Source organism: Ammospiza caudacuta, chromosome 12 (genome assembly GCF_027887145.1).
Source record: "Ammospiza caudacuta isolate bAmmCau1 chromosome 12, bAmmCau1.pri, whole genome shotgun sequence".
Taxonomy (NCBI): domain Eukaryota; kingdom Metazoa; phylum Chordata; class Aves; order Passeriformes; family Passerellidae; genus Ammospiza; species Ammospiza caudacuta.
In genome coordinates, this window is record NC_080604.1 from 10666235 (window position 1) to 10719108 (window position 52874).

The 52874-nt window shown below is 53.3% G+C and overlaps 2 protein-coding genes across 4 annotated transcripts; one reads left to right on the top strand and one right to left on the bottom strand.

Moving 5' to 3' along the window:
* Nucleotides 1-1240: 1240 nt before the first annotated feature.
* DNASE1L3 (deoxyribonuclease 1 like 3) lies at nt 1241-6956 on the bottom strand. The gene is made up of 8 exons (XM_058813071.1): nt 6747-6956; nt 5203-5291; nt 4474-4566; nt 4123-4235; nt 3371-3483; nt 2895-3052; nt 1943-2039; nt 1241-1739 (listed from the first exon to the last, which is right to left on the bottom strand). Exons 1-8 carry the CDS (start codon nt 6882-6884, stop codon nt 1611-1613), a joined length of 930 nt encoding a protein of 309 aa, XP_058669054.1. The 5' UTR covers nt 6885-6956; the 3' UTR covers nt 1241-1610.
* Nucleotides 6957-13709: 6753 nt separating this feature from the next.
* On the top strand, nt 13710-28566 carry ABHD6 (abhydrolase domain containing 6, acylglycerol lipase). Of its 3 annotated transcripts, none has more exons than XM_058812888.1 (10): nt 13710-13745; nt 17064-17132; nt 18796-18943; nt 22167-22323; nt 22709-22822; nt 23067-23199; nt 24415-24572; nt 25403-25457; nt 25884-25984; nt 26786-28566. In XM_058812888.1, exons 3-10 carry the CDS (start codon nt 18825-18827, stop codon nt 26960-26962), a joined length of 1014 nt encoding a protein of 337 aa, XP_058668871.1. In that variant the 5' UTR covers nt 13710-13745; nt 17064-17132; nt 18796-18824; the 3' UTR covers nt 26963-28566. The 3 variants fall into 3 exon arrangements, with proteins under 3 accessions (XP_058668871.1, XP_058668872.1, XP_058668870.1); XM_058812889.1 differs by having other exon boundaries at nt 13731-13745; nt 18814-18943; XM_058812887.1 differs by lacking the exon at nt 13710-13745 and adding an exon at nt 16743-16936.
* The last annotated feature ends 24308 nt before the right edge of the window (nt 28567-52874 follow it).

Here is a 52874-nt window from a genome sequence, read left to right on the forward strand (position 1 = left end):
AGAGAATTCCCTCAATCCCAGCCATGCCCAGCACACTGCTCTGGACCAGCAGCCACTGCCTGCACTGCCCAGGCTCTCTCTGCCACATCTCCTACCCTCAAGTGGTGGATAAAGGGCTATGCCAAATATTGCAAGTAAGGACAAGTGTTTCCTGTAAAACTTAGTTGTAATTATGTATTTTTCATGACTGAATGTGTCTATTATTGCTGTTCTGGAGGGTGATTTCTTTCTCTGTGCACTACTCCTTTCTGAAAGCCAGGAGACAGAAAGTGCTTACATAGAAGCAAGATGTGGGGCCAGAGACTCAGACTCATTTCAGCCTTCACATGAACCATCACTGATGTCAGCCAGACAGTGGCATCTCTATAAAAATCCCAATGTAAATATTTGCCCTAAATCAGGCTTTTTCCTTTGTGTTGACTGCAGTGTGAGGGAGCATATGAAATGCTGTATCATTTCAAGTTTAATTGCTACTAAAAGTTTGAGGATTTGTTGTCTGCCTTGCACACAACCTCCTGGGATAATTTTCTCTTAATTTAGTTTCTTTCCTCAAATTCTTCTCCCTGAGCAGTCGGTTTCACAAAGGCCAAACTGTTTTCCTCCCACAAAGCCTCTCATTCACCTGCCCTCCCTGCCCCTTCAGCAGGCAACCTGGGGTGCACAGATGAAAGGAAATGAATATTTATCTCTACTAACAGTTGGATTATTCCCACTCCCCAGATGCCATCTGTGTGACAGGGTTTGGTTTGCACTAAGCACTGCCTGTGGGCTGAGCTGGGAACACAGATTGCTGCACCATTACATTAAATAATCATCATTGAAGTCTGGTTCATCAGAGGACTTTGGGCTGCCATGGAGATTTTTTGTTTGAGGAGGGATGCAGTTCACTTACATGTCAGGATGCTGAAATCAGATTTTGATGTGAATTTTATGACACTCTGTTGGCAGCAGTGTCACCTGGCATCCCTGGGCATCTCACCTGCCCTGCAGGTGGGCAGGGGTGAGAACCATCAGCTTGGGGCAGTGCAGAAAAGGGGCTCTCACTGCCTGTCCCTCTGTCTCTTCTGTCTTTCCCAAATCCCTGGATGCTGTGACCAGTTTAAACACCTCACTGAGAAATACTCTAAATTCAGCAATATTCTACATTGCAAACCACCAGGTACAACCTCATGTCCACTGGCTGCAGCTCTGAAGCATAAACACACACACAGAGACACACACATGATGCAAAAAGGTCCTTTTTAATCCTTCTGCCCCTGCAGAGGAATGGCAGCGCTCCAGAGCCCATGGGGACATGTGGAGCTCCCTGCCCTTCAGGTGAGGCAGGTAAAGCACACAGAAATATTTCAGCCCTGCAGTAGCTCCTTACATTTGTGACCAGTACAGTAAGTACAGTGTGCTGCACCTAGCTGATTTATTTCTATATACAATGAAGAAAAAACAGCATGAAGGCTTAATTTGCCTTCTCATTCAAAATATTTGAACTTTACAAAATATTTGGCTTTTTTTACCTGCTAAATATTGCACTTGCTGTGAGCATTTCTATACAGACTTCTACAGGATCTGTTGGCATCTGTGTATCTCTGTGCAGGCAGGAGGACTCAGCGTGCTCAGGATCTCGATGAGCGGCTCTTCTTTGGTCTCCTCTTCCTTGAGAACTTGGATCTCAGCCAGTTGAGGAAGCCTCCTTTTGCCTTTAAGTCAAATTCTACTGGGAAATGGTCACTCACCCCCAGTGCCTGCAAGACAACAGCACAGGGGGTCGGGAGCTCTGTGCCAGCCCTGGCTGGGGGTGGGGAGGTGGCACCGTGGGCATTGCACCAGCTGGGAGGGATGGGCACAGAGCCCTGGTGTCTCAGGCAGGTCTGTGTTCAGCACTGCCCGGGCACTGCTGGCTCTGTGCTCCCATGTCAGCCCTGTGTTAGGGCTGTGCTCTGCCTACCTGCTCCTCAGTCATCTGAAACTCCTCCTGGAAATCAAAGATGTTGGCAGAGTGTGGCACCACAGCCTGGATGAGCTTCTGTCCAGTGACCACAATCCTGAAAGGGACAAGGAATGGGTGCTGTGATGGGGTGCCTGACCCCAGGCAGCCACACTGCACTGAGCTGGTGGCCAGAGAGGGGCTCTGAGGGAGTCACAGCTGTGTGTGGTTTGTCCTTGCCCATGGACTGCCCACCCAGAGATGGCAGCTCCTGTAGGTGCCACAGAGGCAGCGGGGCACATAAATATCTTGGTGTGCACATGAATATCTTGGTGTGCACATGAATATCTTGGTGCGCACTGGCCTTGGAAGCCAGCATTAAATGACTTCTGTCTAAACCCACCCAATAATGCTGCAAATTTCACAGCCCTGCTCTGGATGCAGAAAAAACAGGACAATGATTGAGGTATCAGTGAAGGCTTGCTCAGACCCAGGAATTCATCCTTCAAGAGGACTCTGGGCTCTAATAGCAGATGTGTTCTTGTCCCTGCTGAGGGAACTGCAGCGGCAGCAGGACTGCCACATGTCCAGGGCAAGGTGAGGCGTCCCCTCTGTGTGTTTGTCAATCCAAATTACAAACACAGGAGTAAAAGCCATGGTGCAAAGCTGGCATGGAGAAGGCAGCAGCACCTCCTGCCAGGGGTCTGCAGGGCTCCCTGCAGATGGGAAGTGCTGCTTCTGTCCCCCCCTGAGCCACAGCAGTGGCTGTTCTGTGTAAATCCTGCCCAGTCTGGTCTGCACAGGGCTTTGTGCTCCTGACTGGAAGCATTTGGATCACATTTCCCCTGGACACTGTTTTATCTCTGGTGGCCTCATGAACATTTGTTTCCTCTGCTGGTCGCTGACACCTTCTTGATACAATATTCTCTCATAGAGTCATAGCCAGTGGGTGGTTTGGCAGTGAGCCCTTTACCTGTCGTACGGGCATCTGGTGCTGTTCCTCACGGTTGTGTCATTTTTGTCACCAATTAGCCACAGGAACTCGGAGTAGGTCCTCAGACGGATGTTCTTCCACTGCTTCTGGGGAACATAGCTGCACCCAGCATTGAAGTCCCCCATGAAGATGAAGTTCTGGAAGGCAGGAGGGTTTCCAAATGTAATCATGAGGACAGCTTTTCAAAAGAAGACCCATGAGGATTTTTATGGTCCATGGATGCAGTGGGGTTTCTCCTTTCTGCTGGGCACATCAGGGCATGCTGATAATAGTTTTATTAGGTGATCAAGTTTACTGTATAAAATGTGGAGAACTCAATGAAAATACACCAAAGAGATATTTAAAACCTGGGGTGCATTGTCAATGGGTTTGAGGTTTTCAGCTCTGCATAGTGAATAACATGGCCAGTGACTCAGTAGCAAAGGCCAATTAGTGACACAGATGTGGCAACAAACCTCTGTTTTCCAGCGCTGTTTGACATCCAAATACACATCATAGAGCTCATCAATCTCCCTCACTGCTGTGTCTGGTGTGGTGTGCAGAGGGATAATGGCAAACTCACTGACAGCTTCAAAACAAGGCAGAGGAACAAGAAAAATGTAATGGTTAGACAGAGAATGAGTCACAAAGAAACAGAGACTGACTTGTCAGCAAGGGGATTTTTCTGAGGGAGAAACAGCTTGTTTATTGATTTTGCTGAGGGAGAAACTCCCTGTTTATTGCCCTTTCTGCCTGTAGGCCAGGGTGATCTCTGTGGCTGCAGAGTGACCCCCTCCAGGCACTGAGCTGGGCCTGAGGAGCTGTGCCAGTGCAGGCAAATCCTGACCCAGCACACACACAGGAGCTGCTCCCAGGCTGTGCCAGCTGCAGGGAATGCACCCACCAATCCACTGCCCTTGGATTGCACCCACCAACCCACTGCCCGTGGAATGCACCCACCAACCCACTGCCCTTGGATTGCACCCACCAACCCACTGCCCGTGGAATGCACCCACCAACCCACTGCCCATGGCAGCAGCAGAGGTTTTCCCAGCAGGGCATGAGCAGGGCTGTGGGGTTTCCCAGAGACAGCAGGCCTGAAGGGAAAATGCTGCTCTTGGGAGGAAGAGTGGGGTCTGGATGCAGCTCTGGAGCCTCTGGCGTGGTCCAGCCAGGGCTGCTGTGCTGGCTCACAGTGCAACAGTGACTTCTTTCTGAAACACCTCACCAGTTTTGGGAGACTGCCACCAGATGATGAAGGGCTCTCTGGAGAAGACATCCTCATCCCCAGGCTGGGTGTCAGGGTACTGGTAGGTTTGTCTCACTGATACCTGGTCTTGCCTGCAGCAGAATGAACAGGATGGGGGCTGTCACACCCGTGGCTCTCTGAGGTGTGTCTAACACTGACTCCATGGTCTGGGGTGGATGCAGACACACAGGTGGCTGTGCTGGGATGATCCCCACACCCAGCACAGCCCAGCCCACCTGCACAGCCTGCACCTCTCTGCCTCCCTCACAGCAAAGCCACCACCATGTCCAGCCCATCTCCAGGGCTTGTTGGCCAAGGGGGCTCACCCACCTGTAGATGAAGGCATACTGCTCCTTGTAGCTGTTCCTTCCCAGCCTCTTGCTGGCCACACACCTGTACTCCTCCTTTGGCTCCTTCCGCTGACTGGAAGGAAAGGGATGTTCCTGAGTTTATTTCTGCACTCACAAGGGGCTGAGAGAGATAATTTTGCCTCTGTCCCAGGGTTTGGGCATTGCCTGCCTGGCCTCAGAGGCAGGTGGATGCAGACACTAAACCCTTCTCAGGAGCTGGAGCCCTGCTCTGTCGCTTGCTCTTCACTGCACCCTCTCCCTGCTCATTGCAGCCTCTGTCTCTCTTTCAGCTGGCTGTCGTGTCCATCCAGCTGAGCGCTGCTATTTCCTCTGGATGCCTGGATTGTCCAGGCAAGCAATCCCTAACCTGAAGCAGTTCCGAGTCCTGCAGGAAGGTGGCTGTCCTGCTGCAGCCTGATGCCAGCCCCATGAGGGCATTACCCCCTCATCTCCTTTCTCCTTTGGGAACTTCTCTGTAGCAAATGGAACTTAACTTGGTTATACTGATTTAAAAACGTGTTCTACCGTGGTCTGGAACTGCCTTTGCTCCTGTCCCTCCATGAGACTGCCAGAGTCTGGTTTCTCCCTGACACTGGGACAGAGCCCACATCCTTGGATTTTGCCCCAGCAAAGTGGCACCGAGCAGAACACAGGATCTTTTGCCAAGCAGCTTTCCCAACATTTGTCCATTTGCCCACGGCCACCCTACCTGGTGAGCTTCTCCACCAGGAGGGGACAAACCCGGTTCTTGCTGTCCTTGATTTCCATCAGCAGCATGATGTCACAGCGGGAAACGACCTGCCGGGGGAAGGAGCAGGAGGAGGTTTGCACACGCCTGGTTTGGGAGCATCAGGAGGGGTCAGGAAGAAGAAGTGGTTACAGCGGTTCCATGGGGAAGTCCTTCGAGAAAGAAGCGGCAGACTGGGGTGGTGGGAGGGGAGCAGGGCTGGAACGGAGCCTTTCTGCTTTCAGAGCTGCCGCAGAGCCCAGCAGGAACTGGGAGAGGGAACCCGGCAGCACGAGAGTTTCAGATTTAGTGGGAAACTTCGGCACCTGACCCTGAGGAGGAAGTGTGGAGGGGAAGGGGCAGCAAACGCCTCTCCCTGCGCCTGATCCCAGCATCAGCACCAGGGCTGGGCGCTGCCTCTGCCCGCCCCGCTCCTTCCCCACCGTGAGCACCCACCTGTCCCCGGTGATCCCTCTGGAACAGCCCCTGGAGCCCAGAGGAACCCCCGGCCTGAAATGGGCTCCCAGCACCAGGGGCTGCCCTGGAGCTCAGCTCCCGCAGCTGCTGCTGGGATTCCCCGTGGGAAAGTCCAGCTCACCCAAAGCCCAGCATCCTCAGGGGCTTCCCTCTGCCCCTGGTTTCATTGTACTTCAGACCTTGTGGGGGATTTTTGTCAGGGAAAAAAGCCCCTCTCTGTGCCCCCTGAAACTTACCCACAACTATCTAAGTGACCCCAAAATTTAGTATATATATTTATATATATAAACATATATTTAGTATATATTGCCCACAGTGATGACAGCACCGGAAGAACGGTCTGGGAATGCAAAACCAAGCAAACCACTCTTCTCTGCCAGTTTGCAATGAAAGGAATACAACCCAACAATGTGGCGCCATTCCTCCTTGGTGCCATTCTGCACACAAAACCCCTCACTAATGCCAGGCCCCTTGTCCTCCCTCACTGGGGCATCTTGGAGGGCATTTGCAAAGCTCCAAGTCTTAAAGGTGGTTCTTTTTAAAACCAGGGTTTATCTTCAGCTTTTGTAGAGGCAGCTGGATGGTGAGGGTTTGCTTACAGAAACTGGTTTTTCAAATTTCTACCAGACTCTGATTTGACAGATACTATTTGCTGTCCTAATAGGTTTAATTAGACAAGAATATTTGAGAATAATTAACACATAAAGAAAGTAAATAATGTATCACAAAACAAAGCTTTGTGGATTCAAAGTGAAAATTATTTTTACTGTGCATTGAGGTTTTCCTCCTTTTGTAACTCAATTTCCAAAGGAAACAGCAAATATTTTTTCTGTTATATTCCCATGAAGGCTAAAATAACAACATACATTCTGTTCAACAACACACATTCTGTTCAGCTGATTTTTACTTTAAGAATATGATATTCTTTAAATAATTAGCTCTTTTTTTGCTTGATATTTAACTGTGAAAGACAAGCAAAGTGCAAGATTTTGCATCAAAGAAAAACTAGAAAAGCTCAGTGTCTGTCTCATCCAGGCAAACAAACGTACCTTTACCACAGCATCGATGACTTCAGGCTTGGCTATTTTAGCTTCTCCAAAAGACATCACATTGAAGGAGCAGATTTTGAGGCTCAGAGATGGGTTGAAATGGAGGAGTGAAAGCAAGAAGAAGAGCAGCATCTTCATGGACCTGGGCAAAGTGAGCTGCTGCGAGCGTGCCTGTGGATGTGTGTGTGTTTATGCCTCCGTCCCTTGTGGCTGCCTGGGGTCAAACCCAGCTGTGTCAGTCAGGAACAGGAATCACCATTTCCTCCTTGCCCTCGCTCCCATCTCCGAACCACAAAGCAGCATGGAGACTTTGAACTCCTCTCTGAAGGGAAAACAGGCTCTGCTGAGCCAGCCTCTGAATCCTGGCAGAGCAGCAGCTCCAGCAGAAGCCGCTGTCCCTCCTCACAGGGAGACACCAGCTGTGGGGTGCTGGCCATGACTGGGACCACTCTGGTCTGTGCAGGGCTGGGACCAGGCTCCCTGGGCCATTCCAGGCCAGCGGTCAGGACCAGGAGATGGATGGGCTGGATGGTGAAAGCGTCTGGGATGCAGCAGGGGGGAAGACAGGGATTTCTGGAGGGCACCAGAAGCCCATTGGAAGGGACTGCCAGGCAGCCATGGTAAGATACCTGATGCCCCAGCACTGCCCCTCAAACTGCTGGCCAAGAGTCCCAGCACAGGAGCCTTGGTTTGTGCTTGTGCTGTGTGGTGGAAGGGGACACAGGAGTTTGGCTAAAACAACATCTGACTGAGGATGCTGCAGGAGGGATAGCTTGGTCCCCTGAGGTGGCTTTTGCAGGGAAATCACCCCCCTGCCCTCTTAATCCTCCACACATGCCAGCCCTCAGCCAGAGACACATTTGTTGGCCCTCAATCAAGTTGTAAAGGCAGGAGGTGTAACAAGAGTTCAGGCCAAATGACATCTTGAAGTGTCTTGAATTTTTTCCCCTGTGCTGACAGGGTGCTTTCATATCCTCTTTCCTTTCTCTAGGAACTCCCAACCTGCTGCACCCTGCTGCCCAAGCAGCTCTAGATCTAGAGGCACCAGGACATGCTAAACCAACTGAGCAGGCTGAGGGGCAGGCAGCACAAAGCACAGCACTGGAAGGGCTCCCAGGGACATGGCACAGCTGGAAGCAGTGGGATCCAGGCTTGCAGGGAGGCCAGTTCTCCAGGGAATGTGCTGCAGGTATTGGAATGGGCACCACCAATCCCTTCTGGCATTACTGGAATTTGGAGCGCTGGCTGCCAGCAAGGGAAGTGTCACCACTTCATGGCAGTGTGTGCCAACCAAGCTGGGCAGTGGGCAGGCCATCCTCCAAAATAACAGGGATTAGGTGCTGCTTCCTCTCTTCCTCTGCTCTGGGTCTCCAGTGAGCTGTCCCCAGGCAGGACAGGTTCTGGAATAAACTAATAGAGAGAGAGGGGAGGGAAAGTGGCAGCCTTGGAGGGGTGTAAATGTCCAGGTTAACCTTGCTGAAAGCTCAGCCTGAACCAAGTGCTTGCGACAGCAGCTGCAGCCTCAGGGTCAGAGTCATCCAAACCCAGAGCTCTCCCCAAAATCACGCTTGTTTTGGCTACCCTGGCACCAAAGAGCAAGCGGTTTTGTGGTGCCCATGAAGGCTTTGACCCTGAACCATGGCTGTCAGTGCTGTGTTTATCTTCAGGGCTCCTGGCATACCTCTCTCCTCCACCCCAGGCATTATCAGGGGGACAAACAGCAGCCAGTCACCTGTGGGGGGTGACACAGGGAGCTCATGTTCCTTTCTGCAGCACTTTACCCCCTGTTTACTGCACCTTCTGATCAGCCTTATCAGATCACAAAACATGCCTGATGTGGGTGCATGAGCACTGACAGCTCAGGGCTGCCCTGCCCTTGCACAAGAAGCTGCTGCTGAAACCAGCACACTCTGGGCTTCCTGTCCCCACTTGGGATGATGGCAGGTGAGGGACCCTCTCCAGATGAGCAGCACCTGTGGAACATTCACCAATAAAGCCCCTCCTCAGGCTCTCCCTGCTCCCAGGGGGCTGGGGGAGCTCAGCAGGCTGAGGGCAAGGCAGGGGCCAGTTTGGGCAGGAGCTGCCAGGGCCCTTTGGTGGAGCCTGTCCTGGGTTCAAGGGGCTGTGCCTGGTGTGTCTCCCCCTGGAGCAGCAGCTCAGCCCCTCCATCACCCTCCCACTGCCCAGGAGGTGCTGTGGGATGGATGGGTGAGATGTGGCCCTGTATCACGTGTTTGCTTTGGGTCCCCATGGGACAGGAGGTGTGAGGTCCTGCAGCCATGAGGGAGTTCCTCCTCTCCCTCCAGGCACAGCTGTTTCCTTTTGGCTGCCTCTAGGGAACCCACAGAACTGTTTTTGTTGGCAGAGATGGGCTGAGAGGATCTCTGAGGTTTCCTGTGCCTCCCTGGGAGGGAGACACTGCGGGGCCAGCCCACATCCCCTTGTGCTCTGCAGAGGAAGCCTGCTGGGGCTGGGAGGGCAGCAGGGACTCACGGGGTGCTCCTTGAGGCCTTGGCTGCAGCTTCATTTATGCTCTGTAGGGAAGATGTGGTGGTGTCTGTGTGCTGCTCAGGGCTGGGCACTGCTGGGGACAGCAGTGCTGCTGTGCCCTTTCAACCAAGGGTGCAGAGAGTGGCCAGGTCTGCCTGAGCCTCCCAGCCTGTTGGGGTGTCCCTGCTGCCTCCTCTGACACCCCATTATCCTGCTCCCCAAAGAGCAGATTGGGAACAGGGCCAGCATGGGCAGAGGGTGTTGGGTGTGAGGGGCAGTGTGGGGACCAACACCCCCAGGCTGCTGCTCCCCAGGAGCCACCACAGCTCTGTTTTCTGGGCAAGGGGCCTCCCTTTCCATGTAGCAGGCTTTAACGTGGTGCACATTCCCTAATTTTTACCATTTTTACACAAATTGCTGCTCTGACAACATCTGACAACATCTGCTATGACAGGGGGAAGTCCAGGAAGGGCCAGCCCCAAAGATGCCATCACCATAAAAGTGGGCAAATGAAATGGCCTTTGGGCTCCTGGTGACCTCATCACAAGCATCAGGCAGAGTGTTTTATCACAGTTTCTGGACTTTCAGGTTAATAAGTAGCAAAACACTTGAGCCATTCTGGATTGCTAAAGTTCATGGCTGTGCTGCAGGCCATACAAGGGCATTTGGGAAGTGCTTTCAGTGCCAATACAATGGCAATATTGTCCTGCTGTGACCCTCGGGCATTTCAGTGCAATGCAGGGGAAAAGTATTTGGTGTGTAAGATATGTGGAATGTTTTGAATCAAATCTTTGGTACTCAATTTTTATTTCTAATTCTGGAAGGTAAGTGTTCTACCTTATTAATTACTGTCAAGGCACAATTCCTTTGCTGGTCCAGGACTCTGATAGGGTTTTCTTTTTCAATTTAATCAGTCAGTATTGTTCAGTTAGTGGTTTGAAGCATGATAGCCTGCCCACTACAAGGCAGTCCAAGGAAAAATGCCTCATGGTGGTTCCAGTTTCTTGAAGGAGACTGCTTAACTAAGCTGTAGGAGAGCAGGAGGAAATCTGAAATACAGGCTTTCATGCATGACAAGATGAGGCTTTGAAGTTAATCCTCTATAAAGATATTGCAGCCACCAAATAAAGTTTTGTGCCAATAAGTGCACCCATATTGTTAGCAGTTAAAGATGTAATTAAAATGCACATAATGCATGCATTAACTTTTAATAGGGTTAATAAAGCATTTTTAAAGCTGTTATTAGGCAAGCAGGTCTTGCTTTATGATGTTTTATACAGCAGGAATGTTGTTGTTGTGTTTGCCCCAGGTTGTGCAATGAAAGCCCTGAAGAGTGGCAGGGTGGCTGCTCCTCTCAGGTGTGCACAGAGGGGTTTTTACCCCTGTGCTCTCACTCAGAGCTGCTGTTTGCAACAAGGTGAGCTGGGATCTTATCCCTGTCCTTGGGGACGAATTTCTGTAGCTCTGTTATTAAAGTGGCACAGCTCAGGGCATGGCAAGGCCTTCCTCAACAGCAGCTCCCATGGTGGGCTCTGGGGCACCCTCCTGCCCTGTCCCATGCCCACAGTGCCCTGGGCATTGCTCATGGATTGTGTCACAGGGCCAGGACTGTGCCAGTGGGAGTAGATGGGGACAAGTCACCCTGGGAGGATGATTCAGCCCAGCAAGGCAGCGTGCAGCCACTTGTCATGGTTGCAAACAGCCTCACCACGTGCCCTGGGGATTCCTCACCCAGCAGTGGAAAATAACATGCAAACCTTTCACCCAGTGGAGCAATGCTGCCTCTCAGATTGGCGAGGGAGAAGTCAGAGCTCTCCACAGCCATCCTGGACTGAATCCAGCCACAGCTTCCACCTTCCTATGGAAAACAAGACTGTTTATATAAAAGGTCCATGTCCTGGTTTCTGGGGCCATGCAACAGCTATTTCTGATTGTTTTTTAATGGTTTTTATCATGTGGTTGCTCTGGTTTAGATACAGATTGTTTCTCATAAGTCATCAATGGATCATAAGTCCTCATTGTGGTCACTGTCTGTCCTGCTCACAGGATCAAAGCTGTGCTCCTGTGCTGGTGGGAAGCCCAGCTCCTGACACTGCATTGGGAATGAGTAATTTTCAGCTAAGGGCCAGCATAGCTCAGAGAGTGACCAAGGGGTGACTCAGTCCTTGCCAGCTGCCACAGCTGTGTGATGAGCTGTCTGTGGGCTGAGAAAAGAAACAAAACTCATGGGGCAGGTCAGTGCAGGCACTGGCTTTTAACTTGGGCTTGCCACATTGCAGCCACCCCAAACATGGCCTTGCAGGGTCCTGAGGAGGTGCCCACAGAACTGCTGGGATTTCCTCTGCAGCCTGAGGCTCATCTGCTCTCTGTGGGCACAGGGAGCCCAGCTGTGCCCTGCTCTCTCCCATTGCTCCCCCTGTGCCATCTGGAGTGCCCAAGGTGGGGCAGAGGAGCAGCCTCAGCCCCTGCCTGGCCAGGGGGTCACGGCACTGCAAAGAGCCTCCCCCAGCAGGGCTGGCACCTGCTGGAGCTGTGGCTCTGTCCTGGCAGTGCCTGGGCCAGGGCAGCCCATCACCACCACAGGGGTGACTCAGTGACTCTTCCCTGTGGCTGGGCTCCTGCTCAGCTCTGCCGTGTTTCGACACAAACCCACCGCAGGTCTCTGCTTCAGCCTCTCTATTTTAGGCACCACCATTTGCTGTGACTGTACCAGGGGCATTCCCAGCAGGAATAACCATGGGCTGGGTAACCCATGGCTCTGAGTCAGCACTGCCCTGCAGGTGTCCCGGCCGTGCATGAGAGCTGAACAAACAGCTCTGAGTGCAAGCAGGGTTTGAGGGCTTGTGAAACACCTCTCGTGTCCACCCAGGTCACCTTAGCGGAAACTCAGCTTTGTTTAGCCCTGCTTGACTGAGAAACAAAACCCAAAACAGCTGAGCCTCACCTTCACCAGGCCACCTAAACCCTTTGATATTTGGTTATAAATCTCTTCTGAGAGTTCATGTTATCAAAAGCTTATGGTTATCATAGCAAACTCTGACCTGGAAAGACCTTTACACCAATTATCTCACCTTCCCCAGCCTGCCAGGCCAAAGGTACATCCTTTATCAGGGCACAGGTGGGGTGAGGGTTTGACCCAGTTTGCATTTACTCAGGAGCTGATCTCATTTCCAATTTAATTAAGTTTTCTTACAACTTTTTGGCATAATTTAAAGGTACACACCAGCCTGATATGTGACCTAGGGGGAATGAAAATAAATTTGCTTATAGCAAAAGGATCAAATTGGCAGTTTTAGGAAAAATTGGAACAGATTTTAAAATGCAAGTTGAAATGCAGCTCCTGATAGCAGTGCCATCTTTTGGGAAGGTAAAAGATTTGTAACCTGACTTTAACACCTGAAATAGGATTTTTATAAGTTGGATCCTCTGATTTCAACCTTTGTGTCTTTCCCATGGGGACATCCCTGACCAGAGCCCTCCCCCAGACCTGGGAGCAGCTGTCCCCCAGCCCAAGCTTGCTCCCAGGCCTCATGCAAGGGGGCTGTGAGGTTTCTCTGTGGGGTGCAGCACTGCACTCTCCTCCTTTGTAGTTCTGTGGTGATTGTATTGCCATCCCCTTGACATCCCTCTTGTGACCCCCCCGTTGTTTCCACCCTGGTGTCTCCTTGTTGTGACCCTGTTGCTGCCTATCACATTCCCTTTTTTATCCCTGCTGGATCCCCATGGCAACCCCATTGTGAGAATTCTGTAGCCTCATTGCATCCTTCTTGGCTCCCTGCTGTGTGTCCCTTGCAATACCCCCCCTTTTACACTCACATGGTGAGGCTGTTTGCGATCCTAACCACTGACTGCAGCCTGGGCAGGGTGAATCATCTTCCCAGGTTAGGGTAATCCTAATCCGGGTGTAACTGGCCACCCCTTGCACCCCTCCCTTAGACCCCCACTAAAGTCACATCACATCCCTCTGTTGCCACTCTGTGTCCCCTCTTGTACCCCCACACTGTCCCCTGGCACCCGTGTTACACCCTATACACCACAGCCCAGCTGCACCCCCTGCTTTAACCCCGCTGAATTCCCATCACAGCTCCCCTGAATCCCCCATTGCATCCCCCTTTCCATCCCTATTGCAATCCCCATGGAAGCCCCATTACTTCTCCCCTGCCTTCCTTTTGCAGCTTCACTGCATCCCCCCTTGCACATCCTGATGTCCCTCTCCATCCCCGCTGTAGCCATCTTGCAGTCCTTGTCCCCCCCCCCGTCTCCTTTGTCACGGGCACACCAGCCCTATCCCACCCCGCCTTTCCCGGCGCGGTAACCCCGCTTTGGCCCCCGTTTCACCCCCTTTCACCCCAGCCGTGTCCCGCCTTTCCCGGTCCATCCCGCCCCGCGGAGCCGCATCCCCGCCTCTCGGAGCGCCCCGCGGAGCCGCACGGGGCGGGGGAGGCGCCGCGTTCCGCCCGGCGCTGCCATTGCGGCCAGGCTCGGCTCGGCTCGGCTCGGCTCGGCACGGTGAGAGGCGGGGGCGCGGGATGCGGGGCTGGCGGTGGCACTGACAGGACCGGGGGGAAGTGACAGTGACAGGAGCGGGGGCCGTCCCGGCGGCCGGGTGTCCCCAGCCCCAGCTGTGGTATCGCTGGGGGTGAGCAGCAGATCGCGAGCAAAGAGGAAATCCAAGAAAAAACACTAAAATAGATATTCAAAGATTTAATTACTTTGCCTTTAACTTCCTTCCCCCTCCTCCAACAATTAATCATTTGGTGGCGAGGGGGTTGGAACATGATGATCTTTACGGTCCCTTCCAAAGCAAACCGCTTTATGACTCTAAAGGGCTCCATGGTCCCAGCTGCTGCCGCTCGGAGGATGCTGTCATTTTGCCGGAGGAGGATGCTTTGGGGCGGGCCGGGGGGGGCTGTGTGCTGAGAACAGGGGCCGAGATGTGGCCCTTGGACACCCCTACCCCATCCTTGCCCAGCTCTTTGCTACCCCCTGCCCGGAGCCGGCAGAGTCCGAGCGCACCCGTGACACCCGATGCGCCGTGCATGCTCTGCTGCGTGCGTGTGCGGCAGGATGGGGATGGCGACGGGCTCCGGAAGGAGGATGGGCACGATGTGAATCGCTAAAGCAGCAGCTGACTGGCAGCACAGCCTGCTTGTGCCATGCTTGGCATCCACCTTGTGCCCAGGCTGGCTGGCAGTGATGCTGATAGCTTGTCCCTGCATATTGCCAGCCTGGGGTGCAGCAGCAGGGTCGGGAACCAGCCCAGACTCTCTGCACAGAGACAAATGGCTCAGAGATGAAGGTTTTGTGAAACACTGCTGCAGAAATAATGATTGCATTGCTGCTATCTATAAATAAATGAAGGTGAAAGGGCACATTTCCCACTCTGGGCTCATTGGAGGCAGGATTAAGATTGAGAGCTGACTGACAGACAGAGGTCTTTCAAATAGTAATAGATATTAAATTACAACTTCTCTGTGATTAGCGCCTAAAGGATCCCATAGCAAACTACACCACTGGGGAATCATAATAGTTGTTATGTCATCGTTTATAGTCAATATTATTTTTCTGGCTGCAGATGATGCAAGGGTGAGGGGGTTTCTAAGGGAAAGGGTTCACGTGCATGTTTTGGGTTTTTGTTTTTACATGGTTAGTGGTGTGAGGCAGGGTTTCTAGGGGGCCCACCGCAGTCATCAAGGTCCCTCTAAGCCCCCTGTTTCTGCAATGGAATCTTAAAAGTGGTTAATGCTTTTTCCTTTTCAGTTCTTAAAATCCTCCAAAAACATATGTTTTTGTGCTGCTTAGCTTTCAGTGATTCAGTAATCAGTGAGGCATGGACTGTGCTAGGTGCAGGTGGGCTGAGCAAAACCCTGGGTGCAGCAGCCGTTATGCAGTCCAGTCCCGATGAGCACAGCCCAGGACAGCCTTTGTGCCTGAATGTTGGCAGTGATGGCATCCATGTGATTCTTATTTGTGAAATCCCTGCCTGGCCTTTCTCAGGGCTGCCCAGTGCATCAGCTGCCAGTTTCCTCTTCCAACCCAGGGGCCTTCTGCCTTGGGGTGGGTTTTGTGCTGCTGCTGCCTCTCTTGGGGGGCTTAGAAAAAAATTAAAGATCTGAGCTGCGTTCTTGGGTCTTGCCCAGCCTCCCTGGAGTGATGCACTGAGCTTGAAAGAGGAAAAATACCTTTGTCCCATGGCTTTGGGAGTGTCTTCAACATGTGGTCCTCTGTAGTGACCCACAAACCCCTTCCACCTGTTGGCCCCTCTCTTTGCAGGTGTTGAGATCCTTGCTTGAATCTGACACAGGGGAGGAAGCAGCAAACAAATGGAGATGTGGAGCCACCCCTTAGCATCTGACCTGGGACCACCCCATTAGCTGGGGTGCCTTGTTCTGGGGATTGTCCCAGGTGGGAGGCAGGCTGTGGGGTTAGTGCTTGTTGCCAGCATGGGAACCAGTGCTCCTGGATTGGCATCCCATGCCCTGCCATGTGTTCAGTGTGCTCGGCCTTATCACACATCATTTATCAGAGTTGCCTAATTGATGTTTCCAAGTTAATTTATTAAGTGTGTGGAGATCCTTGTGAGAAGCAGTAGCACCACTTGGGGCCACTGGCTGTGACTCTTGGTCACAGGGCACCTCAGAATGATGGATGAGCTGTGGTATGAAGACTTACGGCTGTTACCAGAAGGCTTGTTTTATTTTTAAACCCACAGCAGCTTAAAAAGCTACCCTCCAGCTGCTAGCAAAGGACTGTGCTGGGGCCTGGGGTGATGGTGCCTGGTCTCAGTGCAGCAGGGAGGGTTAGCATTCCTGGATGGGCAAGGCCACTGGGCACTGGGCTCACCTGGGTACAGGGCCGGCATTGGGCATTGGGCTCACCTGGTGTGCAGGGCCGGCATTGGGCACCGGGCTCACCTGGGTGCCGGGTCGGCACTGGGCTCACCTGGTGTGCAGGGCCGGCACTGGGAATTGGGCTCACCTGGTGTGTAGGGCAGGCATTGGGCACCGGGCTCACCTGGGTGCAGGGCCGGCACCGGGCTCACCTGGGTGCAGGGCCGGCACTGGGCTCACCTGGTGTGCAGGGCCGGCATTGGGCACTGGGCTCACCTGGTGTGCAGGGCCGGCACTGGGCACCGGGCTCACCTGGGGAGGGTTGGCTGCCATGGCCCTGCCGAAACGCTCCGGCCTGATGGGGACAGCGCTGCCCGGGACCTGCGGCCGTGGCAGGGGGAGCTCTCCGGGATTTTCTGCCTTGAAGCAGCCCCCAGCACTGATGCCGCCTGGCTCCGGTGCACCTGTTGATGGGCCCCCGTGAATGTCACAGCCGGAATCTGCCAGCGAGCTCAGGCCAGCGTTTCGCTGCCTCCCCGGTGATTTCCTGCGGCTGCGCTCCGCTCCAGCCCGTCTCACACAGGGGGAGGGGAGGGGCACGGGCAGCGCTTGGAAAAGCACCCCTAAGACAAAGAGGAAGGGGATGAGCAGCAGCTTAGCTGGCTTTGTTCTAATAGCGGAAATCACCTGGAGGGCGAGCATGAGCCCGCGGCGCTGGGTGCGCGCAGCCCTGCCCGGGCGCTGGGCCCGGCTCTCCCCGCCGCGCTCCCCATGGCCGCTCCTTTGCTCCTGCCTGGAACAAGTGCACCCAGCGGGCCCTATTGTACAAAGGACCGTATTTACATAAACAGGGCAGAGGTTGGTCAGAAGGTGAATATGAGACGTCTTGAAAGGAAGTTGGCGGCTTAAACACCCGAGCTCACCGGGCCGCGGAGCCTGGAGGGAGGAGTGAAAGCAGAGCTGCGATTTTGACCTTGTTCTTTTCCTCTCCTGACAGCGTTTCAGACACTGCCGCTGCCCACATCGAGCAGGGCTAGTGCCGAGAGGAGGAGGTGATCTCTGCAAGGTAAGCCGGGTTTTTTAAAGGCTTTCTCCTCGTTTAGCTTTCTAAAAGCGGTGTGGAGATGGAGGCGGAGGTGGCGATCGCAGGGGCTTCCACCATCCCGCGCCTTCTGCTTCCTGCAGCCCTCTCTCGTTACGGGTCACCGAGGGGAACAATGGCGATTTCCGTGCTTAATTTCTGCCCTGTTTTAGTGACATAGCAAAAGGCAGCCAGTGCTCTGGGTTGGCTCCCTCACAGCCCTGCTCGCATGGATAAGTTTATCGGTTGCATAATAAAATGTTTATCTATGAACAAGCCATGCTGAGAGCAAGGATCTTTTTACAAAGTGTTAATTAAACGAATAACGATGTATTGTTGCGGCTTGAAGACGGAAATGAGGTTTAGCTTTGTAAAGGAGGTGCCTCGTGGAAATATTTACAGCATTCCTCGAACTTCAGTTATTTTTCTATGTTCCCTGGGGGAAGAGGGCAAATCTGGCTGATGTTCCAGAGGTTCTGGATACTGTTTCTCTGGGTTGTGTGTACCGTGGGGTCCAGTGTGATCCCGTGTGACGGTGTCCGGGGGTGGGACGCTGTTACTGTGGCGATTGTGTGTCTGTTTCATGGCATCACATACCGCACACACCACCGGGAGTCTTGCAGGAAACTGGGAAAAATCTGACTGTCCTGACACGGGGAAATGTGGAGATGGTGATGGGGGGTGAGTGGCTGGTGGGAGAGCAGGCATGCAGGATGTTTCGTTTCACAAATGTGAGACAAAAGCGAAGTGCCGAGGAAGGGGGGAGCCGTGAGTTGGTTAGCAGGGGGAATTAGAGGAGATGTGTGTGTGGCAGCGTTTAATCTCTTAAGGAGAAAAATATATCCCAGCTGCCTGTGGTAGGGAGAGCTCAGGGACAAACATGACATTGTGCAAGAGCTTGCCCTTGCTCCGAGTGTCCTCCACCTGCTGTCCCTGAGGCTTGTCTGGAGGATGCTGGGGAGCAGGGATGGGGAACCTGTTATCCACAGGAAGTGCAAAATGTGGGGCAGAGGTGAGGATGTGGGGGTGGGGATAAATTTGTTTCTGATAAGGGCTGGACACTAAAGAGTGCCCTGCCAAGTTGTTTCCTTCTGTTCCCGAGCCCATTAATAGTCTCTGCTGCCTTGATTAGTTGGTGCCTGTGCAGAGCTGTAATGAGAGCTGGGTTCAACCCATCAGTTCTAGGTCAGTGGTTGTGTGCTGGGGATTTGGGATCAGGCAGGAGGAGAGAGGGGAGACAAAGCTGGGTGCCTACCTCGAAAAAGAAGCAGAAAAGAAGTGTGGAGCCTGCCTGAAGCTGGCCCTGCCTGCACTCATGGTGGGGGAAAGGCTGCCTGCACCCCTTGGGGGCTGTGCTTGCTGTGTCTGCAAAGGGTCCCAAGGGCCACGCTGTGCCCTGTCACACCAGACATGTTCATTGCCTGTTTGAGACGTGCTCTCCTGAGAGGATAACATTGCAGTGATTAAATCCATTAAGGAGCCAGAAGAAATAGGTGGGTTTTAAAACTGAAGGAGATGCTGCTGTGCTCCTGAAGGATATCTGCCTCTTGCAGATCTGCTTTCCTCCTCATCTGGCAGCAGAGTTCTTGTTTAGCAATGGTTTGTCATAATTTCTGGTGGTTAACCTCAGAACTTTCCCTAAATGCAGGCAGGTGAGGCTGAGTAGTGAAGAGCAGCATGGACCTGGATATGCTGAACATGTTTGTCATTGCTGGTGGCACCCTGGCTATCCCCATCCTGGCCTTTGTGGCCTCATTCCTCCTCTGGCCCTCGGCGCTGATCCGCATCTACTACTGGTGAGTGTGTGAGCCCCTGCTCTCGGTGTGCTGGGGGAACCTGCACACGTGGGGCAGGGTGGTGTGGGCAGGGCTGGGTGTTCCTGAGCTCCTCCAGGGCCAGGCCAGCTGTGTGCAGCTTTACACAAGTCTGGGAGAAGAAAATGGCATTTTCCTATTGCATTTTGCTGTGGAGGCCTGTCTGTCCCAGGGGTTTGGCTGTGCCAAGGGGCAGCTGGCCAGGCTAACACTGCAGTGCCAGCTTGCAAGATCTCTTCAAGCCTCTCTGGGTTGCTTTCCCCAAGGACAGGACTGAGCCTGGGAAGAGCACTGCCATTGCAGCATCTCCACCAGCCTGGCAGCTGTGGAGTCTGGTGACCTCCCTCCCACCCATCAATGTGCCTGTGCTGTGGGTGTCCCTGGGCTCACATGCTCCATCCCAGCTGACAGCCTGCTCACAGGCAGGGACTTTTCCCTCATTAGTCGTTATGGATGAGGCTTTTCTCTTCCTCTCTTTTTTTCTGGAATGGAGCATCAGAGAAGATGCAGAGATGCTTTTCCTTATCCCCTTGAATTTTGTCCTCTCTCTTACCAGGAGGCAAGCACTAAATCCTTCAGTCCTCCTTTGTCCCTGGAAATCAGAGATAAGCCCACTGGCAGCTTTCCTCTCTGGGTTTGTTGCAAGGAAAAGCTGAAGTAACCCCCTTCAGAAGTCAGGCAGAGTCTCATCTCCAGCATGGAGCAGGCAGCAGCAGCAGACAGCACAGGCAGAGCAGGCAGGGTGTCAGGCTGCCCTCACGTGCTGCTGCTAGATGGTGGCACCTACAGTCCTACAGTGCAGCTCAGGGGTGCTTCCAAATCCAAGTGACATCCTGTGAGAGGAAGCTGTTTGTCCATTGCAGCACTCAGGTGCAGCAATGGGATGAAGCCTGTTTCTAAAGGCACTTTAATTAGCAGCCTTTTATTACAGCATCTGAGAGAGGAGGGAACATGGGATGAAAGCCCCAGTGATGGGATCACCACTCTGCAGAGGAGAGCAGGCAATGTCACAGCCTTCTGCTGCCCCATGGGTGTCTGGGTGGCACTGGGCTTGGCAGGCAAAGTGGTTTATTTCTTTGGATATGTGGGTGGCTGGTGGACGCCAGGGGGGACCCTGATGGGCTGAGGTTGTGAGGAGGATCCCTGCAAAGCACTGCAGGGTGAGTGTGGTCAGGGTAAGCCTTCAGCAGCCACAGGCAGGGTGGCAGGAGAGGGCAAAGGAGTGCAGGGTCTGTGCCAGGAGCTTGGAGGAGCCAGGCTGGGTGGAAGGTAGAGAATTCCCTGCTGCCTTTGTTCTTCTGGGACTGCAGATAAGGGGCTGAGTGAAAATGCACCATGGGCAGGTTGGTCTGTGTCTGGGTGAGGGAGGGAGCATGTGAGCAGGGGTCAGAAGGACTGTCTTCTTTTGAAGGGTGAGGTCCCCTTATCTCTCTCTTCCAGCATTTCTGGCAGTATGGAATTCTTGCAGGAGTAATTGCAATGCACTGTGTGTCATAGGCACCTCTTTTGTTAGGGACAGTGGATGAGAAGTGTGGGTTTGCTCTTACTTTTCCTTTTCTATTGGTTTCTTTCCAAGTTGGAGTTGTTTGAAGGGTAAAATTGCTGTGTTTCCCCATCAGGAGAGGTGCAGGAAGCATGCCATGCTGCCCTCCTCTTTGCAGCACTGTGCCTGGGAGGTGCCGGGGAAGCTTCTCCCTTCTCCCCTAATTCCCTGCCCCCTCCTTCTCCTCAGGGCCAGTCTGTGTCCTCAGCTGGCACAGTCAGGGGTCACTCTGGGCCCCCTCAGCCACGGCCTCTCTGCTTTCCCTGCTGCTAATGCCTTCCTGCCTGGCAGGATGTCCAGGGCTGCCCCGCTGACCCCGGCCCTGGAACCGCTCTGCCTCTGCTGCCACAGGGGTTAATCACTTTAGCTGCTGCCACTAAGTGAGTTAACACCTTGTGAGGGATCAGTTCAGCTTTGCACAGATTATTTTGCCTTCTGCTGAATTGATCCATTAGGATCAGTTGCTAAAAATGTTTATCATCTTGCCCATTGGTAGTTCATACCAGTGCCTTTGAGGCAAGGACTCTTAAGACACTTATTAGGGAGAAATTCACCTCTCCTTGTAGGACCAGCACAGAGCTGAGATGCTGCTTAAGTCCCACTAACCCCCTCGAAAAAGGGATTATGCTAAAAGAGGATTTCACTATGCATAAGCTTTGAGTGGGCAGAGAGGTAGGACAGTCCAGAAGCGTTGGTGACCTTGCTCTTGTGCCTTAAATAAACTCTGATACGGCACATAAAAGCACTTGCCAGTGTTTTGGCCACCAGGAGTAGCCCAGCAGTTGTCCTGGCAAGGGTTGTATGTGAGCACAGGGGAAAGGCAGACCAAGGGGCCCCATTCCCTGCCGTGGGCTGCACGTACACATCATGTGTCCCAAGTGTCACCGATAATCTCTGCCCAGGTCCCTCTGGCCAGCAGTTCTGCTGCATCCTCTGAGCAGGCTGCAAGCATGTGCTGGCAGGACTGTCTGCCTCTGCTTTGGAGCAACAGCCTTGGGGTTAGCCTGCTATCTTCTGGGGTGCTAAATCCAGTATAAGGATGGTCCACTCCAGTCCTTTGTGTGTGTATAATTACATTCCAGAGGCTGTCTAGGCTGGTCCATGGGAATTGGGTTTCTGTGGTGCTCCAGGGTGACATGGTTGTTTTGGCTGGGAACTCATGTGCTTGTCTGTGGGGTGATGTACTCCCATTGATGCAGGACTGTGTCCAAATGACCTTGTGACAGACCCACCTTATCCACCTGGGAGAACTGTCTCCCTTGGCCTGCCCATCCTGTACCCTGCCTTCCCACGTGTGCTGCTCCCTTCTCTTGACTCTCTGTGCTCATACCAGCCTTTGGGCATTTTCTCTTTTACCATTGTTGTTTTGGCCCATTTCCATTGCTAAATGAGTTATTTAAGGTATTTTTTTAAAGTTCTTAACAGACAAAGTGTCTCTACAAACCATCTGCAGTGCAGCCAGCAGCCAGTTCTACACCTGTCCAGGGAACACATGCCCAGGGTTAATCCCAGTAGTCCCATTATAGCACCAGTGAGAGCCCAACCTAACTGGTCTTAATAAGCCAAAAAAATCTATGGCTGCCTTCAGACTCGTCAGCTGCCTTCTATCATGGCTGGGCCCTGGTCTTGTCTTCCTCAGTGTTGTTTTCTCCCTGTTTGCAGGTACTGGCGCCGAGCACTGGGCATGCAGGTCAGATACGCAACCTACGATGATTATCAGTTCTGTTATTCCTACAGAGGAAGGCCTGGGTACCGACCATCCATCCTGATGTTACATGGCTTCTCTGCCCACAAGGACATGTGGCTCTCCATAGTCAAGGTGGGATTCTGTTTCTGTCATGTTGCTCCTTAGTGAGAGTTGATGGTGCTGGGCTTGGGGGCAGTGTGGGGAGCCCAGTGATTGCATGCATGGGATGGGGTGACTGCTGTAACATGCTGGGAACACGCTGCTTAGCTCCATGCCCATTGCTTGCTGCCTTCCTTCACCCTATAACGTGCAGGGCTGCAGGGGAAGAGCAGCACACACCTGCTGCCTCCATGGGAGGCAAGTCTTGGCCCTGCTCTCTCATCCTTGGTGCAGGAGCAACCAGGGCTGTCATGGGGAGAGTGACCCCACCCTGCTCCCACCTGGGCTCCCCATTTGCCATCCCTGGGCTTTGCAGCAGTTTCCCTGCGCTGTAACCAGCCCTGGTTTGTTTCTTCAGTTCCTGCCGAAGAACCTGCACTTGGTATGTGTGGACATGCCTGGGCACGAGGGTACGACCCGCTCGGACTTGGATGATTACTCCATTAGTGGGCAAGCTAAGAGAATACACCAGGTAAAGCTCCAGCATCACATCATTCTGCAGAGGGATGTGGGGACATGAGGGATATGGGGACATGAGGGACGTGGGGACTTGAGGGTTGCAGAACCCCCTGAGTCTGTCTTGTGTGGCCTCACTCTCTCCCTTCCCAGGCAGCCAGAGCCACCAGCCTCAAGCTTTTGAGTAGAATTTCTCTAATGACCTGACCCCATGCTGTTGTTTCCTCTCTCCTAACAATGCTCCTTCTGCTCCCTGCCAGTTCGTGGAGTGCATCAAGCTGAACAGAAAGCCCTTTCATCTGGTTGGCACTTCCATGGGGGGAAATGTTGCTGGTGTCTATGCTGCTCAGTACCCAGAAGATATTTGCAGCCTGACCCTCATCTGTCCTGCAGGTGGGCAAGGCAGGGGAGGGAGGCAGAGAGAGGGCAAGCAGAAGCCAGTGCAAAAGCTCAGGGCAGAGCTGGATGCAGCATAGATGTGTAGTGCAAAGCATTTATAAATAATTTTTATTTACATACTGGAAATTTCTGGCAAGGCACAAGAGAAAATCACAGCTTTGTGCTGACTACTCTTCTCCAGGGGTTTGGTGTTTGCCCCACTGTGCTTTGGTTAGAGTTAGGACTAGGGAAAATGGGACAAGTATGTCTTTTCCTTTGGGATGGCAGGCATTTTACATGGCATGTCTGCAGCCTCTCAGTTCAGGAGCAGGATTCAAGACTGCAGCAGGAATGGCCTTCCCATTCTGGCCTCCTGAAAGCCCTGGTGTGCTGAAGGCCTGGGGCTTTGGGAGCTGGGGAGTTCTGGCCTCCCACCTTTGGGTGCCTGCAGTGGAAAGAGCACTTGAGAGCTGGGTCAGCAGGGTGTCCCCTCCATCCCCTCTATCCTCTCCATCCTGGACAGGGGGCTCAGGGGAGCCTGGGCATTCATTATATGCTGCAGGAGGCATAGCAGGCGAGAGCTTCTCTGCCAGGGAGGCTTTGCTGCATCCCAGTTGTCATAGCAGCTCCTTTCTCTCCCACACAAGAAAAGCAGCTTCCAAATAAGCACTAAGGAATGAAATAAAGCAAATGTTACCTAGCTACCAGGCTCTGGGGGCGTTGGGTTCCCACTCTCCTCTGGGACAAGTGTTGACTGCCTCTCTGGCTGTTTCTGGGTGTGAAACCTCTGTGTGGGGGATGCAGAAAGGTTTAGGATTAAATTGCTGGGGAATTTTTCTTCAGTGGTGCATGTAGATGGGGGTGCTGAAATTTTCTGTCCAGCCCTGTGCAGTGGCAGCCTGGGCACTGGTGTTTGCATGTGATGAGCACATAAAAATAATCACTATAGCTTTGCTGAAATAGTCATGCATGTCTGCACCTCGTGCTGTGCCAGCCTGTGGGGGTGCTGAGCCCTGGAGCAGGAGGGAGGCTGGGTACCTCTGGGTGCATTTTGAAGTGGCTGTATGTACAGATGTTTTCTTCCCCTCTTTTTATAATTTTTTTTTTTGAACAGTAAGCAGGCAGGAAGCCAGAGACAGGGATGAGGGAGGTCAGCACAAGAATGCTTTTTTGTTTGGACTGTTTTGGGGGGCATCTCATCTGGATTTCACCCCTTCTCATTTGCCCCAGGCCTGCCAAGTACCACTGACAGCAAGTTCATCAAGCAGCTGCGGGAGCTGCAGGAGTCCAAGCGCATTGACAGGATCCCTTTGATCCCCTCCACCCCTGAGGAGATGGCAGACATGCTGAAGCTTTGCTCCTACGTTCGCTTCAAGGTGCCACAGCAGGTGAGGAACCAGCACTGCTTGTGGAGGTGGGAAAGGGGAGCCAACACTGCTTGTGGAGGTGGGAAAGGGGAACCTACAGGTGGTGAGAAGGTTTTGCTTCTCCCTGAGCCTACGTGGTGGCAACTGAGGCAGTGCTGGGAGTAGAGCCAGAGCTGCCAACGCTGCCATCACCCAGGTGAGACACACCCAGCCCCACTCCCTGCATTTTTCCAGCACTTTCCCTTCAAACCCTCTTTTCCAAGCTCCCTCTGGCAGTCCCTGCTGGAATTCCTCCTCCTGTGAAGTTTTTGGCAGCAGGCTGGGATGTAGAAGGGTTTTTTAGTAAAATGGCTGGTGGGAAGCATTAAATAACTAAGGCAGCTGTTGTCTGATGTGGAGGGAGATTGTTCTCTGCTTTTTAAGTAAAAGTAATAGAAATGTTAATTGTGTCATTGTCAAGGAGAGGAACTTGGTGAGGGGCTGGCTATTAAACTAGTTTTCCTTAGGAAGTCTGGAGTGAGTAGATTGGAGAGTAAGAAAAAAATGTAAGGTAGTGCCAAGACCTTTTGTGTTTTTGGCAAAAGAGTACAAGAAGGAAGAAAAGTGCAGTCATGGCTGAGGTGGCTGCTGGCCAGGGCCAGAAATTGGGTCTGCATCATAAAAGACAATATTCCTTGTTGCTGAAATATACGTTGTTTAAGCGTGGTTTCAACAGCCCCACTTGCTTAGGAAGAAGCTCACACTGGGGCCAGACTTGCTGGGGAGACAAGGCTGCTCTTGAGTGTCCTTGGGCAGGCTCAGCCCTGTGCAGGGCTGCTCCCCTCCAGCAGCTCTCCTCTGTCTCCCTGCAGATCCTCCAGGGCCTTGTCGACGTTCGCATCCCACACAACGAATTCTACAGGAAACGTGAGTGCACGGAGGCAGCCTCCTCACCGGGCTTTCCTGCAGCATCCCCGGGGCCTGGGGACCTGCTGCTGCCAGCCCCCAGGTCCCCAGCACATGGATGTGCCCCAGCATCCCTGGGCTGTGTGGCTGAGGGTGGGAGGGGGCAGTGTCATTAACAGATTTGGGGACACACCTGGGTCACTGGTAGCAATGCACTGCCACCCCCACTGGTGACAGGGCTGTTGCTTCACCCTCGCCCTTCCATCTGCATAACAAATACCTATGAGGAGATTGTTTGCAGCTGGGCTTGATGGCAGGACAAGGACAGCCCATCTTCTCTGCATGGGTTTCCCAGTGAGGGGACACTAGCAGGACCACTTGCGCCCCTTTGAGACAAGGAAGGCCAAATATCTCCCTGTAGGACTGACTCTCCTCTTGCCCCACTAGTGTTTTTAGAAATCGTGGATGAAAAGTCCAGGCACTCCCTCCATGAGAACATGAGCAAGATCAAAGCACCGACACAGGTCATCTGGGGAAAGCAGGACCAGGTAGGCAGCCCCCTGCACATCCCCCACAGACCTGTCTCCATCTCTGCCTGTGCCCACCCACAGGGCATGGTGGGGGCTGTGCTGCTCTGCAGGGAGCTGGCACTTGTGTCAGTCCCCAGTGGGTTTAGAAAGGGGCTCAGCAGGGTGATGGGCAGAAAGATGACAGCCAGCTTTCCAGAGGGAGGAGAGGGCACTGCCAGGGGGGCAGGTGGGGGGTAGGTGCCAGCACTGAAGCAGGCAAGGGCTGGGAAGAAGAATAAAGTGTCAGTGAAGAGAGTTGTCCTGGCAACTGGGAAGAGATGTGCTGTTTGTGGGCAGGCTTTGACTCTTAGGGTTTGTTTCAGAGGAAGGAGTGGGAGGGAAGATGTGGGAGGAAGCAGGCTGCAGGCATGCAGAGGGCTCTACAAATGCAAAGATGCAAGTGTTTGCTTGCAGTGATACCTTTGCACTGAGACAGCAGCTGAAAAGCACACAAGAGAGCTGCCTGCTGCATGCTGAGACTGGCACTTGCAGCCTCCCTGCCCTGTCCCCAGGCATCACATAGACTGTGCCTGCATCCCTGCTCCACATCTGGAGCATGCAGAATCAACATCTCTGGATGTGTTTGAAACAAGACTGGACATGGCACTTGGTGCAATAGTCCAGTTGAGGTGTTAGGGCATAGGTTGGACTCGATGATCTTAGGGCTCTCTTCCAACCTCATCATTCTGTGATTCTGTGATCTCAGCTGGACCCAGCAGGGTTTCTGCAGCAAACCCCCTCTGTGGCTGTGGCAGTGACTGCTTTTCCCCTGCCGTGCAGGTGCTGGATGTTTCTGGTGCCAGTGTTCTGGCAGGGGCTATCCCAGACTGCCACGTGTACATCCTGGAGAACTGCGGCCACTCGGTGGTGGTGGAGCGGCCCCGCAAGACGGCCAACCTCATCCTGGAGTTCCTGGCACTGCTGCACAGCATAGACAACAACAAGAAGCAGGCCTGAGCGTGGCAGGGAGCCACGTGCCCACGCCAGGTTCACTTGTAAAGTACTGCAGCTTTGATACGTTCTCAGGGATCTTGTACGAATCGGGGTCCATGTGCCAAAGTCCCTGAGGAAGGCAGAATCACTGATCCCCAAACCTATAGCACCACTGGCACAGCAACCTGGGCTCATTGAGCAACCTCCATAGATGCAGGAACAGAAGCAGAGTATCTCCCTTTTCTACTTAGAGGTAAAGTAGAAATGAGCTGAAATCACCCAGAGCTCATCACACAGCCACCCATCTTACCTGGGTTACCAGCACGTAGTTGTTCATGACATTTTCCTAAACTAGATATGAAATATAGGAAGATATCTGGAATCCTGGACTGAGACTGAGACTTAACGATATTTTTACTACTTAGAGTCCATCGTGTTGCATGCTGCTGTGCTGTAAGAGAACCCCCAAGTGCTCCAGGCGTCTGCTTGAGTGCCCTTTGTGTAGCTCCTGATCTCATGATTTATCCAGAAAACAACAGAAAACTTCATGTGTGGAAGTCCAATGACTGTATGTGCAAAAATGTTTACACTCTGAGTGGGTTTTCTAAATCTCTGAATAGCTCCTGTGTATTTGTAATGCCTTAACGTTGCCCAGGGCGTGGTGTCTGTGCACAGCCCACCTTGCCCAGGGCTGGTTCTACCTGAGGGTGGGCACAGCCAGTGACCACGGGGTGCAGGCAGCAGCTGTGGCACTGCTGTGGGGCTGGGGCACTGGGAGCTGCCCTGAGCCCGAGTCAGCAATAAACCCATGGCCAGGGTGGGATCCAGTCCCCCCAGGGTGAACTCTTGTCTCAGTTCCTCTATCACACCGTGCTGCTGAACACCTGGATGTAAATAACGACTTTCTTAATGAATTCTGTGAATTCTGCAAAAGCCAATGCCACTGGAACAGGCTGAGGGGTGGGAGGGGGCTGTGTGTGCCCAGCACAAGGAATGGTGAGGAGGGGTCAGCTCGCCCACGAGGTTCTGGGCGTGGTGGGGAAAGGTACAGTGTACTTCTGCAGCCTCTCCGTGAGCACAGCTCCTGAGCAAGGGAAGCTGTGGGTGGGAACAGGCAATACAGGCAAGCTGCACTTTACAGGCTGCAAGGTGATGTTCAGGGATGATCCAGGTCCCTCACTGCCTGTCCCAGGGACAGAGCTCTGGTCAGGGTCTCAGGCAGGCCCAGGGGTGCTGGAGGGCAAGGCAGTGTGTGGTGGCCTCAAAGGCAGAGCAGCAGGTGGCTGTCACCCCTCAGTCACCCCAGCCCTCCTCAGGGGTGACGGGGGGTGCTGTTAGTGTCCCCCCACCGACAGCTTCCTGAGGTACCCGGATCTGTACATACATCTGAAACTCCCTGTCAGCTTCTTGGCTCTTTTTAAGAGAAGAAACATTGTTCTTTTAGAAAAAAATAGAAATTTGCTGTTAATTGCTTGGTATTGTTTCTACTACAGGAGTTGGTTTAAAGAACAAAATTGCTGGTAGTTTTATGTGGTAAAAGCCAGAAAAACTTGTTCAGTATCTATATGGTTTCTCATGCCACAGATTGCTGTATGCAAAGGATTTATATGGCTATTAAAATCTAGTGATTTAACGAGTCCATGGTGCAATGACTACTTTTTTCCTTTGAAGAAGAAGGTGGCTGTGGTGTGGGATGACACAGGGATCTTGCTCTGCTGCTTCTTTCCTCCCCACATTTCTGGGAGATGCAGGTTTTGGCTCAAGGAATATTTTGTAATGGAAAGAGAGATGTTGAAGACACAGAAGGCTCAAGTCTCATTTCTTCAATGACAACACACTTTCCTTTTTTCCATATTATTAGGAGAAGGTGTCACCAAAGCCTCAAGAAGAAAACAAAACCTCAAGGGGCAAGGGAATTGTGTTTTAAGCACCAAGATTCCTCTTAAAACCCTTGCAAGCATGTTAAATACCAATTTCATCTATTATTGCAAGTCTTACTGAATTCATACACTGTGCTAGGAATAGCATTGCATCAATTTGCAGGCAAAAGTATTTGCATTTCTCCTTTCCCCAGGAGGCTCTTGAGGCTCAGCAGCTGCACTGTTTGCCAGAGGAGCTGCAGGGAGGGCTGAGGAGCATCTTCCTGGCTGTGCCCTGCCACTGCTCCACTGCTGCAGTGATGCATTCACCAAGGTGACCCTAATAATGATCACAGAGGTGGGAGGGGGCTTCTCCCCCACAGGTAGGGGCTGAGGTTGGGGTGGCTCAGGGCATCTGCATCATGTTTTGCAGTAGTTGAGCAATAAAAACCCTCAGGTCTATATTGGAGGGGGCCCAGACTGGCCCCAGAGCAGCTGAGCCCACTGGAGAGGCAGGGATGCAAACTGCCTGCACCTGCAAGCACACCTGGTGCTGCTCCCATCAACCCTCCCTTCCTGCTGGGAGCCAGGAAAGCCCCAAACAGGGCTCCCTCCCCTGGATCTGGCTGCTGTGCCCCTGGCTCTGAGCTCCCAGGGAGCCCTCGTCACCAGCAGGTACAGGGCTGGGATGGGACTGGGCAGGGGCAGAGGCTTGGGCTGCTTCTGGTGGGTGTTTGTGTCTTGAGGGCAGAATTCATGGAACTATAAGGAAACTACTGGATCCCAGTTGTGGCAAGCCCAGGTACTGGAACCTGTGCATGGCCTGAGCATCCTGGTGTGGCAGGAGGGAGGAGGTGTCCTTTTGGTGTGCTGTCCCATGGATGAGGATTGCTTTCCTTGGGGCCATGTGGCTGAACTGGGTCTGCCCTGGGGCTGGGCTGGGTCATGAGGCTCATGGAGGTTCACACAAAAGCTGAGTGAGGAGTAGGCCCTTGGTTGTAGTGGGTCTTGAGAAGGCTGTTGCACTGTATTCTGAAAAGAGGCTCCAAAATACAACAGGGCTGGCTTGAAATAAATCTGATACTGCCTCTGAGCAAGCTAAGCACCCAAGTCTGTGGTGGTACCTGCTCCTGGAGTGTCACTGGGAGCAGGAGGGACAGAGCTGCTGGCAGCTAAGCACCTGGGTACTTGGTGTGTGCCCAGTTGATGCTGAAAGGGAAAATGTGGTGGCCTTGAAACATGGACCTTTCAGGGAACCCTGGGCTGAGTCCTGTTCCACTCAGCTGCAGACAGACGCTTGTCTGCAGCAGAAAAGTGTCTTTCTTCCCTTTTATCCCCCAGTAAAGGAGATTAATTAACATTTGCTGCCTTGTGAGAGGGTTTCACCAGCTCATTCTGCACAGAGGACCCTCTGAAGGGCAGAGTGGTGCTCAGGGGGTCTGGCACTATGGCTTGGCTGCTGCTGTGGGTGTTCCCCACTCTGGCAGGCCCCACTCAGCTGAACCTTCCCCTGACCCAGTGCGTGTCACAGTCCTCTTAGACACACTGTTTTTCCAATGGAAGCCTGGGAAAAATATGGGAGTGTTGAGATGGAAGTGATCATCTCCAGGGATGAGAGTGCCCTGGAGCACGGCTCCCCTCACCCACTGTACAGGGGGCACAGCAAACCCCTGTCCCTGTAGAGGCACCTGTTCCCTGTGCTGCCGGTGGCTGCCTTGTGACATGTCGAGGGTCCCGTGCCAGGACCCTCCAGCTGGGACTTGCGCCCAATACAAGAAAAAGCACACAGGATCTGGCGGGGGGTTCGGGTTTGGTTGTTTTTCCTCCTGGGAAGCAGTTTTCCGAGCAGGAGCCTCTTGGGGGCGGTTTGGGATTGTTCATTGAGCGCTGCTGAGCCGCTGGCAGCCGGGGAGTTGTCCCTGCCATTGCCTGCCCGACAGCGCTGCCTGGCTGCGGCCTCTGCCCCTCCAGGCACGGAGAGCACACCTCTGCTTATCTTTCACACAAAGGCAGGCTCCTAGGTTGATATGAGTCTTGCTGTGGCGGTTTCATTATATCCTCAAAAGAGGTTCCCAAACACAACAGGGCTGGCTCGAAAAAAACCTAATACTGCTTCTGAGTGAGCTGTTCTACTGCTGACCACCCATGTGTGTGGAGGGACAGAGGTGGTGGCAGCAAATAGCCATGAGCAGGGTGCTCTGACGGGGTGACAGGGGCTCTGGAGCCAGGCACACAGCCAGGAGCCAGGCACACAGCAGCCAGAGCCATCCCACCCTCTGGGAACCCCACTCTGACCCCAGAGTCAGGCACACAGCAGCCAGGGCCATCCCACCCTCTGGGAACCCCACTCTGACTCTGCAGTCAGGCACACAGCAGCCAGAGCCATCCCACCCTCTGGGAACCCCACTCTGACCCCAGAGTCAGGCACACAGCAGCCAGAGCCATCCCACCCTCTGGGAACCCCACTCTTTCCCAGAAAGCTCTGGAGAGCAGAGCCCCACCCAGCCCTGTGTGCTGCTCCAGTGATTTTGTTTGTTTGGTTGGTTGTGTCCGGGAAGGCAGCACAGGCAGTTTCTGGTAACTGCGCTGGGATTTTGCTTCCCCAGGGGTTTGCAGAGCATTCCCTGGCCCAGCTGTGGCTCATTCTGTTCAGGTGACCTGCACTCCTGGGTGGATAATGTCCCTCTCAAGGGACAGGCACAGGACAAGCAGGGGAGGCTTCACTCGGGTCTGCCATGGCCTGTGCCTTTGCCACCCAAGCACGGGAATGCCCAGGAGAGCCTGAGTGCCAGGTCAGTGTCTGTGCACTGAAGGAGCAGCCCACGCTGCCCCAAAGCCATTGCATGGGACAGCAGTGATGTAGAGCTGGGAGAAATCTTCACAAGGCCATCCAGGCCATCCCTAGATCATCTCCAGCATGAGCCCTGAAGATCCCCACTGGTTTTGGACACTCCACCACAGTTCCCCAGGAGCTGATGGGTTCAGAGGGCATCCTTAAGGACAGCCTGAAACTGTGTTGAAATTTAGGCTCATTACTTCTCCTGTTCCCATCAGATGCTGGCAGAGCATTCACAGCTCCCTCTTTGATGTTCACAGATCCCCTGTGTCCAGAATAAAACCCTGCAGGCTGTGCCAGCTGCTGCTGTACCTGAGGGATAACGCAGGCTGGGCACAATATCTGGGCTTACCCTTGGCTGGTTTCAAACAAAGGGTATCTTGCGACAGAGTTTCAAGGGCAAACATCCCAGTCAGTTTCGTTTAAAATAAATAAATAGTAACAATAACAACCCCTCCACCACCCCAAATGAGATGGCTCAGCCTATGAGTCACCCTTTTGTGCAGCCTTGATCCCCAGCCTGCTTTTGCACACGGGTAATTCATACTTGGAAGCAGAACACTGTCTTTCCAAAACTACATCCCCAGCCCTTTTTTTTGTCTATTTGCCAAGGTCATCAGTATTGTACCACAGCCTCCAGCACATCCCCTTGGGGCAGTCTCCACTGATGGAGCTGTGGAGAATCTCCCACTGTCTCCTCCTCTTTCCAAGGGAACCACGGGTAACTAATGAGAAGAATTTTGCTGCATCTTTTGCAGCCATGTTGCAGGTTGAGTTAATCTTGAGCTTCTTCATTTTCCCAGTGGGAATGATAGAGTCTTGCTGAGCAAAAACCCTACTAAAGAAATCCAGTCCTTGCTGCTCTCTCTGCTTCCAGGACCTGTTGTCCTATTGCTAAAGAAAATTGATTTGGAGTGCCAGGACTAATTCTTATTGACCACCCTGACCATTTCTGGGTGCTCTGGGTGCTCTGTGCTTCCCTTCCGAGCTGTTCGGGGATGCCACGGGCACCACATCCAATGCCTGCAGCATGTTTGCCTTAGCGTAAATAACCCTTGGTGCTGGCCATGAGGTTGGGAAATATTTGGAGTCCTGTGGGCAGGAGAGGTCGTTGGCTTGTTTGCAGAGCCAGGTGAAGGCTGGGGACATGGGGCTGCTCCGGGCCATGGCTGTTGAGAACGGGGAGCGCACAGGTGCTTTTGTGCCCAGAGAGTTCCCATCCTCGATGCCCGTGGCATCCCAAATGTCACCATCGCGGCTCCCCGGCAGTTGTGGCGAGGTGGCACCAGGTGGCAGCAAGGGACCAGCCCGGGGAGCGGCTGCAGCGCTCGGAGGGAGCAGGGAGAGCCGAAATGCTGCAGCCGGGTGCGGGCCAGCCCGTGCCTTGGGGCTGATGGCCGGGCAGGGTCTGGGCTCTCTCGGTCGGAGCTGGGTCCTGTGTGTGTCCCCAACCCGTCCAAGGGCACAGCCCAGCATTCCTGTCTCATGTTTGGAACTGGGGGCTCTTGGGGCCAAATTCTCTCCTTCCATAAGAGGACCAGACTTTGGAGTTTAAGGGCAAGTCACCCCTGCAAGGAGTTAAATAATTAACCTGTTTTGCAAGAGCCTCAATATGGCTTGCAAGCAAACCCCTCCTGGGGGTGCTGTCGCCAGGTCACAAATGTTGGTCTTGGGTTCTGGCTCAGAGGGGGTGATGTAAGGGATGTGAAAGAAGAAAATTTGGTGGTGCTGGGCCCGGACACCACTGCTGGGAATAGTGTCAGTTCATGCCTCCCATTCCAGGGGGGCTGGAGGAGCTGGGGATGATGTATCTACTCCCTTTGTCCCTGGAGAAATTATGTCAGGCCCCCCATCCTAAACAGCTCAGGAGGGTCCCTGCAGCATTCTCCTCTCTGCATCTCTCTTCAGAATCCACTCCCCTGCCAGCAGTTCCTATCTGAGCAACCAGAGAACTGTGGTCAGAAGGGCTCCGTATGGATTCAGTTGGTGGAGTCACACCTGTGCCCAGGTTCCTGGCAGTGCTCTCTGCAGTGCCTGACTGTGCTTTAGCTGTGTTTGGACCCGAGCAGGCAGCTCTGGGTGGAGGCCAGTGCGGCGCCAGCGCACAGAAATGGGATCAACAGCTCCTTCCTGTTGTGCAACTGCTGCACAGCCCACGTAGAGAATTTTTGGGAGATTTGTCAGGGCTTTTGTTTTTTCAGTTAATATTTATTTGCTTGTTTTGGGTCTTGCTTTCACAAACAAGGAATTTAAATAGTACAGGCTGAGAGGGGACATGAACCTTGCCTAGCCTGCCCTGAAGTGCTGTGTCCTGCTCCAGGAGCTCCCTGTGCCCACCCCAGCTGCCCTCACCTGCCCAGCCCTGGCTTCCCCTGAGCATGACTCCCCAGTCCCACAGGCTCTGGAGCTGGGATTCTGGCACAAACATCATTTACAGTTTTGCCTGGCAGCCCACACGTGTTTCTGCTCTTATGTAATAGTTCAGCCCAGGGTATGAGCCCACTGCATCCATCCCCTACACACAGAGGGGCTTTGGGTACCAACACCCCTGCTGTAGACCTTGTGCTGCAGGCAAGGGACAGCTGAGCTCATCCCTCTTGTGTAGAGCCCCACATGAGCCCTGCTCTTGTGGCTTCAGGCTCCTGGCCTGACAGGACTGAAATGTGAGCTCCCCTCTGCTCTGAAACCTGACAAATGCCACTTCCCTGCTCCCCACTTCCAGTTTGGTCCTCTCCTGACTGGTCCTGGGGTGAAGCTGGGGACAGGAATAAGGCACAGCACAGTGCCCTGAGCAGCATCTTTCTAGCAAGGCCCACATTTACTGGATTTCAGGCATTTTCTCTGTGTGTGCCCCTGATTTCACTGTGTTTCTGCTTGTGGTTCCCAGAGCAGGGACAGGGATGTAGGGTGTGGCCATCGAGTTCCCAGGTGAAGCTGTTTGTGATGTGTGGGGGGAAAAGCAGGGAAAAGTTGCAAAACCCAGGGGCCAGAGCAAGAGATGTGTGGCTGACATGCTGACCATGGTCCAGAGGGCACCAGGGCATGGGTGGCATTTGGGAAAACAACCCCTGGAGAGGCTGTTAGTGCTGGCAGGAGCCTGGCATCCTGGCCCTTGAGGGATGAAGCCCACATGTTCAAGGTGCCATTGGCACTTGTGCCGTGCCTGGGCTGGGGTGCTCTGTCACCAGTGGGGTGTAGGGAACGCTCTCCCCATCTCCATGTGCTGGGCACCAAGAGAGTGACCTGTGTGTGCCTCCCCTGAGGGGCTGTGAGAGGGGGCAGGTGCTCTCCTGGGCTCTTGGTGGGAGCCATGGGGAAGGAGTGCTCCCCTCTCACTGCCTCCAGCCCTGCCCGTCATGCAAGGCAGCTCCTGCCAGGTGCCCGTGGCTGGTTGGGAATGGTGGATCAGGTGAGGCAGTGCGTAGCTGCCTGCACAAAGCTTTTTCAGGCTGTTATTTAGGTCATCCCTAGGGTCCCCAGGAGCCAGGTGACTGTGCCCTCGTGCGCTGGGCATGCCACAAACCAAACACTTGTCACTTGACTTCCCCCCAGCCCTGGGACACTGCTCTCTCTGGGTTTGCCTGCCAGCGGTCAGCTCAGGGTCAGCTCCAGATCTCCTGGTGCAATCCCAGCCAGGCAGGCAAGCAGGAAGCTTGATATCTTGGCCTGATGACCGAGGGAGGCTGCTGTACAAAAGGCCACCAAGGCTGACAGGCAGTGTGCCCAGGCACCACCCTCCTGCCTGCTCAGGGCTGCACTGGTGAGAACATGTATTTAAAACTCTGTGTGTCAGCACTAGGGTGCTGAGTGGCTCCTGCAGCCAGGAAGGGTATTGACTGTGCCAGTGGGTTCAGCTGGAGTTACTCCTGTTGATTCAAGAAACTGAGGGATCCCCAGGAAAGAGAGCAAAATACTGCAGTGGCCTCAGGCAGCTCCTGGGATGGGAACATCACCCTGCTCTAGAGGGCACAAACCCTTAGGTTTGTGTGAGAGTAGCCCTGGGAAGTGCCAGCCTCTCAAAGGTGGTGCTGGAAGAGGCTAAAAGAGTGGCAGAAACCTTTGTACAGTCCTATCTGGGTCTTCCCCATCATAAAGAGCACAGCAAGCTTTCTTGATAAGAGCTGCCATAAATCAAAAGCTGAACCACAAACAGGATCTCTCCTGGGATGAGCCCTGGAGTCCCAGGCTGCAGGGATGGGATGTGACACTGGTGTTCCTCTGCAGTGTTTGTGGTCAAAGCTTGGTGCCACCACACACACACACACACCTCTCCCTGAGCTGAGGACAGCTGGTGTCCTGTCCCCTTCCCTTTGTGGGGGGACAAAGGTTGGTGGGTGGTGAGAGCGGGGCCTCCCTGTTTCCCTGCCAGATACCAGCAGCAGTGAGGTTCTCAGAGTTCTCTTGGGGAAATCAGAAGCCGTTTTGTAAGATTTAGTTATTGGGGGTAGGGATCAGACTCCTGGAACCATTTCTGCAGCTGGAGTGACTCCTCCAGCTTTGTCACCAGTGGGAGCTGGTTCCCCTTTTCCAGGCTCTGCACTACCTCCCATCCTTAATGATCACCATGTCCTTCAGAATCTGCCCCAAAGTAATTCCAGGTCCCATGCCAGAGCTGGCAACACCCAAGACCTGGTCCCAGACACCCATCCCCCTGCAGCCCTGCCAGTGTGCCTTCAGCATGACCAAATTCTGACATTAAACCTCTCCAAGCACTTGCAAAGCAATCCTGTTGCCACAGGCTGGGCTGACTGGCACCATGTGGTGTTACAATGGCCCAGAAATTGCCTTTTTAAAACTTTATTTGCAGCTGCCTGTTGCTTTTCCCCATCTCAGCTGCAGGGCTGGCTGTGTATGAGACAGGTCACTGCCTGAGGCATTGTTGCTGAAATCATTTTAATGTGGCCAAACCCAGTCAAATCATCACCTCTGCATAATCAGAAAGGAAATATAAAATCTAAAAGCAAATATAAGATATTATGGCACTACAGGCACTGGCACCCTGTGGGATCAGTCTGGCCTGACCTGTGACATCTTCTCCCAGACCCTGTCCTGCTGGAGCCCTGTGCCCCCAGGATTCACACACAGAGCTGAAGCAAAGGGAACATGTGGCCATAGAGAAACTGTCTGCCCCCCTCCACAGCTGTGGTTTCGCTGTAGAATTTTAGAGGTGACTCCATGAGTTTTCCCAATGGAAAAGCCTCCCTTGCTGTTGCTTTGTTTTTTTCTGGTGGCCCTCTCTGCTAAATGCTGCCTTACAGGGTGAGTTAGTATTTTTTTATATTTTTAGATGCCTCTCAGCCCAGGGTCAGGACTCTGTAATTAAAGGAACTGTTTTGGCAGTTGGATGTCGCCAAGCTGGAGCTCTTGGTTTGGAACCTCCTTCCCAGAAGTGTGTGCAGGGCCAGCATCCTGTCCCAGGGAGGGGATGGCCATGCTGGGAGGGACAGGATCCCCTTGGGCACCAGCCCACCTGGCAGGAGGGATGGAGGGGCTTCAGGGGCACAGACATGGTGGGCTCTGGGTTTTTTGAGACCTGAGGTTGTGGAGCTGTGGGGTCCCTGTGCTGTTGCTCCTGGATGAAGGTGGCAGGCAGGGTGGCACGATGGAGACCAGTGCACCAAGGCCTCTTCTCCTGTGTCCTCTGTGCCCTCATTGTGCCTGGAGTGTGTCCCTTGTCCAACCCCAGCACTGGGGTCACTTGTCCCAGAACCTGACTGTGCCTCGACAGGCTGGGCAGCGCCTGTCTGAGCCAGCAAAGCCTATTTCCCTTCACAAGCTGAGAGATAAACCTAAAAATAACCCTGTTATCTTCCACTTGATCCAAATCAACACCAGCCCCAGCTGTAAATAGCCATGCATGTGTCGAGGTGGGCTGCAGGGTGTGGAGCACAGAGGGGACACTGTTCCCTGCCAGGGCTGACCCCACTGCAAGGGGAGGGGGTCTCTGCACCAGGCTGCTGCTTTGGCCCCCCATGCTGGCCATGCTGAGAAGGGCTGTGCCCCCAAGGCAGCTGCATGCAGAGGCTCTGTCTCATTGCAAAACAGGTCCCAGAAATAGCTGGATAAACACGACCCCCTGCACTCTCTCTGACATCGGGCCTGCCCAGCGTGTCACCCAGAAATCCTCTGGCCCTGTTACAGCTGCAGGGCCTGGCCTGGAGGGGTTTCTGTGTGGGTCCTACCCAGCCTCCTCCTGCCCTTGGTCTCACCCACATTGATGTGCTGTGCCATGCAGGGCTGATGTGCTGTGCCATGCAGGGCTTTCTGCAGCCCCTGTGCTGCTCCATGGACACTAAAGGTGGGCTCCCAGCACCCTACAATTTAATGCTTTCACCCCAAACTTTGCTGCTCCCCTGTGCCAGTCTTCCCCACCCCCAGGGAGCTGTGTGCTCTCCCAGCTGCAAATGCAGAGGATTTTTGGGATGGAGGCAGCAAAATAAACTGTCTGAGGGGAACATGGTAGGGCTGGGTGGGTCAGTGAAGAGGGTGAGCAACTAATTGGGCATTTGGAATAGGAACCTGTGCTGCTCCCTCCAGGTTAGGAAGAAATTGTTACACTGGTTAGTCTCCTGGCTTAGCCAATTGGAACAGCCAAACTGGGACAAATCCCTTCTTTTGCAAGTGTTTGTACCTGCTGGGAAGGGGTGCTGTCCCCTCACAGCATGGCCATCTGTCCTCATACACGTCACCAGGCAGTGTGTCAGGCTGACACATTTCACACCACTCCAAGGTGTGGTTTCCTCTGGCCTGCCTGGGTGATGCCTGATGGCAGTGGCAGCCACATCTCTGCCCACCTGTGTCTCTCCCCAGCTGCCCCAGATTGTGCCTGTGGTGGCACGGGTGAGGGACATGATGCAGTGATCTGCAGTGTGCCAGGGGGGAGCCTGAGCCTTGCCCTGGCACCAGCAGGCATGTGTAGCAGCAGTGCTGGAGGGACAGAGCAGGCTGGCACTGCACCAGGGGCTGTGCCACTGGCCAGTAGGTTTGGAAACCAGAGGTGTAGGGGCTGCTCTTGGGGTGATACTACAGCTTGGCTTTGTTTTGGGGCTCAGGGTCACGAGCAGCCCTTTGCAGAAGGGCTGGGCCTTTGCTGGCTTTGCAGAAGTGGCAGGGCAGGGAGCCCACGGTGTCCCCAGTGCCTCATGCTGGGCCCTGGCCAGTGCCCTTGTGCTTCTCTCTGAGCACTGAAATTAACCACCAACATCAAAGAGGACGGGGCTTAAAAAAAGAGAGAAGAGGTTTTGTTTACTTGAATCAAAAATAATTTGTGGCATCTTCTTCCAAGGCAAACAGTGCAGGAGCCTGTCCGTGCTAATTTGGGAAGCTGAAAGGGAGTTAAATAAAAACATGAACGTCTGACAGGGAAACAACTGGTCTCGTGCACTAAAATAGAGCCAGGGACGCCAGGGAGCTGGAGCTGGAGGAGCTGGGGCAGGCCTGGGAGGGAGGGAGGGGTGAAATCCAGGGCAGCAGGAGGGAGGAAACCCGCTGGGCTCCAGCATTGTGTAATAATTCACTCTTGCTGAGCCCTGTGCCAGCAGCCAGGTCCAACCTGCACGCTGGGTGGGCAGGGCTGGGGTATCACAGAAGGGATGAGCCTGTGTGCTGTACAGGGGGGTTACTTGCCCACTGTGCTTGAGAGAGAAGGTTGGGACCCAAATGGGCCATGTGGGGACACACAGACCCCCCAAAACTGATGTGTGTGGCCAGAACTGCAGGAAGTGTCACCTCCCGTCTTTCTCATGCTACCATCCTAAATGGCTGCTGTCCCCAGCATGGACGTGGCACTGGTAACAACTACACCCACAGCAGTGTAACTTGGGGGTCAGCACCCCCTGGGCACCCCCTTGCCAAGGCTGCAGAAGGATGTGGGGTGGTGTTGCCCCTGGCCTGGCAGCAGACACACTCTGGGAAGGGGTCCAGGTGCAGGACATCCCCTCGGCTGTGTTTGAGCTGCAGGTGCTTGGTGTGGGGCAGGGGAGCCTGAGCAGGCAATGCTGCTGCGTGGTCACAGCAGGCAAAGCTCCAGCTCCCGTGCTGCCAGCTCAGCTGGCACAAAGTGCCACCTCCGATGATGCTGAGCGTCACCACAAGGCTGCTGCAAGGCCTCCGGGTGTCACCGTGCCCTGGCAGCCGCCCACGGAGGTGTGACCGCAGGGAGCCGATAGGAAAAGCGGCCGCTCTGAGGAGGGCGGGGATGTGTTTGGGCAGCGGGGAGGAGCTGCCACATCCGCACCTGCTGCGGGAACAGCACGGGCTGTCCCGAGCTGCAAACCTGCTCTGCCAGGTTTCTGTATGCTCCGAGGGCACCTGGGGAATGCCCCCGGTGTCAGCTCTGCCCGGAGCTGAGGGACTCCCCAGTGCTGCCCAACACCGACAGAAGCCCTTGCAGTGTGCTGGAGAGGATGGAACCCAGTCGAGCCTGCTGATGGGGAACCAGCCAGCAAGTTTTCTGTGTGGTTGTTGGGATATGCTCCATTAGGTATGGGGCTCGATCTTGCCCAGCTCCAGTCCCATTGCAGCTTTCCTGTGGTCAAAAGCAGCTGAAATTTTGCCTCTGGGGTCAGCCCTTAATAACACGATGGTCAGCAGGACAAAGTAACTTCGTATGATGGGACACCAGGTGCCAGCACCAAGGGCCACAGAAGCTCCATGTCATTAACACTTGAAATTGCTGTTTCTAAGTCAATGCTGGAGCTGAGCCTTGGCTGTGCAGGGACAGGGGTCCATCTGGTGAAAGGGTTTTGAGCTACAGAGGACATGTCTTGGGTAGGGGTGAACTTCAGCGCTGTGTTTAGCAACAGAATTGTGCTCCCTTGCCAGTCAGAACCTGCCAGTCAGACCTTACTTGCTCAGGAGTTTTTATGTTGGCAGGATTTGGCTTCACATCCTCACCTGTTTTCTGCAGAGTGGGGAATGTCCCACCTTTCAGAAAGGGATTAATTGCTAGTCTATATTTTTAGCCCGTATAGTCTGAAATTATCTGAAACTGGAGCAAGGGGGAATGTGGCACAGGGAGGTCAGAACCTCAGGGGTGACTGTTTGAGCTGCACCCTGGTAAGCGTCCAGCTGGAGCTGCAGGAGCAGATATTGAAGTGTACAGGAGCAGGTACAACACCCAAAGCAGAGCTACCCACAACCCTGATCTGTCCCTCTGCTTATGACAGGGCTGGATGGCTCTGGGGGCAGCTGGCACAGGTCAGCACTTCAAAAAAAGCACATGTACATCTGGCCACGCCAGCTTCTTAAAATAACCAGTGTGTTTAATGCAAGGAGAGTAAAACCAAGGCAGTTTCTCACTTTCCCTTTGGCACAATCCTGAAGCAGAGGGCTCCAGGAGAGCTGTGCAGATAAGCTGCAGCAGTGCCCCTCACCAGTCTCATCACACACAGACATTTTTCAAGGCTGAATTACACCCACTGCTCTGGTGGCTGTGTCAGCCAGCCTACTCCTCTGGGGTGAATGCAGGCTGACGTCATTGTTAGTAACACAACACATGGGCATTTTCCCCAAGGGCATTTCTTTGAGAAACTGGATCGAGGCATGACCTTCCTCTAAGTACAGTTAATTGCTAACAGGAGCAGGGAGCTGAGGGGTGCCAGCCCTGATGCACAGAGGAGGGGCAGGGGGAAGGAGGGAGCCAGGGTAATTTAGCGCTGCATTCCCTTCCCATCCAGGTAAATTTGCAACATTTTGCAAAAATAAGTGACTCAGCCCTACCTGGCTGCCCAGGACAGAGGACCCAGGAGCAATTTCTGTGAGAAGCCATTGGCTGGCTCTAGCATCAGATGGCTGTGGAGGGGGAGCATTGCAGGGATTTTTCCTGGAAAATCATTACATGTTTGACTCAAGTCGCCTTGAGAGAAGCAAGCACAGCCTGGTCCCCACTGAGCTGCACAGCAGGGAGGTGATATCACATCTGTTGGGATCATGAGCCTGTGTGGGACACCATTGCCTCCCTTTGCATCAGCACAGTGGGATGTCTCCTAAACCACAATGAAATGGTCCCTGCTTAGCTCGGGGCATGCAGGACCCCACGCTGGGTGGAGCTCTGAGTGTGCTGGGACAGAGTTTGGGGTTTGCTCTCTGCGTCACCAGCCAGGGGGTGACTTCTCTGTGGTTTCTGCCCAGAACATTGGCAGCTGACAGCCAATTTTGTGTGTCCCCCCTCCCTGCTGTGCCCTGGGTGCTGTGAGGGTGTGGTATATGTCCTGGGGGCCCAGGCTGTGGGCCTTGCTCCTCTAGGGATTTCTTCCCCCGTGTTCTCTACAGAGGGCTGAAGGCTCTGAATTGCTTAAACCAGCACAGCTGAATCCAGAACTTGCTCCTGCCCAGTTGTGTATAGATGAGAACACTGGTGTGGGGATGTGGGCAGTTGCCTTCTCTCCCCTGCAAGAGCCCTGGACACTGGGCTGGGAAAGGTGTATTTCCTCAGGCATATTCTCACCCATTAATTAGGTAATGGACACTGTGGGACGAGGTTTTGGTTTCACCCACTGTGAAATCAAACGGAGATCGGGCTCTTGGCTCACGCCCTGCCCTCATTTAAGGGCTGTGCTGCCTGTGGCTGCTGTGAGGGCAGAAGGGCACCTCTGCTGCATGCCCTGTGCTTGGCATGGGCAGCTGCTGGGGCGTGGGACTGCCAGGCATGGTGTGGTTGTTTGTGGAGCAGCATCTGCTCCTGGGCTCTCAAGGATGCTGAAAGAACACAGAGGGTCTGCAGGACATCCCCCAGCATTCCAGTTCAGGGCATGGGGGGCTGTGCAAGGTTGGGGTGACCCCGTGCTTGGGGTGTTCCCATTTTTGCCAGCTGAGGGAGGTGGCACATGCTGTTAGCTGGCACAGCAGCAGGATGGCAGCACTGGCTGCACCCCCTCCCTGATCCCAGCAGGCCTACAGCTGGTTTTGCAGCCCAGAAACATTGCAAACACTGCATTCCCTATGCCACGGGTTAGCAAAAGCTCTGGCATTAACTAGAGCATCTTCCTCACGACCTGGAAAGGTGCAAGGAGCCAAGGGCTGGTGCTTCTTAGTTCTTGGGGACCCAGAGTGGGGGGTGATGTGCAGCCAGACTTCACCCTGGGATGCAACCTGGTGAAATCCATGCATAGCCACCACAGCCTGGCTGGAGGAGATCCATCTGCCCTGTGAAGGCTCATTGCATTGCTGCCAGTGTATCCACTCAGCCTGCAGCGCTCCTTTCTCATTTTAACATGCTTTTCTCATCTGCTACACTGTTATTTTGTTCTGAAAGAACTTCAGGGGATTGCTTTGTGTCCATCCTGCTGGGAAGAAGCAGAGCCACCCCTCTGCTCTCCTTGCTCCCTGGTGTAATGAGGCCTTTTCTTTTTCTTATTTTATTTTAGCGCTTTGATGTCACCATAATTTATTTTTGCAGCAGAGTTGTTTTCATGATAAAATGGAAATGTTTCTCATGGGTGGCTTTAGAATGAAAGGCTGAGTGAGGAGGCTAAAAATAGCATCACTAGCTGTGTGAGTGACTAGGCTGGGCAGGGGCTGCTTGCTGAGCTGGTGAGGGGACCTGGTGGTGCCCATGGCTGTGCCCAAGGAGACCCCTGCCAATGGTTAACCCTTTCTTCACTGCAGCATCTGTCTGGTTCACCAGCCAAGCTGAGGATTTCTTTCCTCTGGAGATAACCTTGGTTACACTGCATTAGGGACAGAGATGCCCTCTCCTGAAATGTGATCCTCCTGAGATGTCTCATCTCCTTTTGTGAGCTCTTGATGGCTGCATGAGGACACAGAATCCCCACAGGGACGTTGCAAATGGCATGGGTGCACAAGGCAGGGCTAGTCAGGGGATGCTGGAGCCCCCACCTTCTCCCCACCTCCAGAAAGGAGAAAGTCAGGAGCTGATGAGCAGGATGAAGCTAAAGAACCATAACTGAATAGCTGGGTCTCTCCCCAGAGGTGCACCAAGGGCAGCCTCTGTGGGAGCTGGATGTGTCATGAGCAGGACGTGGCTGTCAGCCTTTATCCACTGGGAATAATGCTGCTGGGGAGAGCTCTCCCAGTAATGTCTCTCATTACATGATCTGACTGCCCCGCTAGGAGGAAAGTTCATTCCTGTTTACCCTGTTGACTCATCTTGCCTTTCATCTTCTCTCTCAGATGTAACTTGTTATATGGTGCTATAAATAGGGTTTGCTCCTGATTACAAGTGCCCAGCTCTTACCATTTCTTGCCCGGGTGTGACGTCAGCAGAGAGCCTCCAGCATGGTTGTGTAACATTTCGTTTTGGTTCTGGGAATGGGAGTGGGTGGGTGAGCTTGTCTGGGTCTGTCTTTTCCTTTTATTTTTGATGGCAATAGCTCTGAGGGTGCCTCTGACCAAATCTCATCACAGCATCCCTTTCTGCTGCTCACTCACGTTTCTTCTGACCTCCAAATGCTGACCCCAAAATCCCACTGCTGTGTGCCAGGCCCCACTGTCCTGGAACTGCAGAGCAGAACCACTCAGGCTGCTCCACAGTAGCTGAGAGCAGCTGGGCCCCATGGCAATCCCTGTCCTGGTGGGCAGAGCCAATGCAGTCACTTGGTGTCCCATGCTTCAGCTGCATATTAGCAGAATCCAGCATATTTCCCAAGCGTGGCTTCAGTGCCTGGTAAGCGTGTCATGGATGGCAGGAAAACCATCCCAGGAGCTTTTTTTGCTGTGTAGGTGCACCGAGTCACCCTGCAGCCATCTCTGACTGGGAGGTGCCAGGCTGGCTGGCCTGGCACAGCAACACTCCCAGGAAGCGTCAGCACATTGCTCAAAGGCGTTTGATATAAATAGCTGGGCGGCTCAAAGCAAAAGCTGCAATCAGGACGTGCCAGCACGAGACAGGAGTGGGTAAACACAGGTGGCTGCTGTGTCCGCCAAACACAGCTCAATGACACCACCAGCATCTCACAAGAGTGGCCCAGTGACATAAATATCCTTAGCATGGCTGCAAGTTGGGAGCAGGAAGAGCAGAGCTCACAGCTCTGATACGATGGCAGAGTCAGCAGAGATTATTTGGCTTCCTTTTACTCCATACAAATCCACACCTGGGAAGTTAAGGACATTGAAAATGATGGCAGGGATTGAGCTGACCTTGAGAGTGAGCGCTGTGGTGCCAGGGTATCTGTTTGGTAGCAGGGTCTGCAGAGTTTGGGGGCTGGTGGTGCAGCTCCCAGCCTGAGGCACAGTGAAGTCAGCTTTTTACTGAGAAATTACTTTCAGCTGCATGCAGGCAGGGTTAAATTGCAGATGAAAGTCAAATATTTACAGCATTCAAATTAGCACAGTGATCTTCCGGGTTGGGAAACCTTGAGCACCGATTCCTGTGTTGAACAGAAATGTTGGCAAGCTGGTGGCTTTGCCCTGCTCTGGTCTTGCCATGGAGAGTGTGGACTAACCAGCCTTGTTTCCCAGTGCTGTCCTTGAGGGATACCAGTTCCCTGTGGGTTTTTGATGCCAGTCTCAGTGGGTGAAAGTTCTGGGGTGTTCTGCCAGGTTTTTAAGGCCAGGAAGAACAATGGTCTCCATTAAGTGGATGTGTTCCATAATGGGGGCTATTGTGACTCTAGCATTCTTTGGTCACCATTTGGGTGGTTAATTACCCTTGCTCTTAAGTACAGATAATTGTGCCTTATTGAAGGGAGGATGTTTAAGAGACAAAAGATGGGGTATGGGCTCTGCCTATCTCAACTGCAGTAGCTCCTCATGGACCTGCCAGGCATGAGGGCAGATGGCTGATATACCAGGAATGAATGGTGCTGCATCTCCAGGTCATGGGCCACCCCTGAAGCTCTGCCTTGAACCTCCTACACACTTTGAGGAGCCTGTCTCTATGGATCTGGGGCGATTTTTGATGAATTTGCATGACTCAGTGAATAGGGAATTGATCACTTGCCAGCAGGGCTGGCATCACCAGCCAGTGTGAAAGAAATTTGATGGGAACAACCAGTATTTATTGAGGTGGTGGCACTGGAAGGACCCTGGTGAGAGCCCTGGGGAAGAGGCTGGGACCAGAGAGCCTGGGTTTCTCAGCAGATTTAGGCAGCAGGATCTGGGCAGCCTCAAGCTGGTAGAAGCAGAAAACCTTATTGCCCTTATGACTGCTGTGCCATTGTTCCTGGTTTTGCTTTGCATTGATGGTCACAGATGTACTGGTTTTAACTGAGATTATGGAAACTGCTCTGGTGATAAGGAGTCTGTCAGGGCAGAAACGTGTGGGCTCATGCTGTGATGTCCCCACTTCACCCTTTCCAAAGCCCTCAGTGATAAGAAAGGCAGGAAAATGAAGAACCACAAATTCACACTTCGAAGAACTTCTCTGTTCACCTAAAATAAGGGGCAAAAAAGCCTGAGTGTGTTTTTCTACCCTCCCCAGGGCAGCCCACAAGAGTGAGGCTGCCTTGAAGCTGCCCCAGTAGAGATGCAGGATTTGGGACTCTGCAGGGGGTTAAGGAAACTCTCCTGTGTGGGTACCCGCACAGGACACAGATGCTCTGTCTGTGATGTTGATTGGCTGTCGATTGCTTCTGTGGCAACAGCCATGGCAGGGTGGCACAAGCTGTGCTCCAAAAGCCTGGGGACAGGGCAAATAGGACTGGAACTGTTCTGAGAGGGCTGCAGCCCTGACTGAGGCACACAGACTGTGTCCCTGTGGGGTGACAGTGATAACAGGTGACAACAATCCCTGCCAGTTTTCAGCAGAGGTGTGCCACAGGCTTCAGAAGCAATCATGAAGTGAGCCTCTTGTCAGCTTCCCAGGGATGGGAAGGCCAGTGTCAGCCCCTTTGGCTCCCCGTGGCTCCCACACGTGTGCACGCCACCGGCCTTGTGCCTCCCCATGGCACAGAGCCAAGCTGCTTGCAATGAGGGAACCAAAACACAGCAGCCAGGAGGATTTTGCAGGCTCTTTCATTAACCTTGGCCCAGATAGAGTTTGATTTAATAATCCATGCACAGATTGCCCAGATCAGGGCAGCATTTGCCTCATCTCTGAGATGAGAGACAGAGAAAATCATCAGGAACGTTTTTTTCAGAAAACTTCATCATCTCCATGACCCATCTGACAGATTGGCCTAGGAAGGGGGGCAGCTGCCTTGCTCCATGCCAGACACAGCTCACATTCCTCCCATCTCCAGCACGGCTGCTGTGCTCACTCAGCTTAGGAGGCCTGCCCTACTTTGGATCAGCCCACAGCATCTTTGATTTTGAGGTCAGTGACAGCTGCTGGCTCGCCCGCACGCCCTTACGCCGTGTTTGCTTTTGAAGCAGCTCAATGTAAATTCAGAACTCACAGCTTCCTTGGGCTGCTTTAACTGTTTCAGTATTCCTGCAGAGGAACTTGGTGTGAATTGGGATGGGGTTCAAGCCTTCATATAGCTGTGGGTTTGCACTGAATGAGGCTTCAGTTCTTCTGCTTAATTCTGGGTTTGATTATTGATCCCTCACTAATAACTGAGGAGGAGACTGGAGGGCTTCACTGTCATCTACAGCTTCCTCTCAAGGGACAGGCATTGATCTCTTCTCTGTGATGACCAGTGACAGAACCCAAGGGAATGGCATGGAACTGTGTCATGTGAGGTTTAGGCTGGATATTAGGGAAAAGGTTCTTCACCCAGAGGGTGGTTGGGCACTGGAACAGGCTCCCCAGGAAAGTGGTAAGGGCACCACAGCTGCCAGAGATCACAAAGTTCCCAGTGCTCTCAGGCACATGGTGTGACTTTCTGGAGTTGTCCTGTGCAGGATCAGGAGCTGGACTCAATGATCCTTGTGGGTCTCTTCCTCAGGGATAGTCTATTATTCTATGAATTTGTGATAATTGCTTTATGTTTGGCTCATATATAATCTGTAATACTCCTTCTCCTTTGGGAGATGGAGAGGATCTTTGCAATTCTCTGCTGACCTTCTTCAGCCTCTCCCCTTTGGGGGATGCTGAGCTTTTCTGGTGAGATGTTTGCCCCATGCTGCCGAGAATGCACCCCCTGCCAGCCCTTCCCTGGGCAGAGGCACCAGGATACACCCTGCAGTCCTTCTCCACTGGCCAAGCCCTCCTGCTGCCTCACTGGGAGAGCCTTAGCCCATGGTGACAGCAGCTGGACAGCAGCAGGAGGCCAGCAAGTTGTCATCTCTGTGCTGGGAGAACATGCTGTTCCCTTCTGCGAATGACTCGGGAGGAAGGAATTTAACTCAGAATTTCCTCCTTAAGATCTCCAGCCCTTGTTCTGGCCAGATGCTTCTGGGAAAGGGATTTTGGCCAGCTGAGATGCAGGAGGAGGGCAGAGAGGGATTTTAGGGACGGGATGTCCCTGGCTAAGGGTGTTGAGAGCTTAGATCCCCTTATTTCCTAATTTCTGCTGATGGCTCTGGCACAGATTTCTGTAGCTGGCTACCAGGGAAGTTCTGAGATGGGGAGGAGAGAGGTTAAAATCTGTTGTGGCTCAGGCAGCCCCTGCAGGGCCCCAGAGGTGCTGGTACACACAGTGACAGTGTCAGCATGCTTGGGAAGGCATGCCAAGCATTTGCAGCCGCTCTGGCATGCTGAGGGCTCATGGAGATCCCCTGTCCCTCCTTGCTGCCCCAGGCCTCTATCACTTGCCCTGGGCAAGCTGCCCACAGCTGTCCACCCAGGGCCTGCAGGGATCTTCATGTCCTCTTTGCAAAGAGGTGCCAGCTGAAGCTTCCTCTATGCCACGTGGCTGCTTGTGCCACCTTACAAGCTGAGGCACCCTTCCACGTGGCCGGTCAGCACGTGAACTGCTCTTGCCCAAAAGCATGAGCCAGCTGCCAGGCTGGAAATCATGACTTCCCTGCAATAGCTGCTCTCTCTTTTACTTGCTCCAGAGCCATGCTGTTCTTGTTTTGGCTCAGTGGTGGTCTGGGTCCTGTGAACAGCTGGCATAATTAGTGCTTTTGGTGCCACTTGCTCATCACGGGCATTGGAACCCTTTGCAAATTTCTCTGTAAGAAGTAGGTCAACATCAACGCTCTCTTTGGAAAGAGGAGAGGCACAGAGGATTAATTAACTTGCTTAGTGTTGCGGAGCTAGGCAATGGCAGTGCTGTCAGAAAGCATCCCCTGGTCCTGAGGGAAGAGGAGCTCTTGTGGCAGGGGGCAGGGTGCTCATCCTCCCTGCTGGGCACGATGGAGGATGGAGAGACTCCATCCAGCAGCTGGCTGGTGCAGTCTGCAGTCTCTCAGTCTGCTGCCCGAGTGATAAAGCTCCCATCCTTGCAACCTTACAGTTCGCTGTTGCTGATGCCTGGATGTTTGCAGCCACTGCCTGTTTCAAAGCAGCAGATGCTGGCAGTGATGTAACCAGGTACTAAAAATAGCCTGAGGAAGAGTTCCTGAAGCAGCATGAGAAACTGCAGGGAAGGGATAGATGGGAAGACTGAATTAATGAGAAATTACACTCCCAATCAGTGCTGATTCAGTCTATCCACTTGGCATTGCCTGGAGTGCTGCTGCAGCAGGGGCCATGGACCAGGAGCACTGGCTGCTGCCAGCTCCCTGGGTCCTGCAGACCTGATGCAGCTTGTTCATCTCAGTTGGGAAACAGCTCTGCTCATCCCCATCCTTCCCAACTCTCATGTGGGTCTTCTGGCTTGCATTCTTACCTATGGAGAGCTGGTGGGGAACACCATAGCTGGGTGGTAGAGAAGGACTGAGAGTCTTCAGCAAGGGACAGGAGCTGTGAGTCACAGCCATGGGCACACACATTACAGGATTTTTTTGGGACTGGTGTGCTAGTGAGTGAAGCAATTTGCTTGGGAAGCCCCCATGAGCTAACTGTGGAACCCGCAGCAGTTCAGCCCACTCTTCCATGGTGCCCATCACATGAAGCTGAGCTTCCCTCCATGGCCATGGCCCCAAGGGGACTCTGGAGCTCACAGGCACTGCCAGCCTGCCCTGCAGCACTGTGGGCTCTGCCTTCAGCACACCAGCTCTTCAGGGGGAACAAATCCATTGAAGGGAAGGATTTTGCTCTTCCATGACTAAAGAGATTTAGTTGTGTTTTTTTTTTTTTTTATATGAGCTAGACCTCCTTGTTTAGGACATCTGGGCAGAGTTTTCCCCATTAAGGTGGGATGAAAATGCTTATCTACAAAGCTCAAAGGCACATGGGGTTATGTTCTGGCTTCAACAGCATCACTTCCTCCTTGATGGCTGCAGTAACATGCATGACTGCTCAGGGGGAAACCAACAGGAGGAGCAGGCAAGGGGAAGGAACAGGAGCTCACATACAAGCTCTTTCACGGGAGATAAAATGTGAGAGCAATGTGGAGAGTGCCTCTGGGCACTGAAGGGTCAAAGGGAAGAGGAGGGAGGCTTTGGCTCCTGCAGTGGGGCATTAGTGCCAGAGTGTCTGCACCTGAGCCTGTGGTTATTTGGTTCTGTGGACTTGGGGGGCAGGAGACAGAGCTGCTGGTGAGTGTGTGCTGTCACAAGCTGGAGCCATGCTTGATTTCTGTGGGGAAGGAGGTATTGCAGACAACACCTGGCCCAACTGCAGCAAGATAGATTGTGGTGAGTGAGGTCAGGAGCACCTTCCTTCCTGCATGAAAGGCACCCTGTGACGTGTGAAATACAGACAGTCCCCTCTCAATTGCTATTTCTGCCAGCTTTTATTTCTCTCATTTGACTTACTGGTGTAAAATCTTGCAAGCATTAAGTCTGTTGAATGGGGATGAGAAGTTTTAACCAGTTCTTCACCTGAGGGACTCAATGAGGGATGTCTGCAGCTGGTGAGATAAAGCTTTTGACCTTCTCTCACCTGCAGACACCTCCCAAAAGGTCTGCTGAGACCAGCCCTGAACCCATAAAAAGGGGGAGCAGGATTTCTGGTGTATGTCTAGGCAAAACCAGGCTGAGCAAAGCGGCTGCAGAAGTGAAAACGGCATTCAAAGGCCAGGGGTGGCAGGTTTAAAGCAGCTAAAGGACAAGCTTATCTTGATTGATGTTTATATCTGAACTAACTTAGCCCTGCCCTAAATAACCTGCCCTGCTGTGCTGCACTGAGCAGTGCTGGTGACATTTTGGCAGTACCAGGTGGGTAGGTGTGGTGGGGCGTGTGTCTGCGGGACACCAGCCAAAGCCCAGTATCACCCAGCTTGGGAAGTTCCCAAAATGTTCACTGGAGGAGTTTCAGCTCTTAGTCATGCTGCTGTGCATGCTGGGGAGGTGGGCCTGTTTTGCTGAAGGCAAAATCATGAAATTCTGACTGTATAGAGGGCAGGGAGCAGTGCTGCAGGGTGAGGTTTGGGGGCCCCAACCAAGACTGAGGTCTCTGGCTAAAGGCTGGAGCAGAAAGTGCAATCCCAGACACAGGGATCTGGCCTTAAGCACCCCCATTATAAACATTAGTATTCCATAAATAATAATACAAATGGAGATAATTAGTCTGGCCTGCTCAAACAGCCCTTGCACCACTGCCTGGCCCTGTGGGATGGAGAAAGGAGCAGAGGGACTTATTCACCAAGGAGTGCCTAAGAAAGGCTCAGGAGAAGGAGAATCAGCCAGTGGAGCTGCAGGAGATCAAGCACTGGGGGACAGGGCTGCTGCAGCCTACAAGCACAAGAGGAAACTGAAACTGCCAGCTCTTTCTGGCTTCAGCTGAGATGGTCACCCATGGAGCAACACAGCACTGACATGGGAGGCAGGAGTAAGGACCAGACCCAAACCTTTGTGTATTTGGGTTTTCACTCTGGCTGCAGTCTGCTGCCCCAAACACAGCCCCCCAGCCCGACAGATTCCCAGTAGTGCTGGAAGGCCATGTGTGGGTGATGTCACTGTGCCAGGGTGGCCATGGCTGTGTTCCTCCAGTGTTACCAGTGCCCACCAGGAGCTGGGGTCCTGTATGTGCATTTAAAAGCTTTGCCTTGCCCAGCAGGAAAACTTAGAAAAGAGAGTATGGAAAAAACCCTCTGCCCTCTCCTAACCTTTGGGAACTTGCTATCTCTGTATTGTTCTTTTCATGTGTTTTTTGGCAAGCTGTTTTATCCTACAATAGCACACGAATTCTGCCGTGGCAGCGGATCACTAGGTAGGAGTCCCACTGGAGAGTTTCAGCCTGGGCAGGCAGGACTGGTGAGGGGAGGGCAGTGAGGGGGCACAGCTGTAACTGGCATTTTGTTGTCAGGAGACCAAGACAGATCTCTGTTAGCAGCCCATGGACACTGTTTCCAGAGTGCTGTATGGCAGATGGGCAAGACAAGCTTTCTGAGGCTGGGGATCTCGTCTGAAACCCACAGGAGTGGATTTGGGAGTTGCTCTGTCAAGAGTCCTTGTTCTCAGAAGAGGCTGAAGGTCTCCTGTGTCAGGCCAGGTAGTGGTTGGCATGTGCTGCTGGCTCAGAGGCAGCTCTTTGTTGCTGCTCTCTTTTCTGATTGCACTCCTTGCTCTTCCCCAGGCAGCAGAGCAGGCTGCAGCAGGACATGAGCACAAACAGCCAGCTCAGGCTCCTGCAGAAAGCCAGCAAGCACAGGCACCTGGGCTGTGACACTGAGTCTTTCCCAGCAGTGCACTGCTGCTGGCCCCATTACCAACACAGGTGGCTCACAGGTGCTCCCTGCTTGCCTGAAGCACAGCCAACAAATTAAACCTTCAACCATAAACTGCAGACTGTTTTGGCCTGTGGTTCCTGGGTCTGGTCAGATCAGCTGAAAGGAACTTGGGGTGGAGAAAACCCTTTGGTTTTTCAGGAGAGCACTGATCCTTGGCCTGCAATCCCTCACACCCTGCCTGGTGGAGCAGCTGCTGTCAGCTCTCCATCCCTGCAGAGCTCTCGAGAAATTGCAGAGCTGTGCTCTGTGCCCATAAACAAAGTCCAGTTGTGTTTTTCTTACATGACCCATCCATCAACATGTAACTGCCCAGGAGTAACAGAAAGTGCCTGGCAAAGGACGGGGTTGCCCAGAGGATGATTGAACTGCTGGGGCTTTGCTGGCTTTGCTGCTCCCCATGCCAAAAACCCAACCCATTGTATCCTTCTTCTCCTAGCTCCATTCTCATAATTACTATTTTTGACCTTGGGAGGACTGAGGACTGAGCATGGAATCTGTTTCCGTGCAAGACACCTTTAAAGCATGATGTTTCCCTACTGCTTCATTAAGCACTGTCCTCCTTTATTGGCCTGGCTTTTTCAGCCCTGAATCAGACACATCCTCTGATTAAATGCTTTACAAGTAAATAATAACTAGGACCATGTGCATTAATTTGAGCTACCACAGGCACATAAAAC

Excerpts from the sequence above, each read along its gene's own strand:
- DNASE1L3 (XM_058813071.1), bottom strand. The coding sequence starts at position 6,884 with ATGAAGATGCTGCTCTTCTTCTTGCTTTCACTCCTCCATTTCAACCCA. Across the intron at positions 4,567-5,202 it reads CTGGTGGAGAAGCTCACCAG|TCAGCGGAAGGAGCCAAAGG; the intron begins GTAGGGTGGCCG and ends CTTTCCTTCCAG. Across the intron at positions 3,484-4,122 it reads GTGGCAGTCTCCCAAAACTG|CTGTCAGTGAGTTTGCCATT; the intron begins GTGAGGTGTTTC and ends CTTGTTTTGAAG.
- ABHD6 (XM_058812888.1), top strand. The coding sequence starts at position 18,825 with ATGGACCTGGATATGCTGAACATGTTTGTCATTGCTGGTGGCACCCTG. Across the intron at positions 18,944-22,166 it reads CTGATCCGCATCTACTACTG|GTACTGGCGCCGAGCACTGG; the intron begins GTGAGTGTGTGA and ends CCCTGTTTGCAG. Across the intron at positions 25,985-26,785 it reads TCTGGGGAAAGCAGGACCAG|GTGCTGGATGTTTCTGGTGC; the intron begins GTAGGCAGCCCC and ends CCTGCCGTGCAG.